Consider the following 72,089-nt stretch of genomic DNA (forward strand, 5'->3'; position numbering starts at 1 on the left):
ATGAAGCTAGTCATTATTTACTATGTTGGATGACTTTATTTATATTGTTGTAGGCTATTAGAATCCTATGCAATTTCTTAAACCTAATTCTATATGTATTGTACATATCAGATAAGTAGTTTACTTGTTGAATCATAATAGAAACCATACTTTAACTAAACCATAACTCCTTTCTCGATAAATACATGAAACTTAATCTATAATATTACTGTTTTTATTTGACCTAGCTACTTGTAAAAATGTTTATTTTTGATATAAATAATAATAATTAATAACAAATCAAATAAATTTAAAAAGTGCCAAATTCGCAAAACATGACACATTCCCATGAACAGTAATAGATAAGAACTCTCGTAAACCCATCATCCATCCATCGAACTTTATGACAGATTAGAAGACCGTTCGAGATATCATATAAGAACTGCTTTACATGTGCTGCTGTGCTTAAGGTGTCCCTTGTCAGGGAATATATTCATACGAGGCTGCAAATAGAAAGAAAGCTGGTGTTTCTTTATGTCAGAAAAAAAAAATATTTAAAAAAATTTTTTTAAAACACAAAAATAAATGAAAAACTTACTTGCCCTTTTGTTTCTATAAAACGGAATCCAAAAAGACTTGTTTAATTTTTTAGAGTCTATTTGAAACGGTAGTTGTGATGGTTTTTTAAAATGTTTTTTATTTATAAATATTAAAATAATATTTTTTTTATTTTATTAAAATTATTTTTAATATCAGTGCATCTAAATAATCTAAAAATACTAAAATAATATTAATTTGAAATAAAAATATAAAATAAAAATAAAAATATTTTAAAACATAAAAATAAATAAGATGTTAACGGCAATGTATACCTTGCAGCTACAAATAACAAATGTGCATTATTGCTTCTTCACAAGAGAATTTTGTTGCATGGAACCCAGACCTACCAGGGAAACTTACTAGCCCTTTTGTTTTTTGGACACCCCAACCAGAACAGGGTACCCTACAATTCTTTAGATAGGAAAATGACACCCTAGGGAAAAAAATGTAGGTTGCGCAGGAAATAATGAATTTAATTTTACTTTTTTTGAATAAAAATATATTAAAATAATATTATTTTTTTTTAACATCAACCTGATTAAAATCATTTCAAAACACTTAAAAAAAAAGCAATTTAAAAATGTTTTGAAAAGAAAGTTGTAACCAAATAACATATACTCAATATACAACTACTCCTCGCTTGTATGACTGTGAGGGTAAATTAGCTAGGACCCAAAAGGTGCCCTGTGAGGAATGCCTTTTCTTCTCCTTGCCCTAGAAGGAGGTGGAGGAGGCGTGGGCGGGTATATGTCTTGCTGTTGCTGTGAGCCTTCACGCAACTCTTCTTCCCCTCTCGAAATGCCTTCTCTCCTTTCCATTAATGCCTCATTCTTCGCCTCTATGGTAAAGCTTGCTTCACCATTTCGTTTTACTCCTACAAGCTATGTTTTTAAAGAAAATGTCAAACAAACCAACAGATCCTATATAATTAACAAAACCATCCATAATCAGTATCATGTTTTTATATTTATTGTCATTAATTAACTGTAGGGATATTTTTCTTTGTCATGACGAAAATGGTGACAATGCTGACAAGTTATAACCATCTGATGAACTGTGAGAAAGTGAAATATATATATTTATGCAATATTAAGGTTAAGATCAAGGCAAGAACTAACCTTGCATCCTAATGAACAAAAGCGAAATGGGTCCAAAAGGCTTCTTCCACAAATTACACAAATATGAGCGACTCCTTTTCCATATTTTGGCTGTGGCCTCTCCTTGAGAAACAAGACTCTAGCACTGTTTATCACATAGGTTTGAACTCCACTTATGTCCAATACCTTTTGAATCTCTGCAACCCTCACTACATCGTGATATGAAGATCTCCTTATCTACCAATTGCCAAAGAAGACAAAATCATTACAAAAAATGATAAACCTAGCTTAGAGAGAGAGAGAGAGAGAGAGCCTCATTATTGTCCTAGAACTAGATATAATGAAAATGTGAACAAAATGACCTGAATGACTTGATGATCCTTGTGTCTAGAAGAACGGCAATAGAAGCAAAATGCATCACCTTCACAGTCTAAGCAATACATATTGCATTCATTCCTTGCCGCATCCCCATGTGTCCGGCACACAGTGAAAAAAGATGTGCTTAGCAATGACTCTAACCATGGTAGTACCAACATTGTATTCTATGAAACGAAATTCCCCAGCCCAAAAGAAATAAAAAAAATTAGCACATATAACCCAAAAAAGAAAGAAAGAAAGAAAAGGTAAAGAGAATCGTGAGAGGGAGAGTAAATGATCAACAGTACCATTTTCAAAGCTGAATTTGCCTCATTAATGAGATTCTCAAAGAAAAAAGGTGATTGTATTGTCTAGGTAGATGATAACGGAGAGGACTAATCAGCTTAACGATAAAAAAAATGTAGAAGAAGTAGAGAGAGGAGGAGAACCTAAACAAAATGACCCGCAGCTTACAAAACGACGCCTGGACTAACAAATGGGGCAATGTTGGAAATTGAACGCCTGAGATCAGTTGTGGTGGCTAAAGATTGTCTACAGCCTTTAGATCAAATAGACAAGGATGGGTGGGTTTGGCGCTTTCGCTACTTTGGATCTTCTTTGCGTCTCTACGTGGTCGGCCACTTGGCTACGCATGGACTGTGACTAGCCTCTTCACACCAAAGATCTCCCTCCTATGTTTCTGCCACGTGTTGCCATCTTACTGTCCTGGCTGTTGATGAGGTATACAGGGAAATTAAAATAACAATCACATTATAATTTAGAATTCATGTTCCTTCTTCGTTAATTAAATCGTTATACTGTATATATATATATATATATATATATATATATATATATATATATATATATATATATATCCCACAAAACAAATTGAAAATCCTTAAAAACATTGCTTAAGTGAAAGTTTAGGAATTGGAAATCATGATGATCATGGTAAATTGGCACTGATAGCTGCTAATGAGTACTTACTTCAAAAAAAAAAAAAAATTGTTTAGAAACTGGAGATCATGATGATCATGCAAAAGCACGTGACAATTTAATTTAAATTTTATTGATCTAAAGATTGTGAATTTGTATTGTACCTACTCCGAATATAAAAGCTTCATGTTGTCTAAATGACTGATTATTTTTTTTAAAAAAAAAGGGACTATTACAAAGCACGGCTTATCTATTCCCTTTTCTTAGAACGAAAAGTGTGTGTTTATATATATATATATATATATATATATATATATATAAAAGCCAATTATAAAGCATCTTTAGTTTAAATTAGTTGTTTGACCCACGCTTCTCTGTAACTTGGATAATTTTTTAAAAACAATAAAAACATGTTCAAGCTTTTCAAATGTATTGTTTTTTAAAAAGTTATGATTATAAATCAAAAAGTTTATGCATGTATTTAATTAAATATATCAAAAATTATATGTGCCAATAAATATAAAAAAATAAAGTGTTAATATTTCTATTCAACTCGTCTTGCTGCAAGTCGAATAATTTTTTTATATAATACAAAAAAATTAATGTGTATGTGTTATTAGCGCAAGTCGATACTTATATATAATAAAATATAATAAAGATCATATACGTTAATAAAAACATGTAAAATCTCAAGGTAATTACTATAATGAAATGTTATTTTCTTAGTCTTTGTATAATAATATTTCAAAAAAAATATAAGGAAAAAAAATTAAAAAAAACAAATTACAAGAGAATAAAGATAAAATTAAAAAGAATAGTATAAATAGGCCAAGTGTAAAAAAAAAAATAGGAAATAATTTTTTTTTCTAAAAAAATGTAAAGAAAAAAAATAAGAAAAACTTGAAAAATATTACAAAAAATAAAGATAAGAAAAAACATGGTAATGAATAGACTAAGTATAAAAGGATAAAAATCTCTATATAAAGAGAAAAAAATACAAGAAAAACGTGTTTTGTAAATTAAAAAAAAATTACAAACAGTACTGCTACAGTATAAACAATTGGGAAAATTTATAATTATATCAATTTTATCCGAAAACATATTTTTTATAGTAATAATAATAATAATAATAATAATCAATATTTCCTTCTAAATACATACAAAATATATCTATCTTTTCCCGCTTTATTAATATACACCCAAATGTGCATTAACCTCTGTTGATACGGTTAAGACGAAATGCATAGTTAAAATACCTTAGTATAAAAAAAAGAATATAGAGAACCGTCTTCAAAAAGAAAAGAAGAGCATTAATTGTTAAAGAATAATACAAATCATATCATGAGACCTCATCTAATAGCTTAAGTTATTGAATTTAGATGGTTTTTTAACATGGTATCAGATCTTTGATGATCAAGCGGTCACGAGTTCGAATCTCACCATCCCTATTTATTTGATAAAAATTAAACACAAGGTAATGTGAACCTGTTCAAGTTTCAAGCGCAAAGGGCTTTCACTTAAGGGGGGTATGTTAAAAAATAATACAAATTATATCATGGGATCTCACCTAACAGCTTAAGCTATTAAATTGAAATGATTATTTGACATTAATAACCTAAAGTGTATATGATGAATTTCCCTTTTCTTCTTATTCCTTCGGTTTTAATTATAAATGAAGGATGAAGAGAGGGAATTTTATACAACTTGAAAGTATCTTCTCTGCCTCATTCTCTTATGTTTTTATCAGCTTTTTTTACCTCTAGTTTTGCTTTGTTTTTTGCTTCTTTTTTTTTTAGGGCTTAGATTTTATTACTTTTTATTGAGATATTAACTCGAATTATTTATTTGGTTGGTAGAGTTTGAAAGAAATTGAAACCATTGTTGAAATCTTGTGAGACTATTTGCAAGAAAATTATTTATATCAAATGATAAGTATTTTAGTCTTGAAAACAAACCGTGTTTTAGTTTAATATTTTTTTTTTGTATGTATTAGTATGCATGCAAGAATCTTATTTGATTCAATTACAATTTTGAATATTTTAATATATATTAAGTATGTATGCTAGGAATTTGTTTTAATTCAATTGCAAGTTTAAATATTTATTTTTTGTTTATAAACATGCATGCAATTTAATTTAATTATTATACTTTTAGTTAGTAGCATATATTTTAGTTTAACAAACTAGCTTTTTAACTTATGCAACACTGCGAGTTCAATCAAATCCCTATTAAACTTAAACAAAATTTTTCAAGCTTCACTGAACTATTTGACATTGTTATTAAACTCAACCAATGGGCGACACCTTGAATTTTCCCGACCTGACTCTCTACTTAACCCTAATTTAAAACTAACTCCATGAAAGTTGCCTTAACATGATCTCATTGACTTGGTGGGTCCAAAACAACCCAGCTAACTGGTAATAAGTGTTGTTTGGCTTTAAAATATTTTTAAGATGACATCTTTTTTTTTCTTTTTAATATTGAGACAATGATATATTAGATCGATCTAGGCTTTGTGACTTAACTCACCAAACCCGTGATCTGGAGCATTAACTCCGTAGGGTTTAACAACTTTGTTTTTTAAAACTATTTTTTACTAATGATATGATAACAAAAATAGACACTCATAAAATTAAGTATCAATAAAATGTCAAAACATTTATTCAAGACTATGATAACTTCATAGAAAATAAATCAAAATAAAATTATGAAGATCAAAGTAGAATCAACTTAATATTGAAGGATAGAATTGATAAAAAAAAAAGAATTATATCGAAAGAAAAAAAAGGAATATGGAATTAAAAAAAATTATTTGGCACTGTTATTAAACCAAACCTAACGAGTCAATCTTGAAACCTCCCGACCTGACTCCTTATCTAACCCGAGTTTAAAATTAACTCGCATGAGAGTTGACTTTACATTATCTAATTGACTTTACAAGTCTAAAAGAAACCTGGACGACCAATATAAGTATGATTTTGCTTTAAAAAAATTTCTTGACTTTTTTTTAACTATTGAGATTACAACATACCGAATCAAAAAAAGCTTTGCGACATAACTTGCAAAACCCACGACCTGGATTATAGACTCCACTAGGTTTATAAAATTTGTTTTAATAAAAAATAATTTTTTATTTAATGATATGATAACAAAATAAAAGTTTGTAAACATTAAGTATCAACCAAAAGCTATGATATTTGTTTGAAACTGCAATAATCTTATAGAAAGAAAACAAAAATAAATTATGATGACCAACTTAAAATAAATAAAATATAAAATAATGAAATTGAAAGAAAACAAATTGAAATGTAGAATTAAAAAAAAAGCTTGAAAACAAATTATGGTGTTTCACTGTTCATATGAACACTAAAGCACTATAATGTAAATAACAAAAATAAATGCTTGTAAAAATCTAGTACCACCTAAATATTGAGATGTTTATTTGAGAATATGATAATCTCATAAAAAATAAAAAAAAATCTGACAATCAAGTAAAAATTAATAAAATGTTAAATGATAAAATTAAAAGGAAGAAAAATTAAAATGTAAAAAAGAGGGGAAAAAATTTGATTTTTTTTTAAAAAAATAAGATGCTTACTATTGATATAAACAATGAAACATTGTAATATTTTCCAATTCTTTTAATAGATATAGTAATTATATTTAAACCAAACAATTACAATCTATAAAATATCCTAAAGGTAGCTTGACCATGAGGGATTCTTTATGTATAGTTTAGGAAGCATTAAGCAATTTCGTTTTGGTTTGAAAAACAAAACTAGTTGTTTATTCAGTATAATATAACTATATAACATTCAAGGAAAACAAAGAAAGATAAAAATTATGCATCTTTTACTTAAAAAAAAGAGTAACATATCAATATAGGGTTGTTGACACTTTATTATGCTAGGTAGTTTCCAGTATGTCATACAATATATGGATACTGTCCTGGAATAGATTCACAAACCTAATTAATATTAAAATAAGACCACATATAAATACAGTAATGTTGATTAGTGGTGGTATAACCATACCAAACAAGAAGTATAAATCATCCATGAGTATAATTCTATATATATATATATATATATATATATATATATGAGCACACGCTACGTGAACATATGAATCAATTAGATCATATTTGATAAACTTTCCAATCTCACAATTTAGGCTTTTCAAAGACATCCTAATTTGACATAGATAATAAATAATATAATCATATTATTCTATATTTTTAAGATCTTATTTTTAGTCTTTTATGCATATTTTATGTCTTAAAATAACTTATTTTGTTTTGTGCTTAAGAGTGCTATATACAATGTGTATAAATAAGTTAAATGAATTATTTTTAACAGAATTTCAAGTAAGGAACTATAAAGAGCATATTGAGACGAATCATTGAAGCTAAGAAGTGAAAAACTTAATTGCATTAGAAATCTAATTTGAACAAGAAATCCTAGTAGGATTAGGATAGGTGAAACTAGATCTTTGTATACTTTTTGGATCATATTTGTAACTACAAGTAGAAGTTTTGTACACTATAATTGGAATGAGTACTAGACATTTCAAGCTTTTCATCCATATATATATATATATATATATACACACACACACAGGTCTAGTAACATATTGAGATGAAAGAGAATAATATTTTTGAAGTTATGTTTGAAATCTGTCAACAAACTAGCATGAATCTAGCTCATCTTTTCAATAATGACATGGTAAATCATTAATGACATGTCAAAGGTCTCACATGACTAGGAAAGTTTTTTAGAAGTTCAAAGTCAATGTAGAAGTTATTAGGGTCAGATTAGTGTAAGAAAATCTTAAAATAAGATGATTATGAATTAGTTAATAACTAGAAAACTTCTCTGCCTTCTTAATTCCATATAACCAACCCTAACCCTAAAAGAGAAGGGAAATTACATTTAGAGAATATGAGAGAGAATGAGAGATTTTATCGTTTTTATAATTTTTATCTTTTTTCTTTTCTGAATTTACGACTAGCTTATTTTCAATTTTAAAAGGTTAGTACTATTAGATCTTATATTATCATTAGAATTTGTTCTTAAAATTATTCTATATCTAAATACATGAATATCCTATGTTTTTTAATGATTAAACTTGATTATTGATGACTAAAACTTGTAATGATGTGTAGCATATATTTTCTGGTTTTATATATGTTATTATTTATTGATTTATGTTAGATGCATGACTGATTAATTTAAGTAGAAGAGATATCTAATTTTCAAACCTATGTTTGAGTATTTGTTACTTGAAAAACATAAGTCTTGATCAAATTAATTCCTTATGCATGTTTAATTATTATGAATCAATTGCACCTATTTTGATCTTAAAGCTATCACATAATTAAAATCTTGTACATTTAATGAAAATTATTATTATGTGATTAAGGTATAATATTAATGCTATCACATAATGAAATCAATTGCAATGATAACCTATATCGTGACATCAATACTATAAGCAGTCAAACCCCCATCTAACACCTATAAAGAGACACGAGCGAGAAAAATAAAAGACATCATGAAACTTGGTTAATTTTTTAATAAGTTAGAGTAGTTTAATGAAGAACCAAAAAGTATGAGAAAAACCTCTCACGCACAATAATAATTACTAAAATCAAAGTTTGTCCCGATAAAAAACCCAAATACAAGCTAAATTATCCTATTTATAATAGTTAAAAACATTTTAAACTATGTTAGAAAAATAATAAAAGAGTTCTAAATAAAATAAAAAAAAAATCTTAAATCAACTAGAAAACTAATACGATTACAATACAATATCATGTAGATCTTATCGCAAGGCCTTTTTTTGATGTCTGCTTGCCCTGAGATTTTAACATAATATGAAAAAATACCTCTAAAAACTTATAGTAAATGTTAAGCCTAATATAGTCAAATAAAAAATTATACTATATTTTAGAAAAAATAAGTCTTTAACTGCTGATTTCTTGTACATAGATTAAATTAACTAACTTCTGATTATTATTTGTTGAAAACGTAACCTCTTTAAAATTTACTTTGGCCCAAATATTCTAAATAAGCTCATTAAATACATATTTGAGTTTTCTTTTTTTATTTTATCTTGTTTGGCCTCAATGCAAAGCACTAGCAGCGTGACTAGTTCTTACTATTTTAACTAATGATTCCTCATAAAACAAAATTAACTTTAATTAAATGATCAAATTATATTTAAATATCGTTCAATATGGCCAAAAATACCTAAATCGTGGATGAACAAAAAAGAATAAAGAAAAGGTCAAATTACAACAATGACCCTAAAGTATTTGTGTATTTCTTAGAAACCCCCTTGGTATTTAAGAAAAATACCACAAACCCCCTACTTTATACCAAAAATTCCATTACTTACCAAAATTTCTCAAAATTAATAATTTCAATCTATCAAAAAATAATGATGATCCTTTTTAAATATTTTCCTATAACTTTACCAGGTTGTTCTCAATTTAACTATATTTTTTCAAGAAAAATAATTATGGGTATTTTGAATATAAAAGAAGATTTCATACTTTTGGACGGTAAATATAATTAATTTATAAAATCGTAAAAAGTTTATTATAATTTACTATAAAAAAACAAAAACAAAAGGGAAAAGCATTGGTACTCTCATGAGGATTTTACCCCCCCAACGTAATGTTAAATCAATTCTGTCCTTTAGAATTCTTTTGAAGATGTTAATTTAAATTCTAAATAGTATGCAATTACTGAAAAAAACACCCTTTGATTTGCTGCGGTAATTTCCCTTATAGAACGTTATCCTAAAAATACCCTAAGCAAATTCGGGCCAACATCTTCATGGCAAAAAAGGGGAGAGAGAGGGAGCAAAAGGAGTCAGACAGTGTGTAGTGGAACTCCGTCTCAATCTCAAAAACTGAAAGCTTACGAAAAGACAACTAACTCAGTGTCTTTATCAGAGACAGGTTTATATAAAGCCAAATGGGTGGTAGCAACCCGTGCATACACAGTTATTTTAACTGCACTTTCATGGGCAGGAGCGCATTTCATGAACTTGCGCAAGAAGAAGAAGCTGAAAATGGATTTTGTCTTGATTTTCTTGTTCATGACATGTTGTTTTCTATCAATTGAATTTTGTACTTAGATTTTGGTATGCATGGAAATTTCTTAGTTTGGGATTCAAGTTTTGAATGTTGAATACATGTGATAGATTTTGATTTTGATTCGATTTGCATTTGTTAGTATTTGGAGAAATAAGCTTGATAGAATCTGTAAGGTTTCCATATCACATATCATACTAGATGTCATTCCCGCGCCTTGCCGCAGGCTTGTGATATGTCTATGCATTATCATGGATTTACAAAAAAAAACATTAAAAAAATCATATGGAGAAATATTGTTTCAATTTACAATGTTTTCAAGAAAAAAAACTACATAGATAATTTTAGAAAAAAAATATAAAAAAATAAAAGGAAAAAAACTATGTAGGGAAACACTATAGCAATCTATAGTGTTTTGTAAGCAAATATACAGTTGTAATTCTCAACCAACTCAATATTAAAAAAAAAAATTGACAGACAACTTTGAAAAAAATCATAACAAAAAAACTATATAGGGAATGACTGTAGCAATCCTCAGTGTTTTAAAGAAAAAAAAGTATAAAGCTAAATTCTCAACTAGCTTAATATTAATAAAATAGAAACAACAAAGATAATTTAAAAAAAAATCATATAAAAAAATCATAAAGAAAAAAAAAACATATACATTTAACTGACCTACATGAGAGATCACATACGTTTATGGAAAGGTTCACGTATCAGTTGTGTAAGTAATCCTTAAATTTGAAATCATTAAGTTATCTTAAATAGAGAGAATATTATGTTTTGATCCTGTTATATGTTATCTTAATCGAGGTAACGAGGGGACAAATATTGGGTATAACATAAAGTATATGAAAGTACTTGAATGATTAAGAGATGATTCATCACCCTAGATGAATTAGAAAAAATATTTCATTTGTTCTTAAATAGTATTAACTGAGAAATCCTTGGCCAAGGTGGAATGAGATTTCAAAAGAGTTTCAAATCTTATTCAAACGATCAATGACTATTATGTAGAGAACAAACATGATTTAACATAGCATACATACTTTGTTGCACAAATGCGGCATCGCAACGATCATCCTCCTAGATCAGGAATTGTCAGGGATTGTGTGGGTGGAAAGGACAAGGAATTTTTGTCCTTTATCAATAGAAAGAGGGAAGTGAGAATCGCACCTGGTATTTTGATCACTAGAAATCCTAATTGGTCTCGGAATTTGGGCAAGAGGACTAGTTGCGTAAAGGGAAGGTATTAGCACTCCTAATATGACTTACCTAGGGTAAGTTGCATTGTTTATTTGTCTGATATAAACTAAGGTATTGTTGTGTTTTCTAATCGTTAATCTCTCTAAGTTTTAAGAAAAGTCGTCCTCAGTAAGGAGGTTCTTATCTTATCTAGTTAAAAACCAAACCGTTCTAATGCCAATATAAAACAAAAGAAATTATCTTTTTATTTAATATCAAAAATATGTATTATGTATAAGTTCATAATTATGGATACTAACTGAATAATGTTTTTAGTATTTGAATATAAGCCCAGTTCGTATGGCTTTAATAAACTGGTTATTAAATCCAAAAATGCATGCAAATATATATTTTTTAAACTTTGGAAATACAATATGATTTTTTACACTTTTAAGAGACTTGACTATATGCACATTTATAAAACATGTTTTTGTATATTTTTTAAGTGAGAATTTATAGAGATTTGTTTTTGGAATTTCTTGAAATTTTAGTGAAAAATAGGTATTTCAATATTGGGTCAGTATCTTACAGTATAAATCCACAACTCCGACATAAAGTAAAAAAAACTAAGGAAAACATGTGAGGGGGCCGCAAATAAATTCAAAATGGTCCATTAATTTGTTTGGAATTTTCTGAGGTTTTTTAGGGTCCTGTTTGGCTAGATCCTAAGATAAAAGCAAGTTTAAAACTAAAGAAAAGACATAAGGGTGTGTTTGCCAAGCACACCCTTAGCCTAGGGGATGGGCTAGTTAGGTCTGAGGCCTAAACTCGGCTTAGTTGGTTGGGTCAACCGAAGGCCTAACAAAGCTCCTTTCTTTTTTTTAAGGGTAACTCTGGACCCAGCCCATCCATATGGGCTAGGCTAAAGGTCCATCCTAAAAACCAACTAACTGGTTACTAGGTTCAGCCCAGTAACTAGTTAATTAAAATTACATGATATAGAACATGAATTAATCACATTCTGCAATCAAGTAAAAGGAAAAGGAAGGAAGAAAGAGCTTAAAGAAGATGAAACAGAAAGGGAAAGATTACCAGGGATGAGGAGTCGCTCATCACTGACGCTAGCGGTGACTCACGGTGGCATTGCCTGCAGTGGCATCTGGGAGGAATAAATCGTTGTTTTCGACGGAAGCAAAACTGGTACCAACGATTGTTAGAGGGTGTCTAACATCACCAAAACAACAAAGGAGAGAGGTTAGTTTGAACTGTTTTTCCAACTTTATATCAATATGCACCATATCTTCGATCTAAATAATACTGCAATTCAACCACATTAGCAATATCTTTATTTAAACCATTCAAAAATCTAGCCAATGTGACTTCTTTATCTTTAGAAATATTAGCTCTAATAATAACTATTTTTATCTTTTTAAAATACTCATCAACAATTTTAGAACCATGAGATGAAGATTGCAATCTATTATATACTTTTCTATTGTAATGATCAGGGACAAATCTCTTCCTTATGATTGGTTTCATCTTCTTTCATGTGTCAATAAGTCTTTTTTCATTACGCCTCCTACCAGCAATAAGTTTATCTCACCAAATAATAACATAATTAATGAATTCAACTACAACTAGTTTTATCTTTTTTTCCTTCTGAATATTGATGGTAATAAAATACAAATTCCACCTTCTTTTTCCAATCCAAGCAAACCTCTAGATCATTATTTCCTTGGAATATTGGAATTTTAAGTTTTAGCTATCCAAATTACGATCTAAACCATCATGATCATTAAAACTTCTCCCTTGACTGAAATTTACCACCAAACTCTCTCCTTGGTTGTGTACGAGACTTCCTTCCATAATTAACCACATCATCCTTCTCATTGTCATCGGAGTTTTTAGCTACAATTTTATTTGGAGAAGAAAGTGCTTGTCTAGTATACCTTTTAACCTCTTTTCTCTTATGACTAGGAAATAATATCTACTAATCATATTAGTACTCAATTTATTCATCTTTCTCATCAAAGCCTCTACCATTACCTCAAAAATATCTTCTCTTTCAATAAGATCCTTTGTTTTTAAATGTGTCATACTTTTTATGACATTATGAATGCCTACAATAAAGGTTAGTAGCAAAGAAACTTTCCCTCACACACCCCCTCACGTGTTTACACTTGATTTAATGTTATTCCAATTATATTTCACACAATTCAGTCGAGCTTTTCACTCTATTAATCCTACTATGCTCTTTACCCTATTATTCCCTTAGTTAGGTTCTTAAAGGTAACTTAGCAACTTAATTATCAAATAATTAATCAAAACAACATAGTGACTTTATAATAATGAAGACTCAAGAATCAAGAAAATATATGAAACTAATAAAAAAGAACTTGAGGATAAATTTACAAATAACAATATAAATTTGTGCGAAATATAATAATGAAAAAAGAAACAAAATAAAAGCAATGAAGTTTATGTTAGAGATTCAAATAAAACTAACTAATTCAAGAATTCAAGATTCAACTTCAGGAATTTCAAGAAAAAAATTACAATAAAGCAATAAAAACCTATACTACCCAAATTTACATGAACAAGGAAAGATAATCCAAGAAAAAAAAGAATTTAATTTGGCAATACCAAGATTTTGTATCTACCTATTTGGCAAAATCAAGAAACTTTCGACCAACCCTAAAATTCAAAGGTTATGCCTTAACTTGTCAATTCAATCAATTCTTGTATTTTTTTCTTCAACTTTTCCCCTTTTTTAATCCATATGTCCGGCAATAACAAGATTTCCTTTTCTTGTTACTCTAGGCCAAAATCAAGATAGAAAATCAAGATCAAGAACACAATTTTTCTTTGATGTATTTGGAAACAATCAAGAAACTAAGCAAAATGATTATACACACACACACACACACAAACTTTGAAATTATAAGAGAAGAATACTCTTATTTTTTAAAAAGAAACAAAATCATAGTTGAATTAGGAAGAAAGAAAATCAAGAAATGACACAAATTAAAAATTAAAGCGATATAATCTAATAATAGCACAAGCTATGATACTAATTGATGTGGGCACCTCCCAAGATATGCTAAAATTAAATTTGAATGGTTTGCAACTTGACCTAACAAGAACATATTTTGGAGAACCAAAGTTATATGCAATGATCACTCTCACCCTACGCCTATAAAGAGACGTGGACTAATAATATAAAATCACAATGAAGTTAATAAATCATTCAAAGAGTTTGCAAATTCAATCAAGAACTTAGTATGAGAATCACTCAACCACATAAAAGATAGCAAGAATGGTGATTTTTTTTAATTAAAATATTCTAACCTCAAAAAGTCTTTACAAAAGAGTATTTATACTAGAAAAAATTATAAGTCTAATAGAATATTTCTAATGGATATGGATAAAACTAAATAATAATAATAATAATCTAATGAACCCAAATTTAAATAAAAACCTTAATATCTCTAAAAAAACTTAATAATAACTATAATATAAATAAAACAATGGCCTAACTAATTTAAACAAGACTAAGATCGTTTTTGTAATTTGTTAGTAGAATTGAAGTCCAACTTCAAATGCATGGTTCTCTTCCGTGTTAATAAATTAAAAGGTATGAAATATATCACTGAAAAACTACAGATGTCTACTTTCCAATGCGTTTGGAATCGAATTAAAATTCCTTATATAGCTCTAGTTATGACCACAACAATAATGAAAGATCAAAACTGTTATATTTGAATCTTTTTATTCTAATCTTTTTTGTAATGTCTAAATGCCTACCAACAAGCCCTTCTCGAAGATGAATTAAATTAATCATTCTTAATTATTTAATATCTTCTTGAAGTCCATTTTAACCTATATATCTTGAAAAAATCTATTAAAAGCTTTTTTAAACCTTTTAGCTCTAAGTTTTATCATTAAATCAACTGTAACCTCTAATAAATTTGTTGGCATTGTTTAGATGATATCGTTATTTAAACAATGTTATCAATGTAATATCATTTTCAAAAGATCAATTATGATAATTCCATTTCTTACCAAATTCCAAATCTCTATTTTGTACTTTAGAAACTACACCCGCGCAAGCTCGAGTTCACAAGTAGTTATATTATATATCTTATACACATGTCATCCATCAACCTATCCATTGTTATTGATAGTTAAATATCATGTGCAATACACGTGCTTGTTAAGTGTTTTATCAAGAATGTCAAAGTATTATCCAATCTATCATAACAAATACTTTTAATGTTGCATTATAATAGTCAAATTTACTATAAATTCTTACTAAATTTCTGAAGGAATATTTCGAGCTTATTTTTCCACTTTGAAAGGATATTAAAAATAAAAAGATGTAAATTGAACTAAAAAATTTAAATATTATTGATCGTGAATGGATTTACGATCGATATTGTCTAATGCACATTATTATATTTAAAGTAAAATTGATTTTTTGTTTTATATTTTTTTAACCATTTTCCTTTTTTTTACTACATGTTTTTTTAAAATATAATTTCCCCCTTTTTTTTTGTAAAATTTAGAAATTCTTGCTAATTTTTTTTTCCTATGTCATTTATATAGTTACCCTCTTAAATTTCTCTCAAACAGTCTCTAAGAATTGCAAGGCATGCACTCGATGCATGCAACAATTCGATGAAAAACCATATGATGTAAGGAATTGGAACCATTAATTCAAACCATATTTTAAATTAACAAGTTTTCCCTTGTTAATGTGAAAAACACTTTTCTTGTCTTTGCATACATAAACACCTTACACAGATCTCATTTTCCTTATTTTCATTCCAAGAAACCCAAATATCAAACTCTTAAGTAATACAATTAACTAATTTAGATTTTTCATTAATTTATAAATAAATTATTTTGAGGTTTTAAAAATAAAATTTACTTAAAAAATATTTAACAAGGTTACATGTCTATAATATTATATTTAAAATATTTATATTTATGTATATTTATATTTTATAAAATAAGTTATATATAAATAAGTGATATAATAAATTCTTTTTTCTCATAATTTTACTTACACACACACAAAAACTTGAAAAAAATTTAAAATATTTATAAGTTATTTTTCATGACATAGATAAATTATTTTTTATTACACTACTAAACAAACAGATCAAAAATAACTTTTTTTTAGAAATCCATTTCTCAGTAAAATCAATCTTCTAAAGAAACTAAACAGACAAGTCGGGCCCGGGTCAAAGAACACATATTAACAGAACTCTAAAACGCGTGGGTTTTTCACTGTACATGCATGCAATGTGGACCAAGACATAATTCACTGTGGACTTGCACAATAGTTTTGCTACATATTCTACACTGTTGTTGTGTGGGTACTGTAGTATGTGAGTGCTTTTACCATGGACTGTACTGTTTGGGTTTCCTCTTTGCTAAAAGCATTGTAGGTTGGGGAGACGTAATGGTAAGGCTGCCCTTGCCACATAAAATTGGAAAGACTAGAGCGGGTGAGGTTGTCTTTTTGGGTGAGGAGAAAATGGGCAGTTGGGATTTTGGTGAGGGCGTTGCTCTGCTTTGTTTTGAGTCAACAATTGTGGTTGGGGCATCATATCCTCTACCAAAAGCTATTGGGTCTATCTTGGCAGCTAGACCCAAAGCTGTTGGGTTTGGCTGCCAAGCCAGCCCAACACACTTTCAAAAGGAGCCAGTAGAGTTGGGTCATGCTGCTCAATAGGGTTGAAGGCACACCTCCCAGGCTGCTGCCTTTGTGCTGGGCACACCCCAGCGCACACGTGGTGTGGCGCGTGGGCTACTTGCCTAGGGACTGGTAACTCCGGCATACATGTTGCACTTGGGCTGCACTAGACGTGAGTCATGCCCGCATCCTACTTAGGAACAATTGATGCTTGAGTCATAGCACTTGACCCAAGAGGAATGGATCCGGCGTCAGAACCCACAATCAATAGATCTTGTGTAAGGACCAAATTTTATTGAGTCCTTCATCAATACCCAAGGTTCTTGAGTTTTATGATTCTAAATATTATTTTTTGTTTTAGAAATTTTATTATTTTTATTATAATTAATATTATTAATAAATTAATTTGAAAGAAAATATTATTATTAATATTGAAAAAATATTATTTATTATATTATATATTTTTATGATATTTTTTATAAAAATAAAAAGTGAGCCCGCGGCGTAGTATTATTAAAAATATTCAACAATTCTTAGTATTAATGTAAAAAATATTATAATTTACATTGTAAATATTATTATTTTTCTTATAATAGAAAGTATTCATATAAAAAATATTATTATTTTATGTTATAATATTATTATTTTTATAATAATTCAAAGTATTAATATCAAAGTATTATTATTTTTCTTATAATTCAACGTATTCATATCAAAGATATTATTATTTTGTGTTATAATATTATTATTTTTATAATAATTCAAAGTTTTAACATAAAAAATATTATTATTTGTGTTCTAATTATTCTTGGAATTAAAAATAGTATTATTTGTGTTATGAATATTATTATTTTTTACTATAATCAAATGAATATTATTATTTTTTATTATAATCAAAAGTATTAATATTAAAAATATTATCTTTTGTGTTATAAATATTGAAAAACATTAAAAATATTATCTTTTGTGTTATAAATATTATCATTTTTATAATAATTAATATCATTAATAAAATAATTACTAAATTAGAAAAAAAATTATTGTTAATATTGAAAAATAACCATAGATTTGATTTGAAAGGTAAAATTTAAAATTATTATTATTATTATCATCATCATTAATAAATTTTAAAAAAACTATTATTACTATCTAAGAAAAATCACGTGGCGCTTGGGCTCCTGCCTCTGTGCTAGGCACACTGCAGCGCACACGTGGCGTTTGGGCTCCTGCCTCATTGCTGGGCACATCGCAGCGCACATGTGGCGCTTGGGCTACCTACTTGGGAGCTGGGCATCCCGACGCACATGTGGTGCTTGCCCTACGGTGGGAGTGAGCCATGCATGTTCTCCACTTGGGGAAACCTGACGTTTGGGTCATGGCGCTGGACCCAAGAGGAATGGGTCTAGCGTTAGGACCCACGATCAATGGGTCGTGCGTAAGGACCCATTTTTATTGGGTTATTCATCAAGACACAAAGTTCCTAGGTCATAGGATTCTAAATATTATTATTTATTTTAGAAATATTATTATTTTTATTATAATTAATATTATTAATAAAATAATTAATAAATTTGAAAGAAAATATTTTTTATTAAAATAAAAAGTGAGCTGGCGGCACATTATTATTAAAAATATTCAACAATTCTAAGTATTAATATAAAAAAATTATAATTTGCATTGTAAATATTATTATTATTCTTATAATACAAAGTATTCATATAAAAAAATATTATTATTTGTGTTATAAATATTATTATTTTTCTTATAATTCAAGATATTCATATTAAAATATTATTATTTGTGTTCGAAATATTTTTTTATATATTTCAATGTATTCATATCAAATATATTATTATTTGTATTTGTGTTATAATATTATTATTTTTATAATAATTCAAAGTTTTAATATAAAAAAATATTATCATTTATGCTCTAAATATTCTTGGAATTAAAAATAGTATTATTTGTGTTATGAATATTATTAGTTTTTACTATAATCAAAAGAATTAATATTAAAAATATTATCTTTTATGTTATAAATATTATTATTTTTATAATAATGAATATTATTAATAAAATAATTACTAAATTATAAAAAAATTATTCTTAATATTAAAAAACAACCATAAATTTGATTTGAAAAATAAAATTAAAAATTACTATTACTATTAGTATTATCACTAATAAATTTTAAAAAACTATTATTATTATTAAAGAAAAATCACGTGAAGATACGTATTGCTTGGGCTCCTACTGGACACATCTTTACACAAACATGGTGCATGAACTACCTGCGTGTAGGCTGGAATTCTGAATGTTGCAAAACCCAACATAATTTTAGGTTGCCTGTACAGGATTCAAAATAGACTTAGATTCTTTACGTGGGACAAACTTTTTTGTGAAAATACGACGAGTCATGTAACTAAAATCCGGCGACAACGTTTTTAACAGAGGGAACGCGTTATATAAATTAACTAGTTACATAACCCGTATGATGCTGCAGTTTATTTTTTTTATATAAAAAATATAAAAAAAAAATTAAAATTTAAAAGTTTTAAGTTTTTTTGCAAAGCTATACCCAAGAATTTTAAGTTTGACTGCAACGCCTGATCTAAGAGTAATATTTATAATATTAATAATAACATTAAACTTGCATGATCCAAGTTTAAGTGAGCCTGACTGCAACACCGGACCCAAGAATATTGGATGTTGGTCTGATTATAAGGTCGTGTCATAAAAGTATAATAATTAAATAGATTAATTAAAAAGAAAAAAACAAATAAAAAAAACCAACATAAAGAAAAAAACTAATGAAGAAAAAGAAAAAAAAATATGAATTAATTGGATTAACCCTTCAAACTAGGTTAACCCGTAAAACCTGGAATTCGCGTCATGAAAATTTGATAACTAAATAGAAAAAAAAATTAACGGGTTTACCCAGAATTAATTGGGTTAACCCATCAAACCAAGTTAACTCGTCAAACCCAGGATGCGTGTCATGAAAGTCTGATAATTAAATAGAAAGAAATTTAACATTAACAAACTAAACTAAACGAAAAAAAATTAATTAAAAAGTAAAAAAATTCGAGTTGACTCGTCAAATCAGGTTAACCCATCAAATCCGGGATCCGTATCATGAAAATTTGATAACTAAATAAAAAAAATTTAATATTAACAAACTAAATCAAACAAAAAAAATTTCATTAAAAAAACCAAAAAATAAATAAAAACAAAAAAAAACAACAGTTCTATAATATAATATAATAATAATAATAATATAATATATTAATAAGTGAAAGGCGTGGGGAATCTACAGTGATTTCCCCACGCCTTTTATAATATAACTAGCTTTGATACCCGCGCGATGCCGCAGGTTATTTTTTTATATAAAAAATATTTTAAAAAATAAAAATTTAAAAATTTTGGGTTTTTTTGCAAAGTTATACCCAAGAATCTTGGGTTTGACTGTAACACCTGACCTAAGAGTAATATTTATAATATTAATAATAAAATTAAACTTGCATGACCCAAGTTTAAGTGAGTCTGGTTGCAACACCAGATCTAAGAATACTGGATATGGGCCTGGCTTTAAGGTCGTGTCATAAAAGTGTGATAATTAAATAGATTAATTAAAAAAAACAAAGAAAAAAAATTAACAGGAAGGAAAAAACTAATGAAGAAAAAAAAAAAAGAACATTGGGGAAAATTTTAAAAAAAAGTGGGGGAAAAACACTGTAGCCAAACAAAAACCATGTAAGGGAAACACTGTAGTAATCCATAGTGTTTTTTTTTTAAAAAGCTACAAAGCTAATCTCTCAACCAGCTCAATATATAAAAAAAAACCGACAAAGGCTATCTAAAAAAAGAAGAAGTCAATTTTGGGTAAAAGAAATGAAAAAAAAATATACAAAAAAGGAAACAAAAGCGGAAAAAAAACACGTGGGGAAAGCTACAGTGTTGAGTCTGGTTGCAACACCGGATCTAAGAATACTGGATATGGGTCTGGCTTTAAGGTCGTGTCATAAAAGTGTGATAATTAAATAGATTAATTAAAAAAAACAAAGAAAAAAAATTAACAGGAAGGAAAAAACTAATGAAGAAAAAAAAAAGAACATTGGGGAAAATTTAAAAAAAAAGTGGAGGGGAAACACTGTAGCCAAACAAAAACCATGTAAGGGAAACACTGTAGTAATCCATAGTGTTTTTTTTAAAAAAAGCTACAAAGCTAATCTCTCAACCAGCTCAATATATAAAAAAAAAACCGACAAAGGCTATCTAAAAAAAGAAGAAGTCAATTTTGGGTAAAAGAAATGAAAAAAAAATATACAAAAAAGGAAACAAAAGCGGAAAAAAAACACGTGGGGAAAGCTACAGTGTTTTAAAGAAAAAGACAAAAAAACTAAATTTTCAACCAACTCAATAGTAAAAAAATAAAATCAACAAAAATAATTCTGAAAAAAAACAAAACAAAAAAAAAGAAAATATGTAAAAATTGACAATTTTAAAAAAAAAACATATAGGGAAAGCTAAAGCTAGATTATCAGCCAGCTCAATATTGAAAAAATAAATTCGATAAAGATAATTTTTTAAAAAAATATATGGGGAAACACTGCAGCAAAACAAAAACTATATAGGGGAAACACTATAGCAATCCATATTGTTTTTTTTTTTAAAAAAACTACAAAGCTAAATTCTCAACCAACTTAATATAAAAAAATAAAATCTACAAAGACCATTTTGAAAAAAAAAAAGAATAAAAGAATCATAAAAAAAAACAATGTATGAGAATCTTATAGCAATCCACAATATTTTAAAGAAAAAAACTACATAGTTAAATTTTCAACCAACTCAATATTTTAAAAAATTAACAAAGATAATTTTGAAACAAATTTTTTTTTTAAAAAAAAAAGAAACAAAAAAAAGAAGAAGAAATCAATTTTGGGTAAAAAAAGCAAAAAAAAACCTGCTAAAAAAAATCAAACCTGCTACAGTGAAACCATTTTGAAAAAAAAAAAGAATAAAGAAATAATAAAAAAAAGAAAATAATGTATGAGAATATTATAGGAATCCACAATGTTTTAAAGAAAAAAACTACATAGTTAAATTTTTAACCAGCTCAATATTTAAAAAAATTAGCAAAGATAATTTTGAAACAAAAATTTTTTTTTTAAAAAAAATAAAACAAAGAAGAAGAAATCAATTTTGGGTAAAAAAAAAAAGCAAAGAAAAACATGTAAAAAAAAACAAAAGAAAAAAAAAATCTGCTACAGTGAATATTCCACGTGTTTTAGAGTTCTTTAATTCAGAAGAAGGATTCAATTAACATTTAAATTGTTAGAAGGGTGTTGTTAACCAATTGCATGTAACGTAGGGACCGTATGTGAGGTGTTATCAACCAAGGGAGAAAAATAAATAACGCGGTTCTGGATGTGCTGCTGCTTTATCTCTCGGGAAAATTTTGGTCAGGAGGCGAGGGGTTAAGCTTCGGGCACACGTGTCCGTAACCATTAAGACGACGCCACGAATACAAGTTAAAAAAGACAACTGTCAAATAAAATCCTTCCAAGCATCAACCAAAATTTCTTCCAACACGAGAGAAAGAGTCTGTAAAGACTTGATTTCTTTTAATCAGAGGATCGAGATCTCCTTTTCTCTCTTCAAGCAGCTATGTACAAGTTCTGGTATTCCCCCCCCTCTCTATCTGGGGATTTGATAGATTAATCTGAATTTCTAGGGATTTGATTTGATTTGATTTGATTATGTTGTTGTTGTTGTTGTTGTTGTTGTTATCATACCGTGAAAATGGTTTTTATTTATACAATTATTGTGCTGAAATCCTGATTGATTGATGGTTTTGTGTTTTTTTCTGTTCATTTTCCTACAGGGGTTCTAAGGAACAACAAGAGCAGGCGCGTCCACAAGATGTTAATCCTGCACAATCTTGGTACCCTCCATCTGTAGTTACTTCTCCTTCTTCTTCACGCCCTGCAACACCAACTAGTAGCTCTTCTAGTTTCCACAGCTTACAAAGGCCTACTGAACGCCCACTCTCTCCTTCACCTGCTGAAGCTGCAGCCATTATTACTCTTTTGAAGGACAAGAGGTTTGTTGTTTAGATGGGATAAACTTACTGCATGCTATTCTCTACCTGATATGCTCATAATGTTCTAAATCCCTTTTCATCTGCATCTGTGTTTTAGCCAATATCAAGGCAAAGCTTTTATGTTTTTTTTCTCTGAATCTCTTAGTTAGCTTTCTTTAAGGTTTTTCTCTCCCATGATTTTTTTATTGTTCTATCTTGTAATGTTAGTTGCTACATCGAGGTATGGAGCTTTGATAAATATTGCCGCCTTTATAGACAACAATTTCTTTTACCAAAATGAATAAAAGTAATTAAAGAAAACGTTACGCACTTGTTTCTGTAAACATATGAAGGAGGAGAGTTTAAGTCTGTGTCTTTGGTGGGAATGTGAATGTTTTCGATCAAAATAGATAATTGCCTCTGTAGCCTGGGAGAATTAATACAGGTAATCTGATTGCATTACAAGATGTCGTGTTTTGTTCATTTTCTAACTACTTGTTTTCTTTGAAATTATGTCTAGTGTTGATGAGCTACGGAAGCTATTGTCTGATAAGGATGCATACCATCAATTTTTACTTTCACTTGACCAGGTTAAAATTCAAAACAATGTAAGTTAAGCTAATTCCTTCCTTTTTTCCCATTATCTGCATTTACAATTAATTTTACCCCTTGAGTGGTGTGGGTTAAACACTAGTGGACTCAATTCAAATTGGTAGGATCAGAAAAGCCTAGTTACCTGCTGGTATTGCCTTCTTGCCCTCATCTTGCTGTTTGTTTCTAGGGATCTCATTTTCCAAGGAACTTGCAATATTCTTTGTTGATTCTTTAAATGATCAATTGAAGAAGTGATGACTGAACAGTAGTTAGTAAATGGAGTAATAGAGATCATTTTGTCTTTCACTAGATCTTCAGATTTTGAGAATTGTCTAACATTATTACCAGTTAGGAGAAGTGGATGAAAATTTCAAACAATTTCCTCTGCTTGGATACTTTAACAAGGAGATAAATGGAGGTAAGAAACAAAATTAATGATTATAATTTCCCTCTCGATTCACTTCTTATTGCTCTTGAAAATTATGCCTCATTTGTAACTGACTCTGAATATACACAAGGAACAAGCCACCTTCTATTGTAAATTTATCTCACTTCTCTGTATCTTTACAGCATCCAAATTATTCCAGCCAAATGAACTTTGCTTTTTTTCATTTCTCTTCTTGTGTCCTTAGTTTTAGCCCCATCCCCTGCCACTCACTTACTCAATTAGTCGATTATTATCATTCTGGTAGGTATGCAAATAGACTTAGCTTCCTCTTCCTTTTTCAGAATCAAAAGTGAAGATGATGATGTAATCACAAGGAATAACACTGTTTGTGTATCTGTAGAATAAACTGCAAAATTTGCAGTTATAGACTTAAGAGTAGCTTTGTTCCCATGGTAACAAGTCAGGCACATATGTAAATTCAGAAATGCGTGCTCATACAAACATGGTCTCATACCCAAGGAAGCATGTAGGCATTCGTCAAATGAGAATAAATCACCTGACTTGTGTTTTCTTGAAGTGATTGGATACTTACGTGTGCTTTTCTGAACTGCACCATAACTGCAACTAAAAATGCAAAACTGCCATGTCTTTTGCATGATATTAAGTCATACCTTTGTTTCCTTAGTCTTGCAAGAAGAGGGGGAAATCAAAACTCATCTTCCCCTTCCCACCTTTGGGAAACTCCGCATTCTTGTTTGTGACTGCTTCTTTTGCTGTTTCCATCAGATAAGAGATGAGCTTTGCAAGGAAACTCTGCAGCTTGCCAGTAAGTTGCTGGAGCCTTTTATTGAAATATTTAAAGTGGTTTAGCTATAAATGCATGAACTAATGCCATCTAATTGTTTTTTATGTATAGGAGAGAACTTGGAGAAAGAGCCACGCATAATGGAGCTAAGAAATCAAGTGAGGTTTTGTGCCGTTTGTCATTTCCATGCTTGCTTGTTTAATCTAATGCATTGACTTGAAACCATTTTTCCTTTTCTCGTGTGCTCAGTGCAGGATAATTCGGACAACTGAGCTGGCTGCTGCTCAGGAAAAACTAAATGAGCTAGAAAAACAGAAAGAAGAGTTGTTGAGGTCCTGCTCTCCCGCCTCCATCCTGCAAAGGCTACAAGGTACACTTTGAAATTAAAGTCGGTCCATTTGAAGGCTCAAAACATATGGTAAAATGAGAAATGAAAGGCATTTTCTTAGGTATGATCTGAATATATGTTCCTCATCTGCAGAGGCAATGAATAAGACAGAGGAGGAATCAGACGCCTTCCATAGGCAGTTCCTTGATAAGGAGATAGATCTTGGGGCTTTTGTGCAGAAGTACAAAAAACTCCGTACCACCTATCACAAACGAGCACTCATCCATCTTGCAGCAAAAGCATCTCCGACTGGGTGACCTGTATTTGAATGTATACAAGTACACTGAGATCACATGTTAACTTGTTTGTGTAGTAGATTCATATATTCTGATGTACTTTCGACATGGTGGTGTATCATTCGCTCATTATATTTTTTCAGTATGTTCGTGTATCATTTGTTATTAGTTTTTGGTGCGATTCTGTCTCTCTGCTCACCAATTTTATCAGTTTCAACAAATACTTAAGGGAACTACCAAAATAAATAATAATTTGTGTTTGTAAAGGGATTTTAAAGCTCATGAAGGTTTCCTATGTTTTTCCTACCCTTGTGGGAGATGTTCAGTAGAGTTTACTATTTCTGTCTGTATATTTTTTGTCACGAATGATTTCTCTCTCACGTTGAAACGATTAGAACAAATTCGTCAGACCCTGTTATAAGTAACAAAAGTTATTGACTCTGAATATGCTTAGCTTCTGGGAACTTAAAGAAGGATAGGTAAAGACTGGTCTTTGGCCTGGTTACAAAATTATAGCAGTCAAGTTCCACCCATCTTTTATCATCACGCAAGCAGATACCGGTATCTGGCCTGGTTATTAGTGGTTTCAACTTCTAAATCCTTTACTGCAGGGTCAAATCCTTGCAGAAACTAGATGTGCTTGACAAATTATATTGGGCTCTAGTTGCAGAGGAAGAAGTAAAAGTACAGTTCAATGGAAATCTCCTTGTGGAAAATAAAACAGGGTCTCTATATTTTGAACATGAAAGAGAGATAGTAGCTCTTAAATTCATCTTCTTTTTGTGCAACTTCGTCAAGGGAAAAAGATGCACTCTAATCATAGCTGTCTCACTCGATCTTGTTAACATTATTTCTCTAACTTCGGTCCATAAACTTGTACCTTCAAGTTTAAGTCTTGCTTTAAGTAAAAATATTGATTTAGACTCGAAAGTCATTTGACTCAAGATAATGTTAAAGAAACAAACTTATACCATATGTTGCTATGTTATTACCAAATATACATATAGTCACCGCATAATCATGTGATAGAAAGTATCCCTTATCTTTCCTACCGAGAATTTGCATTACATGTACTATTATTTGGCCTACAAATAAGTTCACAAATAACCTATGATAACGAAAGATAATAAAGTTGGCTAAGCAAAGAAATGAGCTTCTTGTCAAGGGTACTGATAAATAGAACAGAGATCACTCATGTTCATGAGATCCTACCAATATCAGCAATCAACAGCTCCCAGAAACACTATCTCAGATCCCACTCGGCCAGATAACAAAAGGTCTCATTCTCTTACACGATCTAGTTCTTTTTCCCACTTAAGACCAAACATCTGTCGCCCAAATGGTACGATGAGGTTGTAGCGGAAAACCTGCAGTGCATCATCTACATTCAAGTCATGAGCATATCAACCATACAGAGGAGAATATTTACAGGGACAAGATGAAATAGTAGCAGCAGAAGGAGATGCTCCATTGCCACTAGCTGCACATGGGCATTGACAGAATTGTACCCAAGACAGTGCAACAAATGTTTTAACTTAGTAGAATTAGGACCATCTCCTATAGGAAGTTTCAACCATCTGTAAATGTTAAGCAGCTAAGCATCTACAACTGGGAGACAAACCAAAGGCACGGCGCATCAAGGTTCAACAGCTCCAACTGAGCTAAAGGCCACATGAAATTTAACATTAGGCAGAGATGGGTAACGAAGTGCTGACCTTATTGTTGATATGACGCAGTTGAACTTGCAAAATCTCTGACCCTTCAATCCATTTGGAGTGATCCCCATTGCATTTGCTCATCCAAGCTTTCTTCAATGCTAACCGCCATTCAGATATCTGGTGCCTTATCTCTTTGTTAAGCTCAACCCACTCGGGTGCACATCCATTTTTTGAAAGGATTCTATACAAGGTGTCTTCGGCTGGGTCAGCATGAGAATTCGTACTGAGGTTAAGGGGTTTTCCTCTCCCTGGTAAATTCTCAAATTGGCCTTCTTCCATTGAGTGCCATATTCTTTGCTCTACAACGTTGATAATGTCCGTTTCTGACCTGTCCAAATGACAACCAGACATCATATTCCAGAATCATGACAATCAAATTGGAAAAGGAAGAAGAAGAAAGAAAGAGAGATCTTTGGTAGGATAATAGCAATTATGTGCCATCAACCAGCAATTCTTTGGTGAACTGAGCTAAGATTTTCAAGTACAATGAGATAGGAGGTAAAGTTGAAAGGCCACTGATGCTGCTGAGCCAAGCACTCGCATACTCTAATAATTAAAGGAAGAAGCAGCCTGAGCCTGTGCGTAAAAATCCTAAGCGCACAGGAAATGTGGCAGTGTGATAAACCCCCCAAGCGCATATAGTTTTTCTACAACATTTGCTAGTTCTTTTGTTAACCCCAAGCACCCCCTGCATCGCCGTGACAAGGCACAATTCTTTGATGGAGCATTGAATGTAGAACAAAGTAGAAAGCAGTAGTAGTTGTAATACAGAATCTCAGCACTTTTTAAGTCCAAATTAATAAAAGAACTCAAAACAACGGATTTTATTTTCCTACAGCCAAATAATAATAATAATAATAATAAAAGAGAGCATGAATTGTTAGTATTACAAATAATAAAAGCAGGCAGAAGAGAGCATGAAGGAACTAACCTAACAGAGTTGCGTTGGCCACGGAGTTCAGGAGGGAGCTTGCGGTCATTGACAGCGTCAATTACAGCTGATAGACGTTCTTCTTCCCTTATCTTCTTGTCCTTATCACCATCAATTTTGGGAATGGAAGAAGACGATGCCGCCCTCCAAAAGATGGCTGACTTCTTATTATTATTTGATTTATTAATCAACCATGAAGACAAGACAACTTTTCCATTTCTCGCAGAGCGAACCGCCATGGTGGTCATCGCCACACCCACACCCTCCTTGAATACAAATTAAGCTATTTCTTAACTATTAAATTTTAATCTTATTTTATTATTCAAAAAAAATAAAATTGTGCGATTTACACTCTGCCTCGTCAACATGTGTCACCCCTTTTACAGGTGCGACTGGTAAACGGAGCCTGCCTGTCATTGTGTAATCAATTATTAAGATTTATTTTGTACTAAAAACCAAAATTAGATTATTGGTTACAGGAGAGAAATGAAAAACTTAAATAACTGTTTTTGTTTTCAAATTCTCGTGTTTATCTATGAAGAATCTGTCGAACTGAAAAATAATCATAATCTTGTGATCAATTGTTCACAAATCAACTAACCCGTAGTTGTATATATATTCTTAGTGTAGTTTTTTTTGGTCACATTGTTGACATTCAAAACTTTCTGAAATAAAATAAAATAAATAATGAAATTAACACCTAATTATTAAAGAAAATTAAAAATTTTAAATAAATATTTATCTTAGATATTCAAGTGATGGATTCGTTATGCGTCATAGAATATTAACGTCACGCTTATCACATCCTTTCAAATAAAAACTTATCTTTACTATGTATTTTCTTCTAAGTTCATTATATCACACTATTAATCATCTAATTTTATTTCTAATTTTATTTTGGATTTATTTTAAAAAAACAGTGTTGGTCTCTAAGAGTCGGAGATTTCTTCGATTTTTTTTAAAATAATATTAATCCCTAAAGATAGGCGATTTTGTCGGTTTTGATAATTTTGATATTAATCCCTAAAAATAACTTTCATAACCATACACACACCCCTGTTGTCTTTCTTAATGAGCGTTTTCCACCAAAAAACACTTTCCCTTCTCCAACCCAACACTGCAATAACCCATAATATTCCTCATAATAACCCAATTTTGGATCCTCAAAAATTATTTTATAAAAAATACAGCTATCATAACCCAATTTTAGATCCTCCAAAAGACTTTATTCATCCCGTCTTGTTTTATAAAAAAAACATTTTTTTCTTCTTTTTTTCAAAAATCCAAAAGAATAAAAAATTTAAAATTCAAAAATATTTTCGAGGCACGAGGAGATAAGTCATTGAGCCACACAATAGACCAAAATGCTAGAAGAATAGCTAAATTGAGGATATTTTCACAATATAGGATGAAGAAAGAAAGAAAATTGAGGTTGAAATCCAGACATGACTAAAAGAATTAATTAAATCTAAGGATTTTATTAAACTTCTAAAATGTTTAATTGACTTATTCAATGACTTTAATTGAAGAGAAATTAAGTTTGAAAATCATTTGGGCAAAAATTGAAAGAATCAATTAAGTTTAAAGACTTAATTAAACTTTTAATGGGTTTTATGGATTTAATCACGAACTCAATTGAAGAAAATCATGTTTGGAGGCCTAATTAGGATTAATTCACAAAGATTGAAAGATTAGAAACACAATTTAAACTTAGAAAGGCTAAATTGGTGCCAACAGGGGTTCAATTGAGATAAATTTAAATATTAAAGGTTGATTAATGGTCAAATTGAATAATTTCAAAATCAAGGATCAAAGTGCAGAAGGTGCATGAGTTCAGGGGTTGAAATTAATAAAATTAAGGGTCAATTTGAAAGAAATTAAAAATTTGATGGTTGATAGGGTTCAAATTGCGTAATCTAGAAACCCAAGATTAAGTTGTAAAAGGTACTTAAACTAAAGGATTTTAATCAAGGTTTTCAGTGTGCAATTGCAAAAATTGAGAAGTTTCAGGATCAATTAAGGATGTATATGCTAAAATTGGAAAAGTAAGGATTGAATTGAAATTTTTTTAAAATTCAGTTTAAAAACCTTATTTTGTAGGGTTTAAATGATTGACATATCACTCAATTTAGTGAAGAAATGAGTGACACACCATTTTGTCCTTATGTCTTCTTCTTTAACCAAGAAGGCTAATAGAGATGCCACCTTGAAATGAATGAATGTAGTAACTTCGACCACCTTAAAGGCTCCAACCACTACCATTCGACTGAGAAACATCTTCACTATAAGGATCAACTACTCCCATCAAACATTTACTTCCTATTTGCTTCAACAAAATCGACAATGTTTTGTTCCTAATCAGTCACCCCTACATCAACAGATTCAAGTTAATCGAGGGCCAACCTTCCAATCAATGAATGTGAAGTTCTAGACCTCTAAATCAAGTGTGGTTTGTTCCTAATGATAGATTCACATCCCCTCTACAATGTTTAGGTCTAGCAATGATATGTTTATGGCTCAATCTCCACAATTATCTTGACAAAGTACTTAACCCAATCATTTATGATTGAAGAAAAATTCCCAATGACATAGAAAGCTCCAAAGTTATTTTTTCATGTTTGATTTCAGTTTACAAGAGGACAAAAAGAGGACTTGACACCACTTATTTTGAAGAGAAAGGTTTTGGAAGAGAAAGGATGAGATTATTCCATATAACCGCTAAGAAAAACCACCATGCTTTTGCAATTTCTGGTTTTTCTTTGCTTATAAAAGGGCATCTGTTCTTGAGTAAAAAGGAGGTGGATTTGGATAGAGATAAATAATAGAGAGAAACAGAGAGGAAATTAAAAAGAAAACAAAGAAGTATTCTCGAATACATAGACAAAAGTAAAACAAATCATATGAAAAATTGAAGGAGAAAATAAGAAAAGAAGAAGTTCATACAAGCTAAAGAGTTGAAAGTAAGAGAAAAAAAAGTAACAAAATCCATAAAAAGAAAGCTACATTATTCAACAAGGTAAACCTAAAATTTTGGTAAGATGGTGTAGCCCAATAGGCACACCTCTCTTTTAATGTCTTCCATGTTAATATTTTTGTTTGTTTATTATTGTTTTTGTTGATTTCATTTCATTTTAAAAGCTATGTTTAACATATTATTATTCTCGGATGTGATATGCATTTGTTAAGAAAATAAATTCAAAAATGGTTTTGAGTATATAACTTGCTGATTTTTTACTGTTAAATCATGTGTTAGTATACTTAAATGTTTGTTTTTAATGTCTTAAAGTTAAGTTTAATTATTTGGTTTCCTTATATATATATATATATATATATATATATATATATGTTAAGACCTTTTATTGGTCAAGATAATGACTGCAAATTGTTTTTGGTGTGTTATTAAAAGTAATAAGGCTAAGTTCATGTTAAGTTTGGGTTATGAATGATTGCTAGGTCAGTATAACAGTGTTTTTTAAAAAAATGTTTATGAAGTTTTGAAAATGAGGTACTATTGCATTCTTTTCTATGTTTTTTTTAAGAAGTTTTGTTGTTTAGAGGGGTTGTCATTAGTATTCTAAATTTAGGTCTACCATGTTTAGACCTTATTTCTGGGTTTTTATGCATCTATATAGGTTTAGAGGGGTTGTCATAAGTATTCTAAAGTCAGGTCTACCATGTTTAGACCTTATTTCTGAGTTTGTCTATATAGGTTTTGGTTGGTTATTGTCTATTTTTAGGTTGTCTTTGAATTTAAAATTTTTGAAAAAAAAAAAGCCAAAGTGGCTTCTTTCTCTTTAAAATGACTAACAACCAGTGATCCTTTTCTTCCAAAAAAAACCCGCTTCCCTTTTATATAACCATCAGTCACCACAAGTAACCACCAACACTATACCACACTGACTACCACTTTTAATAGCCTCTCTTTCATCCTTTTTTTATATACCAACTTATGGTTGCCACCATACATAAACCAGCTTATCTTATTCTTCAACTCGTGACAATCACATGGACCCATCTCCACTATAATTTCCAATCAAAACTGACCCCAAAAACATATCTAAATCAATCTAGGAACAACCTCTATACCATTTCTAGCAACCCATAAAAACATTAAACCTGACGCTGCCTTTTTCATCCAGTTATGGCAACTGAAAAGAAGCAGCCCACCACAAATCATAACCATTATTTCCTCTTTTACTGAATCAGCTTGTGAACACACCCATACCATTAAACAACCAGCAATTAAAGGAAAATAAACCGAGAGATAATAAGAGAGAGAAAAACATCTATGAAGATGATATAATATCAAAACTATTTGTGTGGATTTATGTTTTTTACAAGTGATGATGAATCTCACCACTGGCATAAACGTGAAGAGGAAAATGAGATATATCTAATTTCACCAAGTGTCGACCTTCTATGAATGGCAGCACATGTGCTCACATGCTAGCAGTGATAGTGATGTATGGAACTCATAGGCCAGCACTGTTCCTGCAACACCAACTTGCTCCCAATAGCTTATTTGTTTGATCTCAATAGCTCCAATATGCTTCTAACATTTTGGAAGGTTCATTTCAGATTTTGGATGATTTTTGAAGTGTTGTGATTATTATTTGATATTTGATAATGACGTTGTAATTATGTATAATTGTAAGGTGTGTGAGTTAATCAATAAAGGGTGTGTGTGTGTGTAAGGTGTGTGAGTTAATCAATGAAGGGTGTGTGTGTGTGTGATGCATAAATTTTATTTTGTTAGTATGTGTTAGATAAATAAATAAAAGAAAAATGAGATTAAAAAAATTAACTATTTGTTTTAACTTGCATTATGGCCAAGTCCTAAAAAAATAATTTTATGCACATTTTTTTTTTCATAAAAAGGAAAGATAAAAAGAAAAACATTTGTTTACATAATATTGTATATTTCAAAAACAAGAAAATTCAAAGAAACAATTTTTGCATGTATGGATTTTATAAAAAGTTTGTATAAATCCATTAGAACTTGACCTAAATTTTAAAAACACCAAAAAACCAATATGTTCGTCTTTAATATCAGGATTTACAAACTTACACATAAAACATGTTTCTAATATAAAAAGGGGCAAATTAGGCCTATAATAAATAAAATAACCTTCTTCTCTTTCTCCTTTTCTTTACTTTTAATATTTGAGAATTATAAACTTATAGGTAATACATATTCCTAGTATTAAGGGAAATAAAAACATAAAATATAATAGAATATATTTTTGCTTTATAATGGTTTGGTTTGACCTATAAAGTCATTGTCCACCTTACCGATATGGGTTTGCTTTAACCAATAAACAGACTATTGGTTAAAAAAATACAATAAAGCCTTAGTAATTATTAGACAAATAAACAATGTAACTTACCTTAAGTAAGGTATATTAGGGGTTTTAGTGTCTTTCCTATACATAACTAGTCGCCTTATTCAGTCTTTATAGACTAATTATGATCCCTAGTGACCAAAATACTAGCTGACAATTTCAAACTTTTAAACCATAAAATGACAAGAATTACTTGTTCTTTCCATACTTGAATAAGGTCTGGAAGGATGATTATCGTGATATCATACACACACAATAGAATGACGACTCCACTATAAATATATTTTGGTTGGACTATGCATTTAATTTTAACATGTATTTTATAAATATTGCCCATGCATTGTATATTGAATGTCGATTAATTCCTTCATGCGTCACATGCTTTAATTTTTTTAGAGCACACACAAACTTTTTGGTTAGGTAGGAGATTAACAGTTTACCTTATAATTATAGATCAAGGTTCAGGCTCATAAAATACCAAACTAAAATCTAAGTATTTGCTTGGCAGATCTGAGACCCTTTTGAGGCTAGGTAGAAAACATAACCATGCTCACTTAATAAATTAAATATATCCTTAAGATATACATACCATTTATAAATTGCATCAAAGAAAGCCTAATATGTAGCATCCTAAGTTTTAGGACTTTTAAGTAGCAAATAGTTGTCATATTGATTAGTACTTAAAAGTGCATTTTTATCAAGGTTTTATATCATCATTTTGCACTTAAAGTATCAATAACTCCTTAACTAAAGCATGTTTTATAATAACATATCTAATTATATAAGATACCTTTAATTTATGGTAAATGTTCATCTTAAATGCAAGCCTATCACATAAATAAAAGAATTGATTGATGAGTTGAAGTACTGAAATTGAAAGGACAAAGAGATGGCCAAACTTAGAAAAGAGATGCTGGTGCAGTCCAAACTGGAACACTGTTCTGTAATTGGGTCATATCTGGAGCTGTAGATCTTGGATTTAGGTCCATTTTATATGGATGGAAAGCTAAGACATAGGCCTACAACTTTCATGTGGAGCCCAAGATTTAAAAAGGCCGTTTTCAAGTCCAAATTGTAACAACAATGAAGAAGTCCGAATCTGTCCTGCAGCCCAGACACTGTTCAGTGTTCAGCCCATATCTCGAGTTCTAGAAGTCCAAATGATCTCAAATTTTTACCCTGGAAAGATGAGACAATTTCCTAGAACTTTCATGATTCAAGTTTGTTCAAATTATGACGTCATCAATGACGTTTTTGGCAGACAAGAAGATAAGAATTGTCACCGAGTCAAGATGTACCCACTCATCAATTAGTCAACAAATCAATAGTTTCGAATTTTGGCCTATAAAAGGAGGCATTTGCCATGTATTTAGGCATCTTGGTTTTCAGATCAAGATCATGCTCTTGCTCTCTCTTTATATTTTGTAATGCTTAAGTTTTGCTTATATTAATTTCTTGCTTATGCTTTTCATTTCCTTTCCTTGTTTATTTATGTTTCTTTCTTTCATTATGTCTAGCTAAATTAATTATGTCAAGGTGAAAAGGGTACACTAATGGTGTAAGAATAAGTATAATATAAACTTAACATGGACCTTAATGTTGGATACTAACATGCTTTATATTTGTTATCTTGTTCACTTTTAATACTTTGCTTGTTAAATGGTTAATCTAGATTTTTGTTGTATAACACTTGGTACAACAAATACTTGGCACTTTCATAGCCCATACTGTATGGTATAACCGACACCTGAGCTATGAAAGGAACTTGATTTGTTGTTAACATAAGTTATAATCATGAATGCCTGACAACATTTACAAGTATTAGCATTATTCGAATAAGATAGCTAATGTAATCATGTTAACAATTTATAATCTGATTGGAACCTCCTTGTGTGTGGTTTCCAATTGAATAATAAGGGTTTATACTATACTTGTTTGAAATACCATTAGTGGATCCTCTAACCTTGACATTTGTTGTTATCATTGTTTAATCCTTACATTAATTTTTCATCTCAAAGTTCTCATCAACTTCTTCTTCTTTAGTATTAATATTACTACTATTATTATTACTACTACTATTATTATTACTATTATTAGTATTATTATTATTATTATTATTATTATTATTGTTATTGTTATTCTTGTTACTATTGTTGTTGTTGTATTATTATTGTCTATAATTTATACAATTAACCTCCCTGTGGTTCGACCCCGGTCTTGCCGGGTTATTTATTACTTCGACACTCCTGCACTTGGGAAAAGACATCAATCTTTTGGTCGTGTCAAGTTTTTGGCGCCGTTGCCGGGGAGGTAAATTCTTGTACAAATTATAGTATTTATTTTATTTTCTCTTTTCTCTTTTCTTGTATCTAACTTTGTTTCTTTTGTTTTGTTTCTCTTTCTTTTATTTTCTTCTTCCTTTTATTCTCTTCGTACACGTGCATGAGAGTGTGGTCACGTACATTAAGTGGTAGACTTTGTAGGGTATCCTCATCATTTTCAGAAAATATGGCTGAAGAAGATAACCAATCGCTTCATAATGAGAATAATGAGAATATTCGGGTTAGAACTCTTAGAGACCACATGAATCCCACAAGAACAAGTGCACCATCATGTATAGTTTTTCCTCCTGATGCATCTCATTTTAATTTTAAGACAGGCATTATTCAACTTTTACCATCTTTTCATGGCTTAGATTTAGAAAATCCATACTTGCATTTAAGGAAATTTGAGGAGGTTTGCAACACGTATAATGACTCAAATTGTAGCATGAACACCATTAGATTGAAGCTTTTTCCTTTTTCATTAAAAGATAAAGCTAAAACATGGCTATAAAATTTGAGACCTGGATCCATTCGTGCTTGGGATGAAATGCAACAACAATTTTTAAAGAAGTTTTTTCCATCCCACAGAACAAACTCTTTCAAAAGACAAATCATTACTTTCTCTCAAAAACCAGGAGAAACATTTTATCAATGTTGGGATAGGTATCGAGACTTACTTAATACTTGCCCCCATCATGGTTTTGAAACATGGAGATTAGTTTCACATTTTTATGAAGGGTTAACTCCTAGAGATAGGCAAATGGTTGAATTGATGTGCAATGGAACTTTTGAGGATAAAGACCCTAATGAAGCAATGGAATACCTAGACTTGCTAGCTGAAAATGCGCAAAATTGGGACACCACAGGTACTTATGAGGCACCAAGTAAAACCCAACCTCATACATCTAGTGGAGGTATGTACAACCTTAGGGAAGATCATGACCTCCAAGCCAAGTTTGCATCTTTAGCTAGAAAGGTTGAGGCACTAGAATTAAAAAAGAGTGGTCAACAAAAATCTGTTCAAGACATTGCATGTCAAATCTGTGAAACCAACGAACATTCAATCAATGACTGTCCAACCTTGCCTTCTTTTAAAGAATGTCTCCATGAACAAGCCCATGCATTAAATAGTTTTTAAAGGCTCAACCATAACCCATATTCACAAACATATAACCCTGGTTGGAGAAATCATCCAAATTTCAGTTGGAAGAGTGAGAACAATAATGCTCAAACTTCACAGCCATCGTTTCAAGCACATCATAATTTCCAAAATTCTCATGGATATGCACCTCCTTATGCTCCCCCTCCTAGAAGAAATCTTGAGGAAACATTGCATGTATTTATGGAAAAGCAAGAGGCAATTAACACTCAACTTGCTCAAAGCATGACAGATTTTAAAGATACTCTTGCAAAATTGACATATGCTCTCAGTTTCCAAGAGAAAGGTAAGTTTCCATCTCAACCACAACAAAATCCAAAGGGGCAATACAATGTAAATGCAAGTAGTTCTGGAAGCCAACACATGGATCATGTAAAATTAGTCATCACTCTTCGCAGTGGTAAGGTTATTGAAAAACCCATTCTTGAACCTTGTGAGAATGATGATGAATCAATCTCTGAGGGTAAGGAAAGGGTTGAATCTGATCATTGCAAAGAAACGACTGATTCTCCGCCAGCACTTCCATTTCCTCATGCCATGACTAAACAAAGGAAAGTCAATCACAACTCTGAAATCTTTGAAACTTTCAAACAGGTAAGGATCAATATACCTTTGTTGGATGCTATTAAACAGGTTCCTTCTTATGCTAAATTTTTGAAAGATCTGTGCACTGTGAAGAGAAAACTGAATGTGAAAAAGAAAGCCTTTTTAGCCGAACAAGTAAGTGCCATTCTTCAGAACAATAATGCTTTGAAATATAAAGACCCTGGTTGTCCTACAATTTGTTGCTTTATTGGAGAACATAAAATTGAAAGAGCCTTACTTGATCTTGGAGCTAGTGTGAATTTACTTCCATATTCAGTTTTTCAAAGTCTCAATCTAGGTGAGTTAAAACCAACTTCTATAACTCTTTTACTTGCCGATAGATCTGTAAAAGTGCCTAGAGGAATAGTTGAAGATGTGTTAGTACAAGTCGATAAGTTCATTTATCCTGTGGATTTTATTGTCTTGGACACACAACCTGTTGAAGCATGCAATTCATTTCCTGTTATTTTAGGACGTCCATTTCTTGCAACTTCTAATGCATTGATTAATTGTAGGAATGGACTGATGAAGCTATCATTTGGGAACATGACATTGGAGATGAATATTTTCAACATTTGCAAGCAACCTAGAGATGATAATGATTTACAAGAAGTAGATCTTATTGAAGAATTAGTTTGTGATCAATTTGAATCTACTTTGAGTAATACTGAGTTTGATGATTTGCAAATGACTTATTCTCAGGAAGAAATCACGGATGAAAAAGACACCGAAAATGTTGATGCGAATCTTTTGTCAAGAGTGACAACAGATTTGATATCTGACATCACACCAACCGATGATTACTTTCCTGACAAATCCTTACTTTCTCTTAGTTCAATGCCTTGGTTTGCTAAAAATATCAATTTCCTTGCCTCAGGAGACTTGCCAACTCATTGGAGTACCGAAGACAAAGGTAAGTTTTTGAACGAAGTCAAGAAATTTTATTGGGATGACCCTAACTTATTTAAACATTGTCCTGATCAAATATTTCAAAGATGCATTGCGGACAATGAGGTAAGTAGTGTCATTAAATTTTGTCATTCTGAAACATGTGGGAGTCATTTCTCGTCAAAAAAGACCATAGCGAAAATATTTCAAAATGGATTTTATTGGCCCACTGATTAGTACTTAAAAGTACATTTTTATCAAGGTTTTATATCATCATTTTGCACTTAAAGTATCAATAACTCCTTAACTAAAGCATGTTTTATAATAACATATCTAATTATATAAGATACCTTTAATTTATGGTAAATGTTCATCTTAAATGCAGGCCTATCACATAAATGAAAGAATTGATTGATGAGTTGAAGTACTGAAATTGAAAGGACAAAGAGATGGCCAAACTTAGAAAAGAGATGCTGGTGCAGTCCAAACCGGAACACTGTTCGGTAATTGGGTCATATCTGGAGCTGTAGATCTTGGATTTAGGTCCATTTTATATGGATGGAAAGATAAGACATAGGCCTACAACTTTCATGTGGAGCCCAAGATTTAAAAAGGCCGTTTTCAAGTCCAAATTGTAGCAACAACGAAGAAGTCCGAATCTGTCCTGCAGCCCAGACACTGTTCAGTGTTCAGCCCATATCTCGAGTTCTAGAAGTCCAAATGATCTCAAATGTTTACCCTGGAAAGATGAGACAATTTCCTAGAACTTTCATGATTCAAGTTTGTTCAAATTATAACGTCATCAATGATGTTTTTGGCAGACAAGAAGATAAGAATTGTCACCAAGTCAAGATGTGGCCACCCACTCATCAATTAGTCAACAAATCAATAGTTCCGAATTTTGGCCTATAAAAGGAGGCATTTGCCATGTATTTAGGCATCTTGGTTTTCAGATCAAGATCATGCTCTTGCTTTCTCTCTTTATATTTTGTAATGCTTAAGTTTTGCTTATATTAATCTCTTGCTTATGCTTTTCATTTCCTTTCCTTGTTTATTTATGTTTCTTTCTTTCATTATGTTTAACTAAGTTTATTATGTCAAGGTGAAAAGGGTACACTAATGGTGTAAGAATAAGTATAATATAAACTTAACATGGACCTTAATGTTGGATACTAACATGCTTTATATTTGTTATCTTGTCCACTTATAATACTTTGCTTGTTAAATGGTTAATCTAGATTTATGTTGTATAACATTTGGTACAACAAATACTTGGCACTTTCATAGCCCATACTGTATGGTATAACCGACACCTGAGCTATGAAAGGAACTTGATTTGTTGTTAACATAAGTTATAATCATGAATGCCTGTCAACATTTACAAGTATTAGCATTATTCGAATAAGATAGCTAATGTAATCATGTTAACAATTTATAATTTGATTGGAACCTCCTTGTGTGTGGTTTCCAATTGAATAATAAGGGTTTATACTATACTTGTTTGAAATACTATTAGTGGATCCTCTAACCTTGACATTTGTTGTTATCATTGTTTAATCCTACGTTAATCTTCCATCTCAAAAGTTCTCATCAACTTCTTCTTCTTCTTTATTATTATCATTATTAATAGTATTATTGGTGTTATTACTACTACTACTACTACTACTATTATTGTTGTTGTTGTTACTATTGTTGTTATATTATTGTTGCTTATAATTTATACAAGTAACCTCCCTGTGGTTCGACCCCGGTCTTGCCGGGTTATTTATTACTTCGACACTCCTGCACTTGGGAGAAGACATCAATCTTTTGGTCGTGTCAAGTTTTTGGCGCCGTTGCCGGGGAGGTAAATTATTGTACAAATTATAGTATTTATTCTATTTTCTCTTTTCTCTTTTCTTGTATCTAACTTTGTTTCTTTTGTTTTGTTTGTTTTTCTTTTGTTTTCTTCTTCCTTTTATTCTCTTCCTACACGTGCATGAGAGTGTGGTCACGTACATTAAGTGGTAGACTTTGTAGGGTATCCTCATCATTTTCAGAAAATATGGCTGAAGAAGATAACCAATCGCTTCATAATGAGAATAATGAGAATATTCGGGTTAGAACTCTTAGAGATCACATGAATCCCACAAGAACAAGTGCACCCTCATGCATAGTTTTTCCTCCTGATGCATCTCATTTTAATTTTAAGACAGGCATTATTCAACTTTTACCATCTTTTCATGGCTTAGATTTAGAAAATCCATACTTGCATTTAAGGAAATTTGAGGAGGTTTGCAACACGTATAATGACTCAAATTGTAGCATGAACACCATTAGATTGAAGCTTTTTCCTTTTTCATTAAAAGATAAAGCTAAAACATGGCTACAAAATTTGAGACCTGGTTCCATTCGTGCTTGGGATGAAATGCAACAACAATTTTTAAAGAAGTTTTTTCCATCCCACAGAACAAACTCTTTCAAAAGACAAATCATTACTTTCTCTCAAAAACCAGGAGAAACATTTTATCAATGTTGGGATAGGTATCGAGACTTACTTAATACTTGCCCCCATCATGGTTTTGAAACATGGAGATTAGTTTCACATTTTTATGAAGGGTTAACTCCTAGAGATAGGCAAATGGTTGAATTGATGTGCAATGAAACTTTTGAGGATAAAGACCCTAATGAAGCAATGGAATACCTAGACTTGCTAGCTGAAAATGCGCAAAATTGGGACACCACAGGTACTTATGAGGCACCAAGTAAAACCCAACCTCATACATCTAGTGGAGGTATGTACAACCTTAGGGAAGATCATGACCTCCAAGCCAAGTTTGCATCTTTAGCTAGAAAGGTTGAGGCACTAGAATTAAAAAAGAGTGGTCAACTAAAATCTGTTCAAGACATTGCATGTCAAATCTGTGAAACCAACGAACATTCAACCAATGACTGTCCAACCTTGCCTTCTTTTAAAGAATGTCTCCATGAACAAGCCCATGCATTAAACAGTTTTCAAAGGCCCAATCATAACCCATATTCACAAACATACAACCCTGGTTGGAGAAACCACCCAAATTTTAGTTGGAAGAGTGAGAACAATAATGCTCAAACTTCACAGCCACCGTTTCAAGCACACCCTAATTTCCAAAATTCTCATGGATATGCACCTCCTTATGCTCCCCCTCCTAGAAGAAATCTTGAGGAAACATTGCATGCATTTATGGAAAAGCAAGAGGCAATTAACACTCAACTTGCTCAAAGCATGACAGATTTTAAAGATACTCTTGCAAAATTGACATCTGCTCTCAGTTTCCAAGAGAAAGGTAAGTTTCCATCTCAACCACAACAAAATCCGAAGGGGCAATACAATGCGAATGCAAGTAGTTCGGGAAGCCAACACATGGATCACGTAAAATCAGTCATTACTCTTCGCAGTGGTAAGGTTATTGAAAAACCCATTCTTGAACCTTGTGAGAATGATGATGAATCAATCTCTGAGGGTAAGGAAGGGGTTGAATCTGATCATTGCAAAGAAAAGACTGATTCTCCACCAGCACTTCCATTTCCTCATGCCATGACTAAACAAAGGAAAGTCAATCACAACTCTGAAATCTTTGAAACTTTCAAACAGGTAAGGATCAATATACCTTTGCTGGATGCTATTAAACAGGTTCCTTTTTATGCTAAATTTTTGAAAGATCTGTGCACTGTGAAGAGAAAACTGAATGTGAAAAAGAAAGCCTTTTTAGCCGAACAAGTAAGTGCCATTCTTCAGAATAATAATGCATTGAAATATAAAGACCCTGGTTGTCCTACAATTTCATGCTTTATTGGAGAACATAAAATTGAAAGAGCTTTACTTGATCTTGGAGCTAGTGTGAATTTACTTCCATATTCAGTTTTTCAAAGTCTCAATCTAGGTGAGTTAAAACCAACTTCTGTGACTCTTTTACTTGCCGATAGATCTGTAAAGGTGCCTAGAGGAATAGTTGAAGATGTGTTAGTACAAGTCGATAAATTCATTTATCCTGTGGATTTTATTGTCTTGGATACACAGCCTGTTGAAGCATGTAATTCATTTCCTGTTATTTTAGGACGTCCATTTCTTGCAACTTCTAATGCATTGATTAATTGTAGGAATGGACTAATGAAGCTATCTTTTGGAAACATGACATTGGAGATGAATATTTTCAACATTTGCAAGCAACCTGGGGATGATAATGATTTACAGGAAGTGGACTTTACTGAAAAATTAGTTCATGATCAATTTCAAACCACTTCCAATGAAATTGAGATTGATGAATCTGATGATTTGCAAATGGTTTATTTTCAGGAAGAATTAAAGGCAAGTAATTGGAGACCACAAATTGAGGAATTGCCGCCACGATCAATTGAGCCAATACCTTCAAGTGTTCAACCACCAAAACCTGATTTGAAGCCGTTACCCCTCAATCTCAAATACTCATTTTTAGGAGAAAATGAAACTTTTCCGGTAATAATCTCTTCCAAACTTAATGCACAGCAAGAAGGTAAGTTATTACAAACTCTGAAAATGCACAAAAATGCATTAGGATGGACCATAGCTGACATAAAAGGAATTAGTCCTTTGATTTGCACTCACAGGATTTATTTGGAGGAAAATGCTAAACCCTCTAGAGAAATGCAACGAAGGCTTAATCCTAATATGAAAGAAGTAGTGAAAAATGAAGTCATTAAGCTTCTAGATAATGGAATCATTTATCCTATTTCTGACAGCAAATGGGTAAGTCCTACTCAAGTGGTACCTAAGAAGTCTGGAGTCACTGTGATAACAAATGAAAAAAATGAGTTAATTCCAACTAGGACTATTACTGGTTGGCGCATGTGCATTGATTATAGGAAACTTAATTCAATGACTAGAAAAGATCATTTTCCCTTACCTTTCATGGATCAAATCCTAGAAAGAGTTGCAGGTCATGAATTTTATTGTTTCCTAGATGGCTATTCAGGTTATAACCAAATTGAAATTGCATTAGAAGATCAAGAGAAAACTACTTTCACATGTCCATTTGGTACCTTTGCATATCGAAGAATGCCTTTCGGATTATGTAATGCACCAGCCACGTTTCAAAGATGCATGCTTAGTATATTTAGTGATATGGTTGAACGTTTTCTTGAGATTTTTATGGATGATTTTTCTGTTTTTGGTGATTCATTTGATGATTGTTTGACTAACTTAGAAAAGGTTTTGAGCAGGTGTGAAGAGAAGAATCTTGTACTGAATTGGGAAAAATGTCACTTTATGGTAACAAACGGCATTGTACTTGGTCACATTGTTTCATCAAAAGGAATTGAGGTTGACAAATCTAAAATCGAGTTAATTGCTAACTTGCCAACACCAAAATCCATTAAAGATGTTAGATCATTCTTAGGACATGCTGGTTTTTATAGAAGGTTCATCAAAGATTTTAGTGTAATATCTAAGCCCTTGAGCAACCTTCTAACAAAGGATAATATTTTTGAATGGACTGAACATTGTGAAGAAGCCTTTGTTAAACTTAAAAACTTGCTTACTTCTGCTCCTATCATTCAACCTCCTGATTGGTCTTTACCTTTTGAAATAATGTGTGACGCTAGTGATTATGTCGTGGGTGCTGTCTTGGGACAAAGAAAAGATAAGAAACCTTATGTGATTTACTATGCAAGTAAAACTTTAAATTGTGCTCAAATGAATTACACCACTACTGAAAAAGAATTACTTGCAGTAGTATTTGCATGTGAAAAATTCAGGTCTTATCTTGTTGGCTCACCTGTTGTTGTTTACAGTGATCATGCAGCATTGAAATATCTTCTTTCTAAGAAAGATTCTAAGGCTAGATTGGTTCGGTGGATTTTGTTACTTCAAGAATTTGATATCACAATCAAAGACAAGAAAGGCACCGAAAATGTTGTCGCCGATCATTTGTCAAGATTGACAACAGATTCAAAATCTGACATCACACCAATCGATGACTACTTTCTTGATGAATCTTTATTTTCTGTCTCTACGATGCCTTGGTTTGCTAATATTGTTAATTTTCTTGTTTCAGGACAATTGCCAGCTCATTGAAGTACCCAAGACAAAAGAAAGTTCTTGAACGAAGTAAAGAACTTTTATTGGGATGACCCTTATTTATTCAAATATTGTCCTGATCAAATATTTCGAAGATGCATTCCTGACAATGAGGTAAGTAGTGTCATTAAATTTTGTCATTCTGAGGCATGTGGGGGCCATTTCTCATCAAGAAAGACAACTGCAAAAATCTTACAATGCGGATTTTACTGGCCCACCATGTTCAAGGACTCACATGCATTCTGTAAGATTTGTGAAAATTGTCAAAAGTTGGGATCTATTTCAAAACGTCACATGATGCCTTTAAATCCTATTCTTGTCATTGAGATCTTTGACTGTTGGGGTATAGATTTCATGGGTCCATTTCCTTCATCATTTGGTTTCGTGTACATATTAGTCGCAGTAGATTATGTTTCAAAATGGATAGAGGCAATTCCAAGTCGAAACAATGATCACAAAACAGTGATAAAATTCTTAAAAGAAAATATTTTGAGTCGATTTGGAATCCCTCGAGCCATGATAAGTGATGGTGGAACACATTTCTGCAACAAGCCATTTGAGTCTTTAATGAAGAAATATGGAATCACTCACAAAGTTGTCACCCCTTATCACCCTCAGACTAGTGGGCAGGTAGAGCTTGCTAATAGGGAGATCAAACAAATCTTGGAGAAAACAGTGAACCCTAATAGGAAAGACTGGTCTTTAAGACTTAATGATGCACTTTGGGCTTATCGAACTGCTTATAAAACATCATTAGGTATGTCACCTTATAGACTAGTCTATGGAAAACCTTGTCACTTGCCTGTGGAACTTGAACATAAAGCTTATTGGGCTATTAAAGCTTTTAATTCAAACCTTGATGATGCTGGTCAACTGCGAAAATTACAAATAAATGAGCTTGAGGAAATAAGAAATGATGCATATGAAAATTCAAGAATTCATAAAGCAAGAATCAAAGAGTTGCATGACAAGAAAATATTGAGAAAAACATTCAATGTTGGTCAAAAAGTCTTGCTTTATAATTCTCGACTCCATTTATTTCCTGGAAAACTAAGATCAAGATGGAGTGGTCCTTTCATTGTGAAACATGTGTATCCATATGGGGCCTGTGATATCGAGAATCCAAAGAATGGCAATGTTTTCAAGGTAAATGGACATCGTTTGAAAGTTTACTTTGACAATTTTTCAGTTGAAAATGACTCTATTGAATTGAGTGATCCTGTATATAAAGATTGATTCGTTTTCTCACATTGTTTTGTGTTTTGTTAGTTTCTCTCACCCCAGTCAAAAGGCGGATAACGGTACTCCGTGACTTCAGTCGGTTCTTTCAGTTTCCCATAATAACTGATATCTGTATATATTTGTGCAATTCTTTGCTCTTTCTCTCTTCTTTGAATCTCTTCTCCAATTCTCATTTCAAAATGGACACCACTCTTGAAAAATTGAAAAAGTATTTTCCCGCTCTGCCTCAGAATGCGATTACAAAAATTTACCGTGCTAGGTGTGCCAGATTGAAGTTGTTGATGAATCATGGAATTCCTGAAGATATTCGTTGGCGGATTGAAGCAAAGGTCCGATTATCAGGTGAGTCCTCCAATTCTGTCATTTCACACATGCCTGGAACAGGTAAAAGCACTTTTGCAAAGAAACGTCGTGCAAAACGACTGAAAGTCTGTCACAAATGTGCCAGATGGACTTGTAATGCAACATGTCGTTCTTTAGGAATGGTATCTATAAACCGTGAAGATAAAATACAATTCATTAAGGATGGCCTGAGTAAGGGGTCTTTAGATAATCTTTTGTTGACCCTTGAGACGCATCCTAGTGGAGATGTGCATCGTGCAATTCATGATTTATGGCCCCATTTTCATAAAGAACATGATAGACTTAGTCTTGGGAATCTGACTAAAAAAGACCCTGTTTGCCAGTTTTTAAGAAAACTAGATGGGAAGCCTATCCCCGACCCATAGAGGGCGTTTAAGCCGTTCTTGGACGTAAAACCAAGGGAAGATGGGAGCCACAATCACAACTATGATTTGAGTTTGAGTTTGTAAAAATTTATGTCTTTCAGTTTTATTAATAGCATAATATTTTTTTTCTGTTTTGTTATCTCTTATATTTGTTTAAGTGTGTTTCAGGATTGTCAGTGTTCGTTGTTTCAGGTAATGTCTTCTATACTCTATCTTTCTACCTTAGGACATTGAGGACAATGTCTCGTTTTGGTTAGGGGGAGAGGGTAGTAGACGACATTAAAAAAAAAAAAAAACTAACCAACTAACTGTTTTTGTTTTTAAAAAACCATTTGGCAAAACAGTTATTACTAAGATGACAGAGTAAGGGGGAATGACTCTTGAGATGCGTCTTAGTAAACATTTTCTAATGGTTATTTGCAATATTCATAACAAGGCCTATTAGAATACTTCTTGAAATATTCAGGTTTACAAACTCTCGCATTGTTATCACTTAATTCTGCTCATATACTCATTTAACAAGTATTCTTAAACCTTCATTTTCACACACACACTTTAACATATGATTGTGGGTTGCACATTGGATTATTACATTATTTATGTTCTTTTGTTAAAGGTAACAACTAAGGGATAGGGATAGTCTATAATTTGCAAAAAAAAAAAAAAAAAAAGAAAAAAAAATGATGATAATAAAAACGTAGATAAGTTTGGTTTCGTAGCCTCCCTAACCTAAGCAATTAAGCCCGAAGGGGTGTTTTAACACCTAATACCCTAAAGTCAACTGACTTGGGAGCTATTGGCCCAAAGCTTGTTACATGGGTTAAGGAGAAAAGCTTAAGGGAATCAAACATTGCACTATCTACGTATCAGTATCTGCAACCCGAGTTACTAAGCTCGTAGGGGTGTCTCAACACCTAATGCCCTAAGATCAACTGGTCTGGGAGTCATTAGCTGAAAGCTCGTTACATGGGTTAAAGATGCATTGTGTTTTATGTTATATGTATAGATATTAAAAAAAAAAGTAAAATAAAATAAAATAATCCCAACCTAAGGAAGTTAACCTTAAACATTAGAACAAAATATTGTTTTCTTCCAACAAAAGCCCCATAATCTATGTTTCATACATTGAGCACATAACAAGGAAGGTTTATTAATATTTTGTTTAAGAGGTATTGAGCAGATATATAAAATTTAATGAGAGTTTGTTTATCTGAATAGATTAATGGAAGTTGAATGATGAATGCCTTGCTTTGTGGAATTTGCAAATTGTTTTTTTATTTTAACGCCTTAATCACTAGGGACTAGTAATAAGCTGGTTGGGGGGTGTGATTAGTACTTAAAAGTGCATTTTTATCAAGGTTTTATATCATCATTTTGCACTTAAAGTATCAATAACTCCTTAACTAAAGCATGTTTTATAATAACATATCTAATTATATAAGATACCTTTAATTTATGGTAAATGTTCATCTTAAATGCAGGCCTATCACATAAATGAAAGAATTGATTGATGAGTTGAAGTACTGAAATTGAAAGGACAAAGAGATGGCCAAACTTAGAAAAGAGATGCTGGTGCAGTCCAAACCGGAACACTGTTCGGTAATTGGGTCATATCTGGAGCTGTAGATCTTGGATTTAGGTCTATTTTATATGGATGGAAAGATAAGACATAGGCCTACAACTTTCATATGGAGCCCAAGATTTAAAAAGGCCGTTTTCAAGTCCAAATTGTAGCAACAACGAAGAAGTCCGAATCTGTCCTGCAGCCCAGACACTGTTCAGTGTTCAGCCCATATCTCGAGTTCTAGAAGTCCAAATGATCTCAAAGTTTTACCCTGGAAAGATGAGACAATTTACTAGAACTTTCATGATTCAAGTTTGTTCAAATTATAACGTCATCAATGATGTTTTTGGCAGACAAGAAGATAAGAATTGTCACCAAGTCAAGATGTGGCCACCCACTCATCAATTAGTCAACAAATCAATAGTTCCGAATTTTGGCCTATAAAAGGAGGCATTTGCCATGTATTTAGGCATCTTGGTTTTCAGATCAAGATCATGCTCTTGCTTTCTCTCTTTATATTTTGTAATGCTTAAGTTTTGCTTATATTAATCTATTGCTTATGCTTTTCATTTCCTTTCCTTGTTTATTTATGTTTCTTTCTTTCATTATGTTTAACTAAGTTTATTATGTCAAGGTGAAAAGGGTACACTAATGGTGTAAGAATAAGTATAATATAAACTTAACATGGACCTTAATGTTGGATACTAACATGCTTTATATTTGTTATCTTGTCCACTTATAATACTTTGCTTGTTAAATGGTTAATCTAGATTTATGTTGTATAACATTTGGTACAACAAATACTTGGCACTTTCATAGCCCATACTGTATGGTATAACCGACACCTGAGCTATGAAAGGAACTTGATTTGTTGTTAACATAAGTTATAATCATGAATGCCTGTCAACATTTACAAGTATTAGCATTATTCGAATAAGATAGCTAATGTAATCATGTTAACAATTTATAATCTGATTGGAACCTCCTTGTGTGTGGTTTCCAATTGAATAATAAGGGTTTATACTATACTTGTTTGAAATACCATTAGTGGATCCTCTAACCTTGACATTTGTTGTTATCATTGTTTAATCCTACGTTAATCTTCCATCTCAAAAGTTCTCATCAACTTCTTCTTCTTCTTTATTATTATCATTATTAATAGTATTATTGGTGTTATTACTACTACTACTACTACTACTATTATTGTTGTTGTTGTTACTATTGTTGTTATATTATTGTTGCTTATAATTTATACAAGTAACCTCCCTGTGGTTCGACCCCAGTCTTGCCGGGTTATTTATTACTTCGACACTCCTGCACTTGGGAGAAGACATCAATCTTTTGGTCGTGTCACCCACCATGTTCAAGGACACGCATGCATTCTGCAAAGCTTGTGAAAATTATCAAAAGTCAGGATTTATTTCAAAACATAAGGAATCTTTAGATAATCTTCTATTGACTTTGAAGACATATCCTGGTGGAGATGTGCATTGTGCATTTCAAGACTTATGACCCCATTTCCATAAAGAATGTGATCGACTTAGTCTTGGGAATCTGACTGTAAAAGACCCTGTTTGCCAGTTTTTAAGAAAACTAGATAGGAAGCCTATCCCCGACCCATAGAGGGCGTTTAAGCCGTTCTTGGACGTAAAACCAAGGGAAGATGTGAGCCACAATCACAACTATGATTTGAGTTTGAGTTTGTAAAAATTTATGTCTTTCAGTTTTATTAATAGCATAATATTTTTTTTCTGTTTTGTTATCTCTTATATTTGTTTAAGTGTGTTTCAGGATTGTCAGTGTTCGTTGTTTCAGGTAATGTCTTCTATACTCTATCTTTCTACCTTAGGACATTGAGGACAATGTCTCGTTTTGGTTAGGGGGAGAGGGTAGTAGACGACATTAAAAAAAAAAAAAAACTAACCAACTAACTGTTTTTGTTTTTAAAAAACCATTTGGCAAAACAGTTATTACTAAGATGACAGAGTAAGGGGGAATGACTCTTGAGATGCGTCTTAGTAAACATTTTCTAATGGTTATTTGCAATATTCATAACAAGGCCTATTAGAATACTTCTTGAAATATTCAGGTTTACAAACTCTCGCATTGTTATCACTTAATTCTGCTCATATACTCATTTAACAAGTATTCTTAAACCTTCATTTTCACACACACACTTTAACATATGATTGTGGGTTGCACATTGGATTATTACATTATTTATGTTCTTTTGTTAAAGGTAACAACTAAGGGATAGGGATAGTCTATAATTTGCAAAAAAAAAAAAAAAAAAGAAAAAAAAATGATGATAATAAAAACGTAGATAAGTTTGGTTTCGTAGCCTCCCTAACCTAAGCAATTAAGCCCGAAGGGGTGTTTTAACACCTAATACCCTAAAGTCAACTGACTTGGGAGCTATTGGCCCAAAGCTTGTTACATGGGTTAAGGAGAAAAGCTTAAGGGAATCAAACATTGCACTATCTACGTATCAGTATCTGCAACCCAAGTTACTAAGCTCGTAGGGGTGTCTCAACACCTAATGCCCTAAGATCAATTGGTCTGGGAGTCATTAGCCGAAAGCTCGTTACATGGGTTAAAGATGCATTGTGTTTTAAGTTATATGTATAGATATTAAAAAAAAAAAAAAGATAAAAAAAGAGTAAAATAAAATAAAATAATCCCAACCCAAGGAAGTTAACCTTAAACATTAGAACAAAATATTGTTTTCTTCCAATAAAAGCCCCATCATCTATGTTTCATACATTGAGCACATACCAAGGAAGGTTTATTAATATTTTGTTTAAGAGATATTGAGCAGATATACAAAATTTAATGAGAGTTTGTTTATCTGAATAGATTAATGGAAGTTGAATGATGAATGCCTTGCTTTGTGGAATTTGCAAATTGTTTTTCTATTTTAACGCCTTAATCACTAGAGACTAGTAATAAGCTGGTTGGGGGGTGTGATTAGTACTTAAAAGTGCATTTTTATCAAGGTTTTATATCATCATTTTGCACTTAAAGTATCAATAACTCCTTAACTAAAGCATGTTTTATAATAACATATCTAATTATATAAGATACCTTTAATTTATGGTAAATGTTCATCTTAAATGCAAGCCTATCACATAAATGAAAGAATTGATTGATGAGTTGAAGTACTGAAATTGAAAGGACAAAGAGATGGCCAAACTTAGAAAAGAGATGCTGGTGCAGTCCAAACTGGAACACTGTTCGGTAATTGGGTCATATTTGGAGCTGTAGATCTTGGATTTAGGTCCATTTTATATGGATGGAAATATAAGACATAGGCCTACAACTTTCATGTGGAGCCCAAGATTTAAAAAGGCCGTTTTCAAGTCCTAATTGTAACAACAACGAAGAAGTCCGAATTTGTCCTGCAGCCCAGACACTGTTCAGTGTTCAGCCCATATCTCGAGTTCTAGAAGTCTAAATGATCTCAAATTGTTACCCTGGAAAGATGAGACAATTTCCTAGAACTTTCATGATTCAAGTTTGTTCAAATTATGACGTCATCAATGACGTTTTTGGCAGACAAGAAGATAAGAATTGTCACCGAGTCAAGATGTGGCCACCCACTCATCAATTAGTCAACAAATCAATAGTTCCGAATTTTGGCCTCCAAGATCAATGTTTTATAGATTGAGACTTTGAAAAACTGAATATGGAAGTAAATTCACAATAGCTCCAAGATCAAGTAAGGCTCTTTCAATTTTATGTTCTCCAATAAAGCAAAAAATTGTAGGACAACCAGGGTCTTTATATTTCAAAGCATTATTGTTCTGAAGAATGGCACTTACTTGTTCGGCTAAAAAGGCTTTCTTTTTCACATTCAGTTTTCTCTTCACAGTGCACAGATCTTTCAAAAATTTAGCATAAGAAGGAACCTGTTTAATAGCATCCAACAAAGGTATATTGATCCTTACCTGTTTGAAAGTTTCAAAGATTTCAGAGTTGTGATTGACTTTCCTTTGTTTAGTCATGGCATGAGGAAATGGAAGTGCTGGCGGAGAATCAGTCGTTTCTTTGCAATGATCAGATTCAACCCTTTCCTTACCCTCAGAGATTGATTCATCATCATTCTCACAAGGTTCAAGAATGGGTTTTTCAATAACCTTACCACTGCGAAGAGTGATGACTGATTTTACATGATCCATGTGTTGGCTTCCAGAACTACTTGCATTTACATTGTATTGCCCCTTTGGATTTTGTTGTGGTTGAGATGGAAACTTACCTTTCTCTTGGAAACTGAGAGCATATGTCAATTTTGCAAGAGTATCTTTAAAATCTGTCATGCTTTGAGCAAGTTGAGTGTTAATTGCCTCTTGCTTTTCCATAAATACATGCAATGTTTTCTCAAGATTTCTTCTAGGAGGGGGAGCATAAGGAGGTGCATATCCATGAGAATTTTGGAAATTATGATGTGCTTGAAACGATGGCTGTGAAGTTTGAGCATTATTGTTCTCACTCTTCCAACTGAAATTTGGATGATTTCTCCAACCAGGGTTATATGTTTGTGAATATGGGTTATGGTTGGGCCTTTAAAAACTATTTAATGCATGGGCTTGTTCATGGAGACATTCTTTAAAAGAAGGCAAGGTTGGACAGTCATTGGTTGAATGTTCGTTGGTTTCACAGATTAGACATGCAATGTCTTGAACAGATTTTTGTTGACCACTCTTTTTTAATTCTAGTGCCTCAACCTTTCTAGCTAAAGATGCAAACTTGGCTTGGAGGTCATGATCTTCCCTAAGGTTGTACAACAAATCAATTTCATGTTTTATTGGAGAACATAAAATTGAAAAAGCTTTATTTAATTTTGGAGCTAGTGTGAATTTACTTTCATATTTAGTTTTTCAAAGTCTCAATCTATGTGAATTAAAACCAACTTCTATAACTTTTTTACTTGCTGATAGATTTGTAAAAATGCCTAGAGGAATAGTTGAAGATGTGTTAGTATAAGTTGATAAATTAATTTATCTTGTGGATTTTATTATCTTGGATACATAACTTGCTGAAGCATGTAATTCATTTCCTATTATTTTAGGGCATTCGTTTCTTGCAACTTCTAATGCATTGATTAATTGTAGGAATGGACTGATGAAGCTATCTTTTGGAAACATGACATTGGAGATGAATATTTTCAACATTTGCAAGCAACCTGGAGATGATAATGATTTATAGGAAGTGGACTTTATTAAAAAATTAGTTCATGGTCAATTTCAAACCACTTCTAGTGAAACTAAGATTGATGAATCTGACGATTTGCAAATGGTTTATTTTTAGGAAGAATCAAAGGCAAATAGTTGGAGACCAATAATTAAGGAATTGTCATTACGATCAATTGAGTATATACCTTCAAGTGTTCAGCCACCAAAACCTGATTTGAAGCCGTTACCATTCAATCTCCCAAAACTGATTTGAAGTCGTTACCATTCAATCTCAAATACTAATTTTTTAGGAGAAAATGAAACTTTTCGAGTAATAATCTCTTCTAAACTTAATGCACATCAAGAAGGTAAGTTATTACAAACTCTAAAAATGCATAAAAATGCATTAGGATGGACCATAGCTGATATAAAAGGAATTAGTCCTTTGATTTGCATACACATGATTTATTTGGAGGAAAATACGAAACCCTCTAAAGAAATGCAACGAAGGCTTAATCCTAATATGAAAGAAGTAGTGAAAAATAAAGTCCTTAAGCTTCTAGATAATGGAATCATTTATCCTATTTCTGACAGCTAATAGGTAAGTACTACCCAAGTTGTACCCAAGAAGTCTGGAGTCACTGTGATAACAAATGAGAAAAATAAGTTAATTCCAACTAGAACTACTACTGGTTGGCGCATGTGCATTTACTATAGGAAACTTAATTCAATGACTATAAAAGATCATTTTCCTTTATCTTTCATGGATCAAATCCTAGAAAGAGTTGTAGGTTATGAATTTTATTGTTTCCTATATGGCTATTCAGGTTATAACCAAATTGAAATTGCATTGGAAGATCAAGAAAGAACTACTTTCACATGTCTATTTGGTACTTTTGCATATCAAAGAATGCCTTTTGGATTATGTAATGCACCAGCCATATTTTAAAGATGCATGCTTAGCATATTCAGTGATATGGTTGAACATTTTCTTGAGATTTTTATGGATGATTTTTCTATTTTTGGTGATTCATTTGATGATTGTTTAACTAAATTGGAAAAAGTTTTGAATAAGTGTGAAGAGAAGAATCTTATACTGAATTAGAAAAATATCATTTTATGGTAACAAATGGCATTGTACTTGGTCACATTATTTCATCAAAAGAAATTGACGTTGACAAATCTAAAATTGAGTTAATTGTTAACTTTCCATTACTAAAATCTATTAAAGATGTTAGATCATTCTTAGGACATGCTAATTTTTATAGAAGGTTCATCAAAGATTTTAGTGTAATATCTAACTCATTGAGTAACCTTCTAATAAAGGATAATATTTTTGAATGGACTAAACATTGTGAAGAAGCCTTTGTTAAACTTAAAAACTTGCTTACTTCTGCTCCTGTCATTCAACCTCCTAATTGGTCATTGCTTTTTGAAATAATGTGTGATGCTAGTGATTATGTCGTGGGTGTTGTTTTAGGACAAAGAAAAGATAAGAAACCTTATGTGATTTACTATGCAAGTAAAACTTTAAATAGTGCTTAAATGAATTACACCACCATTGAAAAAGAATTACTTGCAGTAGTATTTGTATATGAAAAATTCAGGTCTTATCTTGTTGGCTCACCTGTTGTTGTTTTTAGTGATCAGGTAGCATTAAAATATTTTCTTTTTAAGAAAGATTCTAATGCTAGATTCGTACACTGGATTTTGTTACTTTAAGAATTTGATATCACAATCAAAGACAAGAAAGGCACTAAAAATATTGTCGCAGATCATTTATCAAGATTAACAACAGATTTGAGATCTGACATCACGCTAATCAATGACTACTTTCCTGATGAATCTTTACTTTCCGTTTCTACAATGCCTTGGTTTGCTAATATTGTTAATTTTCTTGTTTCAGGACAATTACCTGCTCATTGGAGTACCCAAGACAAAAAAAAAAGTTCTTGAATAAAGTGAAGAACTTTTATTAGGATGACCTTTATTTATTCAAATATTTTCCTGATCAAATATTTTAAAGATGCATTCCTGACAATGAGGTAAGTAGTGTCATTAAATTTTGTCATTCTGAGGCATGTTGTGGTCATTTTTCATCAAGAAAGACTACTACAAAAATCTTACAAAGTGAATTTTACTGGCCCTTTATGTTCAAGGACTCACATGCATTCTGCAAGACTTGTGAAAATTGTCAAAAGTTGGGATCTATTTCAAAACATCACATGATGCCTTTAAATTATATTCTTGTCATTGAGATCTTTTACTGTTGAGGTATAGATTTCATGGGTCCATTTCCCCCATCATTTGGTTTTTTGTACATATTAATCGTAGTAGATTATGTTTCAAAATGGATAGAGGCAATTCCAAGTCAAAACAATGACCACAAAATAGTGATAAAGTTTTTGAAAGAAAATATTTTGAGTCGATTTGGAATCCTTCGAGCTATGATAAGTGATGGTGGAACACATTTCTGCAACAAGTCATTTGAGTCTTTAATGAAGAAATATAGAATCACACACAAAGTTGCCAACCCTTATCACCCTCAGACAAGTGGACAAGTAGAACGTGCTAATAGGGAGATCAAACAAATCTTGGAGAAAACAGTGAACCCTAATAGGAAAGACTGGTCTTTAAGACTTAATGATGTACTTTGGGCTTATCAAACTACTTATAAAACATCATTAGGTATGTCACCTTATAGATTAGTCTATGGAAAACCTTGTCACTTGCTTGTGGAACTTGAACATAAAGCTTTTTGGGTTATTAAAGCTTTTAATTCAAACCTTGATGATGCTAGTCAGCTGCGAAAATTACAAATAATTGAGCTTGAGGAAATAAGAAATGATGCATATGAAAATTCAAGAATTCAAAATTCATAAAGCAAGAATCAAAGAGTTTCATGACAAGAAAATACTGAAAAAAAACATTCAATATTGGTAAAAAAAAGTCTTACTTTATAATTCTCGACTCCATTTATTTCCTGGAAAACTGAGATTAAGATGGAGCGTCATTTATTGTGAAACATGTGTATCCTTATGAGGCCTTTGATATTGAGAATCCAAAGAATGGCAATGTTTTTAAGGTAAATGGACATTATTTAAAAGCTTACTTTGATAAATTTCCTAATGAAAATAAATCCATTGGTCTAAATGATCTTGTATATAAAGGTTGATTATTTTGTTTTTCTCACATTGTTTTTGTGTTTTTTTTTTGTTAATTTTGTTTTGCTAGTCTCTCTTACCCTGGTTAAATGGTGGATAACGGTATTCTATGACTCTTAAGTCGGTTCTTTCAGTTTCCCATGATAACTGATATCTGTGTATATATTTGTACAATTATTTGCTCTTTCTCCTTTCTTTGCATCTCTTCTCCAATTCTCATTTGAAAATAGACACCACTCTTGAAAAATTGAAAAAGTATTTTCGTGTTTTGCCTTCAAATGCGATTGTAAAAATTTACCATGCTAGGTGTGCAAGATTGAGGTTGTTAATGAATCATGGAATTCCTGAAGATATTCGTTGGCTAATTGAAGCAAAGGTCCAATTATCAAGTGAGTCCTCGAATTCTTTCATTTCATACATGCTTGGAACAAGTAAAAGCATTTTTGCAAAGAAACGTTGTGCAAAATGACTGAAAGTTTGTCACAGATGTGCTAGATGGACTTGTAATTTAACATGTCATTCTTTAGGAATGGTATCTATAAACTGTAAAGATAAAATACAATTCATTAAGGATGGCCTGAGTAAGGGGTCTTTAGATAATCTTCTATTAACTCTTGAGACGCATTCTAGTGGAGATGTGTATCGTGCAGTTCATGATTTATGGCTACAATTCTATAAAGAACATGCTCGACCTTGTCTTGGGAATCTGACTAAAAAAGACCCTGTTTGCCAGTTTTTAAGAAAACTAGATGGGAAGCCTATCCCCGACCCGTAGAGGGCGTTTAAGCCGTTCTTAGATGTAAAACCAAGTGAAGATGTGAGCCACAATCACAACTACCGGTACATACATATGCTTTTTCAAAATAAATAAATAAGAGAGAGAGAGAGAGAGAGAGACTCCAGCTGGCCTACATATAAGTGGTATGATTGCATTTTCAATTTCTCATTTATAAATTCTTCTCTTCCTTCCCTTTATTTCTATTCAACCCATACATTTAACAGATATAGAAGTGCATAGAAATGACAGGTTCCTTAAGTCATCATATAAGAAATATTTGTGTTTTTGGTGGATCCAATCCTGGGAAAGAAAGAGTTTTTAGAATCAGCAAATTATCTTGGTCAGGTACTAGTGGAGAGAAAGATTCATTTAGTGTATGGGGGAGGCAGCCTTGGGTTAATGGGGGGTGTATCAATAGCTGTATTTTTAGGAGATAGTCAAGTTTTGGGGGTCGTCCCCAAAGCTTTAGCAAAAGAGGACATCATTGGAAAATAAATTGGAGAGGAACTACAGGTCTCTACAATGTCTGATTGAATGAATGTGATGTTTAACCATGTTGATGCCTTCATTGCTTTACTAGGTGATCTGGGAACATTGAAAGAGATCTTTCATATTTTCTCCTAGACCCAACAGTACATTCACCATAAACCTATAGGCTTGTTAAATGTTAATGGTTTTTTATGATAATTTGTTGTCTTTTCTTGATCAAGTTGTGGAACAGGAATTTCTAACATCTTCGGCACGACAGATCATAATCTCTGCTGCTACTGCTGAACAATTGATTGACCAACTACAATCTTTCCTCCCGTACTTGATCCCTCCATGAGTTACATAAATTGGTCAACTATGGAAAGTCGTAAAAAGCTTAGATTGGATTTGAGCCTTCGTTTGTGAAACCTTGGGTCCTTTGGTTTTATAATAGCATTTTATTTCATTTTGTTATTTCTTATATTTGTTTAAGTATGTTTTAGGTTTGTTAGTGCACGTTGTTTCAGGTGATGTCTTCTATACTCTATCTTTCTACCTTAGGACATTGAGGACAATGTCTCGTTTTGGTTGGGGAGAGAGGGTAGTAGTTGACAAAAAAAACTAACTTACTAATTGTTTTTGCTATTATTAAAACCATTTAACAAAATTGTTATTAGAATGGCAGAGTAAGGATGAATTTTATTGACTCTTGAGACGCATCTTAGAGTGTGTTTGGTATTGCGGTAGCTGTTGTGGTTGTGGTTTAAAAAAAGTTGTTTTATAAAAAGTACTTTTAGTTGTGGTTGTTTTGAAAAAATAGGTGTTTGGTTAAAACTGTGGTTGAAATTGAGGTTGAAGAAAAAGTAGTTTAATGTGTTTGGTTAATAATGTTTTTGAAATTGAGGTTATAAAATAATTTTAAAAAATATAAATTAATATTGATGGTTTTTAATTTAAATATTGTGGATTTAACTATTGCGGTAATATTATGAAATAAATCATACTTTATATATAAAAAAATTTATTATTCTATTAAACTATCTACAATTCCATTACGTACAAAATTTATCTGACAAGAACTACAGTTTTCATAATTTTTTAGCGTGTAATAAAATTAGATAAAATATTATCATATATAAAATTCACTCTAAACTAGTTTTTTAAAAAAAATTTAACAAAAAAAAAACTTAACACACTAAAAAAAAATCCACGCAGAAGTGAACAGTGCAAGAGAATTGCACTGTTCACTATTTTTAACATGAACAGTGCAATTCTCTTGCACTGTTCATGAACAGTGCATCATTTTGCACTGTTTATGTTAATTGCACTGTTCATTGAACAGTGCAATTACGTGAACAGTGCAATTACGTGAACAGTGCAAAAAAAGCATGTAATTCTTGCTTTGCAAATACTGCGTTTCCAACGCAGAAAAAAGGTGGGACCCAGTGAATAGTACACCACATTTTTTGGTAACCAAACGGCTGCAACTGCGTTTTAAAAAAAACGCAGCCGCAGCTGCAGAGCCAAACGGGCTCTTAGTAAATATTTTTATCAAGGTGTATCAGAATACTTCTTGAAATATCCAGGTTTACAAACTCTCGCATTGTTATCACTTGATTATACTCATATATTCATTTAACATTGATAATATTGATGATAATAAAAATATAGATAAGTTCGGTTTCGTAGCCTCTATAACCTAAGTAATTAAGCTCGTAGGGGTGTCTCAACACTTAATGCCCTAATATCAACTGGTCTGGGAGTCATTAGCCGAAAGCTCGTTACATGGGTTAAAGATGCACTGTGTTTTAAGTTATATGTATATATATTAAAAAAAATGAGAAAAAATAAATAAATAAAAGATAATAATCTCAACTTAAGGAAGTTAACCTTAAAACACCTAATGCCCTAATACCAACTGGTCTGGGAGTCATTAGCCAAAAGCTCGTTATATGGGTTAAAGATGCACTGTGTTTTAAGTTATAGGTATATATATTTAAAAAATGAGAAAAAATAAATAAATAAAATATAATAATCTCAACCTAAGAAAGTTAACCTTAAACATTAGAACAGAATATTGTTTTCTTCCAATAAAAGCCTCATCATCTATGTTTTCATACATTGAGCACATAAAAAGGAAGGTTTATTAATATTTTGTTTAAGAGGTATTGAGCAGATATATAAATTTAATGAGAGTTTATTTATCTAGATAAATTAATGGAAATTAAATGATGAATGCCTTGCTTTGTGGAACTTGTAAATTGTTTATTTTAACATTTTGATTACTAGGGACTAGTAATAAGCTAGTTGGGGGTGTGTTTAGTACTTAAAAGTGCATTTTTATCAAGGTTTTATATCATCATTTTGCACTTAAAGTATCAATAACTCCTTAACTAGAGCATTTTTTATAATAACATGTCTTATAATATAAGATATCTTTAATTTATGGTAATGTTCATCTTAAATGCAGGCCTATCACATAAATCAAAGGATTGATTGATGAGTTTAACTACTGAAATTGAGAAGACAAATAGAGGGTTAAGCTTAGAAAAGAGATGCAGATTCAGTTCAAACTAGAACACTATTAAGTCATTAGGTCATATCTGGAGTCGTAGATCTTGGATTTCAATTTGGTTTATATGGCTAGAAAGCTAAGACATAGGCCTAAAACATTCACGCGGAGTCCAAGACTCAATTCTGTTGTCTGGAAGTCCAAATCTTAGCAACATCAGAGAAGTCGGAATCTGTCCTGCAGCCAGACACTGTTCAGTGTTCAGCCCATATCTCGAGTTCTAGAAGTCCAAATGCACCAATTATTTTTTTATTGGAAAGCTGAGACAATTTCTTAGAACTTTCATGGGACAATCTGTTCAAATTCTGATGTTAGCAATGATGTTCTGTTCAGACAAGAAGATAAGGATTGTCATCAAGTCAAGATATGGCCACCCACTCAACAATTAGTCACCAAAACAATAGTTCCAAATTTTGGCCTATAAAAGGAGGCATTTGCCATACATTTAGACATCTTGGTTTTCAGATCAAGATCTTGTTCTTGCTCTCTCTCTCTCTCTTTATATTTTTGTAATGCTTAAGTTTTGTTTATATTAATCTCTTGTTTTTTACTTTCATTTCCTTCCCTTTACTTAGTTAACTTATATCTTATTTATGTTCTTATCTTGTTTATTTATGTTTCTCTCTTTCATTATGTTTAGTTAAGTTTATTATGTCAATGTGAAAAGGTTACACTAATGGTGTAAGAATAAGTATAATATCAACTCAACATGGACTTTAATGTTTGATACTAATATGTTTTGTATTTGTTATCTTATTCACTTTTAATACTTTGCTTGTTAAATGGTTAATCTAGATTTATGTTGTATAACCATTGGTACAACAAATACTTGACACTTTCATAGCCCAACCGTTGGTATAAGTGACACATGTGCTATGAAAGGAACTTGATTTGTTGTTAACATAAGTTATAATCATGAATACCTGACAACATTTACAAGTATTAACATTATTCGAATAAGATAACAATTTATAATCATATTGGAACTTTCTTTGTGTGTGGTTTCCAGTTGAGTAATAAAAACAGTTTATACTATACTTGTTTGAAATATCATTGGTGGATCCTCTAACATTGAAATTATTTTATCATTGTTTAATCCTTATATCAATATCACATCTCAAAGCTCTCTTCAACTCTTTTTTTGTCATTATCTATTTTTTTATTTGTAGTTTATACAGTTAACCTCCCTGTGGTTTGACCCTGGTCTTGCCGGGTTATTTATTACTTCAACACTCCTACACTTGAAAGAAGACATCAACTCTTTGATTCTGTCAAGCACCCTTTTCATAGAGTGACAAATAAATCATTCAAGCAATTTTCATTATAAAGTGACCGAACAATTTTGAACTAAAAGATATAAAATAAAAATGTGTAGTTATCCTCACAGTATGTCTCTTGAGCCATGTTTTAGGTATGAATAATGACATGTAGTGAATTTGATAGTTATAGACTTCAAAATGCAGTTCTTTGCAAGTTTAAAACATTATACTAGACGAGGATAAAATCTAACGATTCTAACCGCTTGTACTTGAAATGATGAAATGTCATCTTTTTTTTATTCCTTTTACATTTTAAAAACATCTCTTGTGGTTCCTATTTAAGCTTATATAAGTTTTTTTTCCATAAAAACTCTGACTAAGATCACACCCTACACTAGGGGCAAATAAAAATTCCAAAGATAAAAGTTGATCGTGACTAGAATCACACTCCATGTTAAGGGGAAATAAAAATTTCAAAGATCAAAAGTTGATTTTAACTAAAATCATACCTCACACTCGGGGCAAATGGAAACTTAAATATCAAGAGTTGAGAAAAACTATGAAATCTAAAAGAGCTTGAGAAATCCAAATGATAGGGAGCATGCCCAAATATAAAAAAAATAATGACCTTATCAAGGTAAAAAAATAAATGAAGATGCTTAACCAAAGCAATAAGAAAGGACAAATAAAAGAAATACAACAAAAGAGAAAAATATTGAAAGATACAATGAGTCAAGTAAATGACAGTGATCCTAAGTCTTTAGAGCTTTGAAACACTCTTTGAACCTATGAATCCCTTTCTTTCATAGCCTGCACTATGTGCCTTTAAAAATCCTTTTTGATCAAGCAAGAAAGCAACCTGGAACGATAAATAACACTCTCAAAATAAAAAGAAGCTTTTAACAGGAATCATGACATTGCAAAGAAGCTTCTTGTTATTATTTATGCTAATAAAATGAATGCTACAAAAAGAAACAATTTTTTCTCAAACAAAACATCAAGCTTTCACTCGAGCCTCTTACATTGAAACTAAAAAGGTAAAATGTCACCTCATCATATACCTTCACCCATTTTAATATCACTTGCATAAGAGATCAAATCACCATTTTACTAAAAAAAAGATTAAACCCCCTAGGAATTGCAAGGAACTCAACAATTTTTTTTAAGTTTACATTGAGTAATTTTTTGTTTTTAGAATTCAAGAGACTTATTTGAGCCATTGCTAGCCCAACTTTGACCTGACACTTCTTTCTTATCCTATATATTCTTAATCATCAACAAAATACTTGCAAAATTGCATCTTGGTGTTGAAAGACATGTCTTAAGGTCTCAACCAAAGACATACTTCCTAACTTACATCTTAGTGATTTCAAGCCAATAATAGAACATACATTATGTATGTAAAATCTGTTTATGAAATGGTCTTAAAACATGAAAATTTGTTTTTCTTAAAAAAATCTTCATTGACTAATTTTACAAATTTCTTGATAAAGAAATAATGATGCATGTATTCAAGGTTTATGGAAAAATAAGTGTGTCTAGGCCAACTGGGTGCAAGTTAGTTTAGACAAACCCATTTTGATAATAATAATAATTTAGCAAAATCCATCAAAGCCATGAATGACATATGATAATGATGAGTGCCTTTTAATGATAGTCAGAAAAACGAGAACCACTAGATCAGTTGAGAGCAATGTTGCTAAAAAATAGTTTATGAAAGTGGATGACTTGATGAACTCCATCAATAGTTGAGAGTAATGCCACACTTGGGGGAATCTTTATGGTTAAGAGTTGGTTTGCCCTTTGAAAGATGGCTATGATACCTTATAAAAATGTTATCAGATGAGCGTGTTTTGAAGAATGTTGAAGGGATGGACATAACTAAATTAGCTAAGGGCAATTTGAAATGGTCTTTGACAATAAATGATTTGATAAACTCCTTTAGAAAATGAGAGTAATGAAGTATTGTTTCTCGATAAAAAAGAATATAATGAGTAGGCAATGGTGCAAGAATATCACAATTAGGGGTACCATTTGACTAGGGGTCAACATCATTGCTAAGAGAGTTTTTCACTTCTCAAACACCAAAGGTCAGCTAAGCAAAGCTTCATGTAGTAAACACCAAAGGGAAATATTTATTGCACAAGGTCTCAGCTACACGATAAAGAAGCAGTCAGACATGTTAATCATACAAGCAAAACGTGGGTTAGATAGTCAATCAACAAAGAAGACTCATTTTAGAAATTACAAAGAAAAATGAAGGGCATATATTTCAAACTAGGTAAAGATGCATGCATAACATTTAAAGCATTGTGCAAAGTTTTTACACAAGAATTGCACAAGAAAGAATCCTTAATGAAATCCAAAAAAGCTCCAACAATTTTTAAGTTGTCAAAGATTTGGCAAGGATACTATTTGAATTGATATCCAAAAGTCCAACTCAAAGGTATGGGTAACTCAAGATCATGAGTTAATCATTTTCAAATCAAAAGGTAAGAAACCTTTTTTTTTTAATAACTAGATTTCAAAACACTTTAAAAAACCCATTTGTAACAAATCTTTGAATTTCTTACCATATACAGGTCACCAGATCATATGCCACAGACAGATCACTCGATTAGAGACTATTCATAAAACAATCCTAGATATTTCTCATACAACGAGCAGGTCACCCGATATCAGACTATAGACAAATCACCTAAACACAAACCACAAGCAAGTCGTCTGATCACGGACCATTGATAAGCCACTCCAACACAAAACATTCATGAAAATCCTGAATGTTTTCTACACCATGAGTAAGTCACTTGAACACAAACCATAAACTGGTCACCTAATCAAAACCATGGGTAGGTAACCTGGTCATAGACCACGTGCAAGTCACCCAAACACATACTACAAGCAGGTCATCCGAACATAAACCATTTATAATATCCCCATATTCGGAATAAAGCAACGATCTTATCTTAACTGATAAACAGAGTGATTAATTTTTTTTTATATATCTATTCATGGTGTTTGTATTAAAGTCTACTGAAATTTCGACGGAGTCTCCCCTATACTAGGAGGTCCCAAGTTATCAACATACGACCTGTTTACACTTCTAATATATCGTATCTCCTAACTCAATTCAACCTAATCATCCTGGGTCTCAATCCTACAAACATCATCATTCATATCAACCATAATGTTTATGATATACATTGTACAACAATTATCATTATGGATGGATAAAGATATAAACATGCATATATGGAACATGGTTATACAAACTACAGAATTAAATTCATCTATTCAAGTTTAAACATCAATTATACAAATTGAGTTATATAAAAATTGTAATATTACCAAATACAAGGGTATACTCCCTAGAACCTAAATTACAGAAAGTGAACCTAAGCTAGAATCTACTCTTGTCGTGCATGCGATGGTCCTGAAAACAAAATACATATTATTGAGATATGAATATCTCAATAATATAGCAGTACAAAAATCCAGCAATTTAAAAGGGCAAACATGCATTCATATTTTATTCACTTCTCCCTTTTGGTTTTCATTGGAAACTCTTTCTCCTTCAACTATTAAAAAACACTTTCTCTTTCATTATCAACCTCCATTCAAGATCTCATAAGACCACCCATGATTATTTTCGCTTAACACATTACCGATAACAATTGCACTGTTATCATCATCACCCCGTAGGAGTCGATGCAAGGTGATCCCCTTTCCCGGGATCTTAACATACACTAAATGTATGCTAGTCAATACATGGTGATCCCCTTACTAAGGATCCTAAAATGCACTAAATGTATGCTAGCCAATACATCGTGATCTCCTTATCTGGGATCCTGACATACAATAAATGTATGCTAGTCCAAACATGGTGATCCCTTTACCCGGGATCGTAATATACACTAAATGTATGCTAGCCAATACATCTTGATCCCCTTACCCGAGATCCTAATATACACTAAATGTATGCTAGTCCAAACCTGGCGATCCCTTTACCCGGGATCCTAATATACACTAAATGTATGCTAGTTCACGCCCCAAATCACACTTCTCATATTTCCATTGTCAATGATAATTTCATCACTTGGCAATTCACACAACGACCGTTCACCTTGAATACACATACATTCAGAATATTATCCAAAATATCAGAATCATTACGCAAACTTTCCTCCTTTCTCCTAATATCCAATGTTTGGTAATTCACATCTCACATCAATAACATATTAAATTATAGAATTTAACTAGAAAGTATAGGTGTGGATCACCTACCTGCAGTAGAAGCTCTACTTGTGCTACCCTGTTGCTGCCACTACATAACGCTTGTGGTCCCTCCTGGTAATCACAGGCATAGTCTCATAAGTGATCCTTATTCAAAGATATATTTCATACTAACCATATTAACAACCAATACATGTATTTCTTTCAATTTTTTCTTTTCTTATATTTTATGTTCTCTCATTTCATCTATTTAAATCATCATTCTTTATCCAATCATGGTTATCATTCTTTTCTTTATATTTAAATTGTTACTGTTTAAACCTCGGACTGTTACTATCCAACCTCTCCTTAGATTTTTAACTATATCTAGAGTTATAGAACTCCGTTTCAAGCGAGATTGGTCTCGTTGAAAAAATAAGACACGAGGCTACAAGTTCTCTAAAGGAAGGAGAACGTACTTCTACCTCTAAGATAGTCAAAATTGCTCATCAACAAACATTTAGACTGTTACTGTCTAACTGTTATTGTCTAGATATTGAACTGTTACTGTCCGACCTCTTCTCATATTTTTAACTATATCTAGAGTTATAGAACTTCATTTCAAGCGAGATTGGTCTCGTTGGAAAGCTAAGACATGAGGCTATAAGTTCTTTTAAGGAAAGAGAACCCGATTCTGCCTCTAAGATAGTCAAAATTGCTCTTTAACAAACATTTGGATTGTTACTGTCTTGTTTTTGAACCGTTACTGTCTGACCTCTCCTCAGAATTTTAACTATATCTAGAGTTATAGAACTCTGTTTCAAGCAAGATTGGTCTTGTTAGAAAGCTAAGACACGAGGCTACAAGTTCTTTGGGAAGGAGAACCCAGTTCGGCCTCTAAGATAGTCATAATTACTCATCAATAAATCAGACTTACTTCCCTACAGGGTCTGTCATGACCCAGTCTCGGTTGATAACTCATAACTGGAGTTCTACAGCTCTAAATTGAGCAAGAACAATTTCCTTAGTTAGCTAACATCCAAAACTATAATTTCTATGAAGGAACTTGGTTCCAATTCCCTCATCCTCCTATCTAAAATCTTACCGAAAGTTAGGAGACGAGTCTGTCCAGATTCGTCACCCCCCTTCCCTTCACACATAACTTTCATAAACTATATTTTCTAGGCAAATTATCATCGTTTCACATCCCCAATCATATACCACACATGAATTAACGTAATTTTAAAAACAAAATACTTTTCCTCCAATTCAAGTCTACGAACCCTAATCTATAATTCACATCAATGCATCAATTCATTATCGAATTTGAAATGACTTATAAGATCATGTTTAGAACACCTTATCTGGTACGAATTAAGGTTTTAATCTTTAACTAGTTAAAGATTTTCAACTCCCTCCTTTCATATCTAATGACAGCCAGCTTTTTATCTTCTCTTCTTGTTCAATTTTTTTGTTAATCCCTTGTCCATAAGTGTTTATTCCATCTATAAACCCTTAATCTTGGATGAGTTCCTGAAATTTTGGTGTTTCTCTCTTGATTTTGCAAGAATGGATACAAAAACTCCCTCTTTTCTTTCCTTACGATTGTTGTATATTTTTGTGAGAAAGAGTATTTATGCTTTATAATTTTTTTTATTTGCATTTAGACCCCCACGTCTTTTATTTTTTCTTCTTATAATTGAATTATATCTCTTTTCATTTCTTATAATTTCACCCAACAACTTTTAGTTTAGTTTATTTTCTTTAATTTAATCTAACCCTCAACATTTTCAGGTTGATTTATAATGTCTCGAAATATTCCATCCAGAAACTTATATCTAAAAAATCTGAATTCCCATTTTTATTTAACCATATGCATGAATTTATTCACTTTTATTTCTCATGTAGTTAGTTTGCAATCAAAGCATCCTTTATTTTTCCCCGAGGTTTACACCATTTATGAAAAAATTTAGATATTTTTCACACCATGGATAAGTCACCTAAATAACAACACCATTTTTGAAAACAACGAGAAAAAATTGATTTTCAAAATAATTAAGTTTTGAAACGTCCATAAGGATAATCATCTATTGATTTGTTAATTTCAAAACTCCTTAAAGGATTTTTTTCCTAACTTGGAAAGACTTTCACAACTTTTCTTTTCTTTACAAACTTAATTTCTAAAGTCTCTTACAAGACTTTACACAATAAGTATTATAAAGAGGAGGCAACTGTTATAATTTTGATCCTATTTTGAAAATATTTTTTCAAAAAAATAAAAAAAGTGAAAATACATTAGTGTTTTTTTAAAACACTTTCAAAATGATATAAATGACGTGAATGCATCAAAATATATTTTTTTATTCAAAAATTTGCTTTCAAGGCGTTCAACTATTAATGCTTTTATTCCAAAATCTTTGATTAATTTTTCCCATCGATTTGACGTTGACATTGCCTTTTTTTGAAAAATCAAAATAAGAAAAATAAAAAATAAAAAATAAAAAATGGACAAAGGGATAAAAGGCATAAAGGAAGTATATAAAGGATCAAAGTGAAACCAAGTTGTTGAGGACCAAGCAATTGGAAAGAAAAGATAAAATATTTGGCCTATAAATATTGGAAAATCTTGACCAAGAAGGAGGGAGCATTAGCCATAAAAAGGGATGAGAATTAGTTAGAAAATTAGTATAAAAAAATTCAAAACACTCTCCCCCAGGAGAAAAAACACACACAAAAAAAGACCATAAAACCATGACCCCTATCCTCTAATACACACAGAAACTTTGAAAACAAGGAAAAAAGAGCATTTATGGCTTCTCTCTCCCTAAAATGACAACCAACCTATAATCTCTCTCTTCCAAAGAAAACAAATCTGGTCTCCATTAGCACCTACCAAAACCATGCCACATGGACTACCACATCCAACTCTCTCTCTCTCTCTCTCTCTCTCTCATCCTATTTTCTCTACCAACCCATGATTGCCAACATACCAGAACCGACCTCTCTCCTCCTTTAACCTGTAACAATTATAATAGCCCATCACTACCATTATATCTAATCAAAACTAACCTAAAACCATCTCTAAAATAGTCTAGAAATAGCCTCCATATCATCTCCAATAACCGAAAAAATATCCAAAACTGACGTTGTCTTCTTCATCCAACTATGGCAACCGAATGGGGGTAGGCCACCACAGCTCACGATTTTCATTTCCTCCTTCACTTGCTCAACCCGTGAACACAACCACACCACCAAACAACCATCAATGAAAATAAAATAAACTGAAAGAGAATAAGGGAAAGAAATAGATATGTGGAGAAAAGATAAAATTAAAATTGTTTGTGTGGATTTTTGTTTTTTACAAGTGATGGTGAATCTCACCACCAGCTTAAACATTAAGAGGAAGGGGAGATCTACTCGATTCACTAGGTGTCTAACCTCTACGAATGATGGTGGTGTGTGAAACCCACACGCCGCCACAATTCCTACAACACCAACTCGCTTGCAATAGCTTTTTTGTTTAATCTCAACAACTCCAATCTACTCCTAACATTGAAAGGTCTATTTTGGATTTTGAATGATTTTTGATGTATTTGTTATGATCATTATTTGATAATGATGGTGTAAATATGTATGATTGTAGGGTGTGTAAGTTAACTAGTGAATGGATATACATGTGTGTGAGAGATGCATAATTTTTATTTTTTTAGCATGTGTTAGATAAATGGATAAAAAATAAGATTAAAAAAATAAACTTTTTTTTAACTTTCATTATGGCCAAGTCCTAAAAATAATAATTTTGTGCAAATGTTTTTCATAAAAAGGAAAGAATAAAACAAAAAAATTTGCTTACATATTATTGCATATTTCAAAAACAAGAAAATTGAAAGAAATGGTTTTGCATGTATGGATTTTACAACAAGTTTATAAAAATCTATAAGAACTTGGCCTAAATTTTAAAAACAATAAAAAACTAATTTGTTCATTTTTAATATCAAGATTTACAAACTTACACATAAAACATGTTTCCTATATAAAAAGTGGCAAATTAGGCCTATAATAAATAAAATAACCCCATTCTCTTTCTCCTTTTTTTTTTTACTTTTAATATTTGAGAATTATAAACTTATATGTAAAATATATTCCTAGTATTAAGGGAAATAAAAATATAAAATATAATAGAATATATTTTGGCTTTATAATGACTTGATTTGACCCATAAAGCCATGGTCCACTTTATCGAAATGGATCTACTTTAACCAATAGACAAACCAATGATTAGAAAAAACATAACAGAGTCTTAGTAATTATCAAACAAATAAACAATGTCACTTACCTTAATTATGATGTATTAGAAGTGTCAGTGTCTTCCTTATACATAATTAGTCCTCTTATCCAAATTTTATAAACTAGTTAGGGTTTTTAGTGACTAAAACACTTGGTGACGACTCCAAACCTTTAAACATAAAAGTATAAGAATTTCTTATTCTTTCCACACTAGAATCTGATCTAGAAAGATGATCACTGCGATGTCCTATACTTATAATTAACAATTATGAAAAAATAAGAAAGGAAAGCACACTAATGGAGGCCTACCTTATCAAAGAACTCATAATCTTGTCTTCTTGAAGAAAGTTTCAAGTAATAAAACACCTTAAACTCTATAACTAAATGTTATTCTTTCTTTATATTTTTAGTAAAATAATTATGTTTTGTGAATTGATAATGATTAATTTATGCAATTTAAAAATCTTTAATATATACAGAGACATTATATTTACACTTAAAGATGAGACATATACAAGTTAAGGTGTGGTTTCAAAGTCATAGGGCGTGGTACTATAAATTTTAAGAGATCTTTTCTTCTTTATGACAGTATATGATCAATATAATCTTATACAAGTGGATATAAATTTTGATCCAGGTTATGATTTTTTAGCTAGCTAGCTTATAGTCATCAATTTTAATTCTAACAACAAACAAAATATATTGTGAAAGGATAAAAAATAATTTAATGTTTTTCTAACCAAACTTTGGTTATTGGTTAGGAAGAGGAACTAAGGTTTTTCAAGTTATTCAAGGGATGTGCAATTTTATGTTCCTTCTCCTTCAAATGTTTATAATGTGTTGGAGAGGATTTGTTTGGCTGAGGGCATCTTAAAGGTTAGTCATTTAGGTTACAATCCTGGTGGTGCCACTACAAGTGATTCTCATTATTTCTTTCCTTTTTTGTGTTCATAATTTAGTTTTCTTTCACTAAAGTTGAATGACGTCACAAAATCAGTTAATCTTCAATAAGTTAGATTTAATTTGTTCAAGAACTAAAAAATGCAAGAATCTCTCTCGCACGTTAAACTGAAAAGTTTAGAAGTGTTATTCATTAAAGGTGTTGAATTTTAGGCTTTACGTATGTTTAAATAGTTCTGAGAAATTAACCTTAATGAATCTACTATTGTGGGCTGAATTGATTCATTTACAAAAACTAACCAAAAAGCTTTAGTAAGCTTAAACCTTGATCTAAACAAACCATGAAACTTAACTGAAAACTAAAGTATTAATTAAGCTTAAACATAGAAATAATAATGAAAATAAAAAGTTTGAACAGTAGCTTATTGATGCCTCATATAATAGAAAGAAAGAAAAAGATAAAATATCTTAATTTTTTAGCTTAAATAACTTTTGGTCGAGATCCATCTTCCTAGATACTTTAGGATTGCTTAGTCAGCTTTTAAAGTCCTTTAAATGCTAAGAAACATTATTTGAATATGAGTTTAATTGTTGAAGTCTTCTTTCCTTATAAGACTAGTATTTCCCTTCAAAACATGGGAAAAAAATCTTAGAAATTAATTTCCCTTATAGTCGCCCCTCGCTTTCCTTCCTTGACTAGGAGAATCAAATTTTTAGCATTAAATAATCATTCTAAGTCTAGGATTCAAATTTGACAATCCCCTTTTAGTTTCATTTCATGACTATAAAACTTCCTCATTTGTTGCTAAATATTCTCCTAAATAACATGGACAATAATGAACTAATTTTTTTTTTAATTTTAGAGGAATATTTTGTTGATTATTGTAAGAAAAGAATCCTAATATTTTAATTATCCTAAGCCAACTTTGGACCCCATGTGACTCAAACTCATACTCGTTAACATACCCAAAACAAACCTGATACAAGCTCTTAACATGTCTATTTTACTGCCTAAATCAGACCTATGCATGGGCTGAACTGATTTGGCTGAATGAACCATCAAAGAAATTAGACAGAACCCATCATCATGCATAAACCAAGACTTGCTAAAGTTATCCCATGTCAAAAACCCTTCATGATCGAATGGAACATAAGCAAAATTTCAAAGAAAAACATAATCTTGGTTGAATAACCTCCCCATAAAACTCAAGCATAAAATTGAAGACCCTTCTTGAGAAATCCATGGTTGAACCTTATCAGGGTCTATAAAT

General features: G+C 31.5%; 3 protein-coding genes across 4 annotated transcripts; 1 reads left to right on the top strand and 2 right to left on the bottom strand.

Annotated features, from left to right (window-relative positions):
* Positions 1-322: 322 nt before the first annotated feature.
* On the bottom strand, positions 323-2,487 carry LOC133677732 (protein RGF1 INDUCIBLE TRANSCRIPTION FACTOR 1-like). 2 transcript variants are annotated; one of them, XM_062099867.1, is made up of 4 exons: positions 2,342-2,487; positions 2,039-2,218; positions 1,698-1,913; positions 323-1,460 (listed from the first exon to the last, which is right to left on the bottom strand). In XM_062099867.1, the coding sequence occupies exons 1-4, from the start codon at positions 2,342-2,344 to the stop codon at positions 1,245-1,247; spliced, it is 615 nt and encodes a 204-aa protein (XP_061955851.1). In that variant the 5' UTR covers positions 2,345-2,487; the 3' UTR covers positions 323-1,244. The 2 variants fall into 2 exon arrangements, with proteins under 2 accessions (XP_061955851.1, XP_061955852.1); XM_062099868.1 differs by having other exon boundaries at positions 2,039-2,487.
* A 19,925-nt stretch (positions 2,488-22,412) lies between these two features.
* On the top strand, positions 22,413-25,621 carry LOC133677465 (vacuolar protein-sorting-associated protein 37 homolog 1-like). Its single transcript, XM_062099545.1, has 7 exons — positions 22,413-22,641; positions 22,845-23,063; positions 23,563-23,650; positions 24,811-24,850; positions 24,941-24,987; positions 25,079-25,199; positions 25,311-25,621. The coding sequence occupies exons 1-7, from the start codon at positions 22,628-22,630 to the stop codon at positions 25,472-25,474; spliced, it is 693 nt and encodes a 230-aa protein (XP_061955529.1). The 5' UTR covers positions 22,413-22,627; the 3' UTR covers positions 25,475-25,621.
* Positions 25,622-26,404: 783 nt separating this feature from the next.
* On the bottom strand, positions 26,405-28,471 carry LOC133677466 (uncharacterized). Its single transcript, XM_062099547.1, has 3 exons — positions 28,103-28,471; positions 27,169-27,499; positions 26,405-26,820 (listed from the first exon to the last, which is right to left on the bottom strand). Exons 1-3 carry the CDS (start codon positions 28,348-28,350, stop codon positions 26,734-26,736), a joined length of 666 nt encoding a protein of 221 aa, XP_061955531.1. The 5' UTR covers positions 28,351-28,471; the 3' UTR covers positions 26,405-26,733.
* Between the last annotated feature and the right edge of the window lie 43,618 nt (positions 28,472-72,089).

Source organism: Populus nigra, chromosome 17 (genome assembly GCF_951802175.1).
Source record: "Populus nigra chromosome 17, ddPopNigr1.1, whole genome shotgun sequence".
Taxonomy (NCBI): domain Eukaryota; kingdom Viridiplantae; phylum Streptophyta; class Magnoliopsida; order Malpighiales; family Salicaceae; genus Populus; species Populus nigra.

What these genes read in the sequence shown, in the direction of transcription:
- LOC133677465 (XM_062099545.1), top strand. An exon ending in ACTCTTTTGAAGGACAAGAG is followed by an intron (nt 23,064 to 23,562) that starts GTTTGTTGTTTA and finishes AATTATGTCTAG; the next exon opens with TGTTGATGAGCTACGGAAGC. An exon ending in GGAAACTCTGCAGCTTGCCA is followed by an intron (nt 24,851 to 24,940) that starts GTAAGTTGCTGG and finishes TTTTATGTATAG; the next exon opens with GAGAGAACTTGGAGAAAGAG.
- LOC133677732 (XM_062099867.1), bottom strand. An exon ending in AGGATCATCAAGTCATTCAG is followed by an intron (nt 1,914 to 2,038) that starts GTCATTTTGTTC and finishes GGCAATTGGTAG; the next exon opens with ATAAGGAGATCTTCATATCA. An exon ending in TTTGTTCATTAGGATGCAAG is followed by an intron (nt 1,461 to 1,697) that starts GTTAGTTCTTGC and finishes TTAAAAACATAG; the next exon opens with CTTGTAGGAGTAAAACGAAA.
- LOC133677466 (XM_062099547.1), bottom strand. Translation starts at nt 28,350, where the DNA reads ATGACCACCATGGCGGTTCGCTCTGCGAGAAATGGAAAAGTTGTCTTG. An exon ending in GGCCAACGCAACTCTGTTAG is followed by an intron (nt 27,500 to 28,102) that starts GTTAGTTCCTTC and finishes TCATTTGGACAG; the next exon opens with GTCAGAAACGGACATTATCA. An exon ending in TGCGTCATATCAACAATAAG is followed by an intron (nt 26,821 to 27,168) that starts GTCAGCACTTCG and finishes GATGCACTGCAG; the next exon opens with GTTTTCCGCTACAACCTCAT.